Genomic DNA, 71,747 nt, shown 5'->3' on the forward strand with positions numbered 1-71,747 from the left:
AACCCGCAGTTTGAATCGCTGGTGTCTGTGACATCACAAACATGCCGGCAGGCTTTAGCATATCATTAACAGCGAACAGGTTATCCTGGTATATTTTTCTGTTGATATGAAAAATCAAATAGAATCAGCAATATGGCGGGTGTATGATGTTTATTACGATGTTATGATGAACTATATGCCTTTCTCCACTGACATTGTTCAAAGCGTTTGTAAAGATACTGATTGTTAGAAGGCAGCTGTCTGACTCTGAGATGATGAACGGGAACATGGTTTGTGTAACATTAGAAACACATTTTCAGCTGTTTAATAATGTAGTCAGACAAAAGGCTAATCATATTAATTACCGTTATGTGTTCAACATTGTAAAAAAAACGATACCATTGTGCAGTGTTTACCTCAGTAAGTTGGGCTCGGGCGAGTGAGTGGAGGCGGGGCTAATTAGCATATTCATAGAACTGTATAAAAAATGAAGCAAGGGTGTAGTGTTACATTCAAGCTATTTTAATGATTCAAGAATTTTTTTTTTTTTTTTTTTACAGGAAATAATTGGTGATCAAATATGAGTTTTAAGGGATAAAATTATTGACTACAGGGGGACTTTAATGATTTTTTTTTTTTTTTTTTTACTGGAAAACCAGACAAAAATACTGATTAAGAAAATCATTATTTACTGTGCACACAAGCATACATTACACAGCCAATAAGTGAGCAAATAGACATCACCACTTAAAGGCATGCATGTGGAGAGAGGAAGTGCACACATTCAGTTGGCAGAATAAAAGAATAAGACGTCCTGTTAATTGGATAGAAGGGATATCACATTCCAGCCTAATGCACACAGGCGTGTTCAAAACTATTCTCTACACTATCACCCGGCAAGAATAAAACATTTGTTCTGGGTCTACTTAAGACTCCACTGTTGTTACCCTCATATACATATACATAAATACATATTGATATTACATGACTTCAGATCAAATCAATTTAGGTGGTAATTAACCTTTGACCTCAGTGCTACAGCATGCTGCCTTAGTGCCCAAGGGATCAATATAACCCTTTCCTGCCCTCAAAACAATCAGAAAGAGAATGACACCCGGCATAAATTTAGGTGCTTTGATACTGGTCTTATGCATTTTGGTGATTATCCAAACATATCAATCGATATTTTTGTTAACAATATTATATTTTTTAATGTTTATATTAATTAATCATTCTTATTTAGATTGAATAAAAGGGTAAAATGAGACTACAGTCCTTTATACAAGCTCAGATCAATACGGATCAATATTTCTTCTGATATATATCTGCATCAGGGCATTCTAGACACTTAGTCACACACTTATCAACGTTGCCACCCATCTCAAATCCATCCATTATCAGACTGAATATCACTTTCCTGAATTATCAAGCTTGCATGTGGCATTTTCACTCTACAGGGCTCAGTGGAGCAACCGGAGAGAGAAATCTGAATGAACCTCTGTGGAAAATAGGTCATGCACGTCTAGGGTGAAGGAGACGGGGTGTAATGAGCAGCTAGAACAATATTGTCTGCTGGAGTGACAAGGCAGCCAAAGCAAACTTTTGCATAAATGCTAAATAAAAATGTGTCACTAGAATAGAAAATAAATCACAAACAAAAGCAGGGTTAAACTCTAAGCAAACCCAGGTATAAAAAGCCACATTTTCTTCAGTAGCAATTGACAATAAGAACTCTATCAACATTAACCAATATAATGCTTAAAGGAACATTAGTTAGAAATTACGTAATAGTTGAGATGAGACTTAAAAAATGCAAGGCAATATAAAACTGATATGGTAAACAAACAAGCTACTATATCATTGATTTTTGCAGGGATAGAATGCTGTATTGACAAATCAGAAGCCAGGACTGGAACATTCCATTTTACTAATACACGACTCTCTAGAATACTTGATTCTGATTGGTCAATTGCTGCATTCTGCAGTCCAATATTTTTTGTTTAATGTCCACTAAAACTAATATCACAAATATTTCCAAAATAGATGTGCTTGATTCACTTCTCTCTGATCACTTTGCAGTTTTCTATCCTTCTCAATTAATTAAAAAAAAATAATAATAATAATATATATGTATATATATTCAGTAAGTGGCTGTGATCAGCACTGTAATGCACTGACCTGTAATAAAATTAAATTCCCTCTAAGACAATGTCTTGCTCATATTGCCTTAGTATAATTGTTTAATCATGAGTTTATTTTTATCAAGTGTCAGTGGCACTATTTTAAGACAAAGCTGACTGACCAAACACCACTTGGAAATAAGAGATTTTTAAAAAACACTATAGTCAGATCATCAAGTCACATAACTGCAGTTGTTGTGTCGATGCTGAGATGTTCACATTCCTCTGAGTCATATTTTAAAGGATTCCTTTGTAGCAGCAGAGAATAAACATGTTTTTAGGAGATTGCTGAGTCACTGGTCGAATTCATCGCAGAAGCGTGCTCCCCCTCCCTTCAACAGCTCTTCACCTCATTCTCTTGCTTTCTTCCGCTCTCTGGTCTGTTCTCTCCCTCCATCCCCCTCTCGCATTCTGATGTACACCCACCCGCTCCCGCCCCAACTTTTTCTGTCTCTTTATCTCTGTCAGCACCCCCTTGCCCAGCTTCCTCTGCACTCGCTCTCACTCTCCTCTCTCTGGTTTAATTAAGGGGGAAATAAGTCTGTGAGTGACGTGTAAGAGAGCAAGGTCTAGTCACAAAGAGAGTTGATAATGCAGCTACTAATTCTTTCTTAGTGCCTCTGTTCCAAAGGTGAAAATACAGCAGCAGCAAAGTCAAATGCTACAAATGGAAAAAAAAAAAAACTTCAAAGGCTTCAAAGATTCAGGGAGACTTTTTTTAACGGCTCACTTTAATCTTAACATTACAAAAAAGTGCCAATTGATGGAGGGGAATCAGAAAAGATCTGCTTTGTTTCAAGTTAGATTATATTTCATGACAAGCAACTGACTTTAAACTGTCTTTAATGTTCACATTCTAAGAGAAATTAACTTGAGATTTGTGTTTTTAGTTATTTACAGTATTACTTTGCTTGACAATCACTTATTTGATCAATTTATGAATATTATTATTATTATTAATTTTCCTTAAATTTACCATTAAATCTTCACAAAACATTTCTTGTACTGATATTTTCTCACTCCATCACTAAGTAATAGCATACTGAGATGACAAGAAAACTAAAGACTATTAAAGGGATAGTGCACCAAAAAAATGAAAATTTTGTCATTACTTATTCTCCTTCAAGTTGTTCCGAACCTGTATGAGTTTCTTTTTTTCTGTTGATCACAAAAGATGATATTTTAAAGAATGTTGGTAATCAGACAGTCGATGGACTCCATTGACTTCCATAATAGGAAAATACTATGGAAGTCAATGGGGTCCATCAACCGTTTGGACATTCTTCAAAATATCTTATTTTGTGTTCAACAGAAGAAAGAAACTTGTACAGGTTTGGAACAACATTAAGGTGAGTAAATTATGACAAAAAAAAATATATATATATATATATATATTTTTTTTTTTTTTTTTTGGGTGAACTGTCCCTTTAAGGGGATACATATCTCATAAAACTTTTATAGTTGAGTTTAAACTGTGTATTAAATATACATCACTTGAACGGCCTCTTGGAACCTTCAGGAAATATACATGGTGGCATAAACTAACATCAAAATTAATGAATTATGAACCCTAAAAAAAATGCAATCTGACTAACTTATTTCAAGGGCACCTATACTTCAGCTTTTGCAAGTCATTCTTCCAGTAGGTGTTTTTGCAGTAACAGTTTGTCCTGCTGGTTTTGCAATGTTCTCCAGAGGGGTTTCCCTGAGCATGATGAGGTGTTGTCACATGACTTCCTGACATAAGTCAGTTAAACAGCCTATTCAAGAAAGTAAGTAAAATATGTTTACCTCATTGTGTGTTACTCTCTGAGCAGAGCAAAATAAACATACGTGTGAAAATTCCTTTCCTGATTGGCTTTCAAGATCTGCCATTTGACCAATGGCTGAGAGTATCCTCTGTCTCTGGTGCTTGCGGTGGTGACATGCAGTCAAACGTGCAAAAATCGTAATCTTAACATATCTGGAAATTTTAAATTGTTAATCAATTGTTAATTGATTGAATAAATAAACGTAAAATAAACTATACTAAATTCAAAAAAAAAAAAAAAAAAAACGCTGTGAGAGAAAATCCCACACTTCAGAAGGTATAACAATCTAATCTGAAACATCCTAATTTAAAAACAACTGTGACATTATCATGTTTTCGCTTTTCTTAATAGACCAAAAAAAAAAAGTTCTGTGATACTCAGACAGACTAAATTAAATTAGAAAGAGTTTTGTTGTTCTTTTCAACTCAACATTCACATGCTGCTGCCAAACAATGTTTCACGGCAGGTGCTAAATTTTATTTGGGCCTCTCCTCCCCGGCAGATTTCTATTAAACGTCGGTGACGTCAAAGCGGACGCCATCTTTGTCGAGGGCAGAGTTGCTATCCATTGAAGAAGAACACACACGCATTGTCGTTGCAGCAGCTCTTCCCTACAGAAGGTGGTTTGATGGTGGTTCGCTGTTGAAATTCGCAGACAGACACTTCATTACTGACGGTCTACCAACGACTACGGGATCAGGTAAGCTTTATTTAAAGAAGGATATTATAAAGAAGGCTTATTTCTTTCTTTTCTTTTAAATTGGTTTGGCCAAAAAGTGGTTGACTTTTAGTCGCAGCGCAGTCAAGAGCAACAGTGGATGTCTTTTGTCAAAATGCAGTGTGAAAACTGATGGCTAATTAAAAGAAATCAGTAACCTTTCATTTTCGTATCCGTTTAACTGATTGAATGTAAGCTTGATGCACTGTTTGGAGGATTTTAGGGATGATCATGTGTGGTTAATACGCATTTGAATCGTGTGTTGGATGCGGCACGATGTGGGCGGTTTCTGCGTTTCAGCACCCTGGACAGCGACTGCTCCACTGCGTTTCTGTCCTGAATTCACATCCAGCCTCTGCAGCTAAATTACCATTATATGTCTGGCAAAGTTTTGCGCATAGGCGCCATCTATGTAATGACTGATTCTACCACATGTTTAAAAAAGGTTCTGTTGATGTTACAGCATCAGGCCATTAATCACTGAAATGACAGTCAAAACTAACGCCTAGATGTTTCATTTTGCAGCATCATTTTATGACGAGTTCGGCTCATTGCTTTCCTTGCCAGATTCATTTTTTTAAATCAAAGAATACGGTTTGATAGCATCGGGTGAAGATGTATCGAAAGTGATCAGCGATTGATAGTGGGGGAGGTCAATATGGCAAACTGCGACAGAGTGGTCGAGAATTAATGTGCATGTTGCAGAAGAAAGCAGTGTGGGGAAAGTCAAGATGGGATGATGCAGTGCTCACACTTACTGAATGGAACCGATATATTATTATTTGAACCGAATAATAACAACCTTGCCGTATGTAGCCTATGTATGTGATGAGGCATCGGTAATTATCAGTGCGTGTCTTCCTGGTGTTAGACGATGGGCGGGGGCTTGAGCAAAGACGAGCGGGGGCGGATGCTGGAGATACCCTCACTGACAATGATTCTTTGGGCTCACGTATGATTAGGGGTGGCAGTCTTAAGAATTTCATGATTCCCTTATCGATTCTTTTAGTGGCTACTTTTGAGGAAGACTTATTCGGGGGAGAAAAAAAAACTGTTGCTAAATAATGAGGTATTTTTTAGATTTCGTGACTTTCGCAGACTTTAAGAGGCGGTATAAATGCAATTAGCTAGAATAATAGGTCTTAATAAGAAACTAAAAATAAAATATTAGAACATATTTCATTAATCCATGCATTTATTATTATAAAAAAAAAAAAACACTGATTAAAACTAAACTCATAATGTGAAGCTACACGTTGTAGTATGAACCAGTCAGTACGCGCGTATTTACCGTAACAATTCTGACTTGTAAAAGCATTCACGTGATCGTAGAACTCGTAATTACAACTTTAGACCAAGAGCTACGACTTGTACCACGTGACCGCTGTACAACGCGACCAATGATGATTTATTTTAGAGTTAATAGTTCAAGAGAAACGTATAAGAACAGCTCCAAGTGCAGCGTCACGTGTTGTCATCTCATACGGCGTGAACGCAGCAACTACACTGATTCTGAAACCCTCACAAGACTTGACAACAGTACAATTTGATTCATTTCCAGTCATACATGAGGAAAGTAACAATTTCCTGTTCATAAACAGCTCCGGCTGATGCGTAAAGTGTGTGTGCTTCACTGCAAATAACTGACTCAAAAAGTAAGACCGGTCGCGCTGTGTATTGTTGATTCACTAAAAAGAACCGACTCACATGAATCGTTCGCGTGAATCAATCGATCTACAGTGGTCGCACTGTATGTTGATTCACCAAAAATAACCGACTCATACAGCGTCAAAAGACACATTCTGGTTGAGTACCAGGAATCTTTCTTTCAAGAAGGAACCAATCTACACAGGTCGCGTTGTAAGTTGTTGATTCAATAAAAAGATTCGGCTCATATGAATCAGTCTTTCGGCTACTGATCAAGACTTGACTGGTATTCGTAATCGTTCAGTAGCAGTGTCGAATAGCACTGTCAAGGCATTTCAGCGTTCGCGGAATAAAACCGAATGGTTCTCCAAACCCTTTGTATGAAGCAGATTGAATGATGCTCCAAAACCCAGACCCATCTTCGCCACATTGACTACTCATCCTCACGTGTTAAACACATTCTGGCACACAGAATGTACTGATTACACAATAGTATTATCGCGAGCGTAAAATCCCTACATTAACCGGATGTCTAACAACCCGAAATATCATCTAATCATCCGGTCAAAATACCGTGTGACTTGAGCATGTCAGAATAGGCTACTGCAGACGAGCTCTTTTTTCTATCACGTGCCTTCATCTTGCACCTGCAAATGCTGCAAAAACAGTATTGTTTAGCATCACTCTGTTTTTGGACATCCTTCTGTTGTTTTAAGGTTAGTAATTGCGCATACTGTTACTGACGCATAGCCAATATGAGCAACAGCAAACGATACTTTACTACTGTAGAGCATTCAGTTTCGCTGGTTCCAGTCTGGATTTGTCTTGCGGCGGTTGTGAGAGACAGGTTGGCACGCTTCTGTTGTTGAATCTGATGGTTTAATGCGGCTTATTATGGCTTGACTGCAGAGCGCAGGGCGGCGGGGATGTTCCCCGAGTAAGTGGTGACTCACGCGATACCAGACCACGATTCAGTTTTATTTATCGATGCTCATTGCTACATAAGATATAAAGGTACCACCTAATATTAATACATTCAATATAATATAGCATGTAATATTAATACAATTTGAACTGTAGTCCACATATTCGACAAATTAAACAAAAAGATACACTGATTTATCCATATAGGCTATACCCATGTATTGTTACATGGGTTATTTATGCTAATTGGTGAATTAGGATAAACAGCTGTATGCAAATTCTAAATTACAAGTTCTTCTGACTTTATTAGATGTATTTTAGAACAGCACATGTTCACAGATTCCAGTTTTAATATGGCTAAATGCAGTCAGGAGTGATTCACTTACTCCTACAAACCAATTAATATGTCATTTGGAAATTGTTTCATCAAATCTTGACACTGAGACAGCGAAGTGCTTTGTTGCTTCAATGTCTTGATTAATCACATACACCATCATTGTATCAATGAAATGTTGTGATAGATACAATGAAAAAAGAAAATCAAAAGCTTTACCAGTAGCCTATTACTCAAAATTATAAGTTATTGTCAGTAACATGTATAACTATCACCCTAAAGTCCTTGATTTCATATTCCTAATTGCATATCGCCTTTTAACACAAAATTGTTTTAGATTAGAGCACCAGCTGGGTAAAAAATTAAAACTGATTTGCAAATCCCCAAATTAAAGAGAGCAGCTAGTCTTGGGGGGGACACACTAAACATCTAGCAAATAATAACACGGGCCCAAGTACAAAATGGCTACTGCGACAGTCCTGCACAAGTGCACTTGGTTGAACACTCACAGATTGAAAATATGGACAAATGCGTCACAACAAGAGCATAAATGACTGAAGACAGCATTGGATGAAAAGATGAGCAATACGAAAAGGGGGGATAATGTTGGTAGAGAAGAAAAAAGCCAGATAAGGGACGTCAGAGGAGGGCGGCTGAGGATGAAAGGAGAAAAGACAAGATACCCCGAAGAATTAGCTTGTATGATGCATAATGACTGCAGAAAGAAGCCCCCTCATGGCAAACATCTCAGCTGTGAGCTCTGCCCACACATGTGGGTTTCCCCTCCACCATCTATGAATATCAATAATGCTGGAGGTTTCTGAGGGCGGAAAGAGAAGCATCATAAATCAGCATAAGACCTTATGACGCTGTCCTCACTATGTGAACAATTTTAGAGAGGTCACAGTGGTTAATATGCACAGTCTTAAACTTGATGAATAAAAGTGAGATTAAGCAAAGGATTAAGAACTAGCTGATGTAACTTACTGTAGTTTGTACTTAAGACATAATACTGAAAGAATGTATTTTGTACTGAATTTGACATCTAGTTTTTGAAAATGCTCATCTTAAGTCCTAAGAATGAGAATGCCTTCATGTTTGAGGATTAAAATACTAATGCGTTCTGCATGATTAATATGACTTTTCTTACCTTTGTCATTTGTCTTTCTTAATGCTTGAGCCTATCAGATGGACTTGCGCAATTTAATTTTATGAATTTGGCTACATTTGCAAGCTGTTATTGTGAGCAATTTGGACAAATGTTACGGCATCTGTTCATTTGCTCATAGCTGCAGTCTGAAGCCATTTTAGAATTGTAGCTCTTTCGGAGTAATGAGAGGTTATGTCATGAAGTTTTCTACAGAGTGGTGCATATATAAGAGACACAGTATATAAATGCACAGATAGAGGAGCTCATGCAGATGATTCATTCTTTCTCAGTTTACACGATTAGACAGTCTGATTCCATTAAAGTGGAATCATATTTCAGTATTAAGCAGCATGCTATAGTAAATGCTACTCAGAAATTCAATATTAGCCTTTGCTTCATGTTTGCGTATCTTTTGAGGATTATATGACTGTTGACCCATGTTTGAGATGCCAAACAGTCATTTGATAATAATACACACTGGCTCATTTAAACAATTCAATAGGATGGAGAAAGACAAATTTGCTGTAGTTGGAAGTATTACACTCTAAAAAATGCTGGGTTAAAAACAACCCAAGTTGGGTTGAAAATGGACAAACCCAGCGATTGGGTTAAATGTTTGCCCAACCTGCTAGGTAGTTTTATTTAACCCAACTATTGTTTGAAAATGACTATATGGCTGACTTAAAATGAATCAAATTGAAATTAAAATGTTCATTTATTACACATATTAATAAATGTTAATTTTCAAGTTCAAGTTTTGGGTTCATTTTAAGTAAGCAATACTGTAATTTTTAAACAATAGTTGAGTTAAGTAAAACTTTTAACCCAACTGCTGGGTTAAAACAACCCAATTGCTGGGTTTGTCCATTTTCAACCCAACTTGGGTTGTTTTTAACCCAGCATTTTTTTAGTGTAGTATTTTCACTCTTTGCTTGTCAATCACTGATGTTTCTCATTCAGAAAACAAAACAAAACTTTGTTTTGTCTCTGCATGTGTGTCCTCTATATATGCATGTTAAAGAAATTTTTGATTTTGTGGCATTCACTATTTTTGATTATAAATATTCCAAAAATTAACCTTTAGATGGTCCTGCAGTGAACATACATATCATTATGAATAACATAATTGTAGCATTTTTCACTATGCTTATTGTTCCAAAGCAGATTTAAAATGTTTTTGCATTAAAATATTTAGAGATCTTTAAACCATGATACATTTACTTGAGATGCAAAATTGCATGAGGTATTAAGAAGTTGCTAATGTGGTAAGAAAAATATAAAGATAATTCAAGATATATTCTCTGAACACAATTCTTAATATCTTTTTTCTATCTTAAAATATCTTTATAAAATAAATAGATTAATAACCGGTTCTTTCAAAAAGAAATGTGAAAATATATAATTTAATTGAAGTGTTTATTTAAAAGAGTTTTACTTTCTTTAGCTAAATGTACCTCTAGGAAATAGAGTGGTGCAGGGATGACGTCAAAAACCGGAAGACTAATTGGCCTGTGGTTCCCTTGAGATTTTTCTATGGGTTTTTATAATGGGTTTTTTCAATTTATGAGTAAAATAAGGTCTGTGGTAAACATAAGTTGACAATACTGGGATGCTTTATTCTACAACGTAAATGACACACAATTTTGAAGTTATGTGTTTCTATCAAGTAACCAGATTTGGGGTGAGTGTGTGCAATGTACATTGTAGAACAAAATGTCCAAGTATCATAAACTTATGTTTACCACAGACCTCATTTTACTTATTTTTAAATTGAAAAACCTCATTATAAAAACACATAGGAAAATCTCGAGGGAACCAGTGGCAAATTAGTCTTCTGGATTTTGACGTCATCCCTGCACCACTCTTTGAGTAAATAAATCTGTGAATCTGTTGAGCAAAGGCTTTTGGCTGCTTTCTGGATCCTGGGCTTCTTAATTGTTTTTTAATGTCTGTTGTTTATGACTCCTCAAATATTTAACACCTGCTGATTCTATCATTCATGTGTCATTTTTTTCTGTGCTTTCTTCATACCTCCCTCCTTCCCTCCTGTCTGATCAACAAAACAAATGCCACAACCACATGATGCCATCGGTGCAGTTTATGAGATTTTCATATAAATTACCTTTGATGGCATCCAATTCCCCTTTGATACAATTTGACTTTGCTGCAGCATCTGTTGTTGAAGAGGCATATTATGTAAATGAAATAACAGTATGTTAGGACGCCAATCAAAAATAAGACTGGAAAAGAAATGATATTCTAGTGAAATGGCAATGGCAGTTGAAAACCGATCTTCTGGAGGTGTGAGGACGTCTGAATGTTGTTTTTTAAGTGGGTCTGTTTCTATATATAGGGTGAATTCAGGGTGATTCGGACACTTTTTTGCCATTGAGATGACTTAGGAAGTGTCCCAATCAACCTGAATTCACCCTATATATAAAAAGATGGCTGCACCCACATTCACAGCACTCTCATTTCTCTGCCGCTTTCTGATCATCATTTCTATGAAGCTGCAATTAGAATGTGAAGGTCACACTCAAAACAGACTGCATAGCCAGCCCTCCAATCCCTGCGCTGTCAAACTCATCACTTCATCACTCATCATATCGCCAAGAACCTTGGAGCCAGATGGGGAGGCGAAGGAATCAGGGTGTCGGGTGGGGAACACAATGTCTGCTTTAATGGCCGTGTTGTTAATAAATCCATCCTGGGGCTTCCCCATGAGTGGGAGTTTACAGGCAATGAGAAGGGAGGGCTCTCTGCAGAAGACCTGATACTGTTGCTGCAGAGCTGAACACAAATGGGCTTGTGAAATGGACTCTGTCAAATCAATTGCGCTGGTTGTTGGATCCTTGCTAAATCACAAGACCCTTCAACCCAATGTGAAAGGGGCTTCTAAGGCTGCTGCAGTCATTTATGGTACAGCAACATGAGTGCGTAGTGCAGATTCTGATAAGAAGAATACTCAGTATGCTGCCACATACACTCTGGAATGTATAATTTAGATCAGTACTAATGACCGCCACAGATCACAAGCCTAATGATTTTCTGTTGGAGAGTACATGGTCTGTTCTTGTGGGATTTGTGGATTTTCTGTTTTTCTTAATGCACGTTAAATAAAAGATTTTGTGGCATTCACTTTTTTTGATAATAAATATTCCAAAATTGGACCTTTAAATGTTCCTGCAGTAAATATCCATTTTATTTTATTTTATTTCAGTTTAATTTATTTACTACTTTTTACTATGCTTATTGTTTCAAAGCAGATTTAAAATGAACAAAGCCAGAGTATTGTTTTGTTTTCACATTAGAAAATATTTTTAAAAATTTTAAACTATATACTTTTACTAATTGCTTGAGATAGTAATAGGGGTTATGCGCAATCCAAAAACTTCCGTATTCTGTAAAACATATCAGATCGCTTCGGGAATAGGTCTTTTGTATGTGCTTCATGAAAAATTAGCCGTTTTATTCGAGATAACTTAAAAAGGAGCGAGCAAAGATAAGCATAACTGATGTCCCTCGCATATGCAGATGGATATTTAAAAGCTTTTTTCATTCTTCTTCTTCACACTAGTGTTTAGATATTTAATAGAATAAAACACCTATAACAATGTGAACTAATTATTTTCACTGATTATTTTCACTGATTACCTTAAAAGTCCATAGATATGCCATCAGTTCATAGTGCTGTTAACACTTTCTCTGACAAGCGGATGCAATGAGATCAGTTTTACGGTTTGGTCATGTGAAGTTCGACATATACCCTATTGTTTTCAGACAGTTTATCTCAGTTCATTTTTCATACCCTGATTAGAATTAATTTCAGTGGAGATCAAATTTAATTACAAATTTCATATTTGAGATCACCAATGAAATCTGACAACAACTGCCTCAAATTTAGTTTCTAAACGATCGAATCATAACAACAACAACAAAAAAAACCCAGTATTTTTCAGGCTGGATCAATCTAATGCACAATCCTAAATGCGCGTCTCTTGTGTCTCATTGCACATCTGACTGTTTCTATAGAAACCAGAGCTTCTAACGGCCGCTGCAGTGATGCGATGACTTTACGAATCGCCGACTGGCTCTTATTAAGAAGGCGGGATTTATTCCGCCATATTGTGCGTTGCACTTTCTCCCATTAAAAACAATACGAGTGATGCGTCTTGTGTTATTATATAGTCTTTGTTATAACACAATTTAGTAAAATATGCTTTAACAAGAAAATGATTAGATAATGAGTTAAGAAAAATAATAATTTGAACTTAATATCTTAAATTTATGTTCAAGGATGTGTAGATATTTTTACTGGACATTTTGACAAAATAATGATAATTGCAATATAGATTAGAAGGAAACCTTGGGAGGAACTGGGGAAGGGCTGGGGAAGCCCACCTCAGGCTGGTGGTGGAGTTTTCCTAATTCACGGTACTATAATCAAATTTGAACTAGATTGTGTTGCAGCAGAGGTCTTTTCATCTTAAAATGCATTTTCCACATGGTTTACATGATTATACTTGTATTCTATTTCTATATATTATATAAATGATTTGTATAAGGAGTGTGAACAGTAAGAGGTTTACGGGACGTGTTAATAGAGCTCTGGAATCACTCCACGCAATCCTCCACTCAGGAGGAAGGGAACTGGTGTTATTAATCACTGCTCATGAGAGAAGGGGGAGGCATTGCTCAGGCCTGTCCTCATCTGGTTGCATTGCCTTCTGAATAATAAGCCATTGCTATAGTTTACAGGTGGCCGGCTCTATCCATTACTCAATGGCATTCAATCAAGGACATGGCATGGCTGGAGACAAATGAAAGCATTAATGAACTCAGGGACCTCCATAAATAATGCATCACCCGCTGCAGTTTATATTTTACATTTGTTCAGCTAAACGTAACTGAAACGGTTGACGTGTATTTTTTTTTTTACACTAAATGTGCTTTTCTGTAGCTATGCAACTTTCTGGTGCATTCACTATGTTATGGCATTTAACTAGGCGGTCAAGCATAAAAGGTAGCAAAATGAGTAACAAATGGCATATAGTTTGAGTTTTTGTCCTTGTAAATAAGGATTCACTTAGAGGATTTTAAAACATGTCAAGCTCGATAACTAGCTCTACGAGAGTCAATCTGTTGCAACATACATAACACTGTAGAGGGGAAATACCATAACCCGATTTCAAAGGTAATCTCGTAAAACACGTCTGTTTCGCCTGACACAGGGATTTAGAGGTCAGGCATGATAAGTTCATTCCGTTTGAGGGAATGTAAGGTTAAGTTAGCATTTAGCAAAGCATGTGAAGGAAAAAAAGAGAGTGCAACAAGCTTTAAGTTTTGGAGGAGGACAGTTTTTGTGTGGTAACTGAAGTGCTGCAGTGAAGGGAGAGGCTGCATGTTTGAGGAGAGAAAACAAAATGGCAGCCAGAAACGGAGGATAAGCGAGCACACACACACACACACACACACACACACACACACACACACACACACACACACACACACACACACACACACACACACACACACACACACACACACACACACACACACACACACACACACACACACACACACACACACACACACACACACACCTATTCTAAAAGAGCATGTTTGAACCATAGAGCTTCTCATGGTCTCGGTAAACAAACATACAGCTACATACAATTTCCAGTTTCCAAATCAATAAATATTGCTCAGTAACCTAGTTCAATAAGAATCAACTCTCGTTATGTTTATTGCTTTTAAAGGCATCACTGTAAAACTTTTATTTCAGAAGTCCAAACGTGGGTCCAATCTCAAATTATGTTTAATGATTTTTTTTTTTCCTTTTTTCAAAGCAACAATTCTGCTAAATGTTTCATTGTCCCTTCCACTTTAAAATGTATTAAGTAAAATTTAAATGTGATGCCTAAGTATGCAATTCTATACATCAGTAATGTTTATTTTAAAGGCTAGACCATCATAAAGTATGTAAATACATTAATATGGTAGTCTACGCACATAATGATAGGCCAGTTTTGACAGGTTCAAGACTTTTTCTATTCATTCCTTGTAATCCTTGTCCATTATTGGTTTGAATATACTAATTTTCATAGTAATATTCTGAAGAGATGCATACAGCTCTCAGTATATGCACATTCAACTGCCTCAGAATTAGCATGGTTTGTCAACAAGCATAAAATAATGACAGTAATCAATTAAGCAGAAATGAGAGCATGTACATATTTGGATTGTTTTCGTTCTATATTTAATGACTGGTAGTGCAATGGAAAAAAATTATAGAAATGGTTACCACTGCCTAATGCATTATTAATAAACCTGGGATATAGGCAACAACTACAATTATTTTAACCTGAAAGGAGAGGTGAATTGCAAAATAAAATAAAAGAAACTACAAAAAAATATAAATAAATAAAACCCTAACCTTTTGACTTTTACTTTAGAGAGCACCTGCTAACAGGTCAATAATTGAGGGTCCATCTGATCAGTTCTTTACGTTGTTCAGGTTTATATAACCTACAATCCAAAGGACTACTGATGGTGTAATTCATATTCATTATATACGGCAAATAACATTATGTACACTCAGTTAAAATTGAGAAGAAGAAAGATGTGGAGGGAGAAGCAAACTAAAAGACTAAAAGGAACAGCATGGAACATGAGTCTTGAGGTTCCACTGTTCTAGTTAAGACAATTTTCCAACATTGTTTTGCTTTTCAACATTAAAAAAGAGCACCGGCAACAGCAAGGCACCTCTTTGTTTTGGCCCATCATTTCCCCTCTGGTCTGGTCTCTCAAATTGTCCTTAACTTTTAGGTTATTCAAGAATACTGCCACAAAGAATTCTCGATGACTTTCACTGACCTGACATTTTTATGCACTCATCAGAATCTAAATGAGTTCATTCATCAGAGGTTAAGCGAGGACCTGTGAGAGACGTTTCTGTATTAGTGTGTTTCACTGGCACCAGCTAGGGCACCATGACATATGGTACCATACTGCAAAATCATCACAAACAGGTTTCTACTACCCTGAGAGGTCTTGCATCAGATTCAGTACACAGCCTGGGTGATGGGTCAATCAATTTTAGATTGGTGCTCCCTGATCTTTAACCAAAGCAGAAGATGACATTCACTGGTGGAGATGAGAGCGTAATATTGCAGCCTTTAGAGTCACTGGAGTATTTCACTGTAAAAGGTCAGGCAGGCGTGTTAAATTTAATCGCTTGAGTACAATTATGCAATTAATGGAAGCAGTATCACTCTTTAATACCTGCTTGGAATTCATTGGATTTTTCACTGATAATATTGTGGATGGAGATATTTGCCATAAAAATTTGTAAAATATCTAAAAATAAAAAGGGGGGGATTTATATAGCTTTTTCTTAAACAGAATTTAGTGATGTTTCTGCTTAAAACGTTTAAGAAACAAATCAAGTATTTTGCAGACAATGTCCGGTCTTGCATGCAGGATGGTTTTGCAAAAGCATGTTTTAATTTTGGCTTTGAATAAAGATGGCATCACTGAAGCTCACATGCTTGTGCAGTTTAACTCGCGCACACAATTATTCAGTAAGCTGTTCTTATTAGACCTCTTGGGATATCTTGCTAGCTGTCAAGCCAGTCTTTTCAGGAATATATCTGTCAAGCTCACAGTTTCCATGACAGAGGAGGGAATCATTTCTCCTGGTACACCCAGAACCTCAGGGAAGAATTTAATCAGCTAAACACAGCAGCCACCACCTCGGCACTATTCGAAAGAGTGTACGAGAGGAGGCGATGGGCTCTTTAAGAACAGACAGTGTCCTACTGTCCATTTCATGACATTTAATTAGCCTGTGTAAATGAAATGGCTTTATTAGCTGTAGAACTCTAACTGCCTTATGAATTTATCATCCATGGCTGTTTTTCTGTTGCTTATGGGTCTGAGAAAGGGAGAGTTTAGGTTTAGGATGAGTATATTGTCTTTGAAGTGTGTCATCCAGATTTAAGAATTAACATTGTTCACGTGAGCTCCATTGATTAATGTTTTTTCTGTCCATTTCTTTCAGCTTCCCCTAGACTTCCAGTAAGACCCACTCTTCCCAGTTGGAGATCAGCTCCACCCAACACACCCAACAGCCATGGCAGATGATTCGGATATGCGCAATGAGCTCTCTGACATGCAGCAACGTGCAGACCAGCTGGCCGATGAGGTGAGGAAATTCACTTTCTGCCTTTATGCTACACTCACATCAACAACAACCTTCGAACATCAACTGACTGCAACCAAAAGACTAATGTAGTGCCAACTAACAAATCAAAATAGAGCTTTGTACAGCATTGATGTGTTTTTGACTACCAAACCAAGTGGTACTGAAATGAATAGCAATTTTGAGGAAAAAAAATCCTGCACACTCAAATGACACTCATGTACACTCCAGTTACATTAGTAGCCTAATAAAAGCTGATTTATTCCACATGGAGCAGGTCACCTCATGGAGGTGGCCATGTTGACCAGCTGATTACTACTTGCTTTATCTTGGTAATTTCATGTTATCGGCCACTTCTACAACTGAACAAGTAATCTGTTTGGGTGTGTTCAACTTCATGCGGCACTGCATAGATCGATCGGTGACTGACTTGAAGCAGTGCATGGCGGTTATTTTGACGTATGGGATCAAAGAACCACAAGAGCAGAGTTTCGTGTTTATTCGGACACCTTTAGGACTGCTAATGCTCACAAATCCGTTTTTAAACCAGTAAAAACTCTTTTTATGCAACCATACTGCTATATTGTGTCATGTTTATCAAAATAACACACATAAAATTATATAGACACTTTTTCAGTATTTAAAAAGTATAGGCTTTATTCTACAGATGGTGCTGTATTAAGCAGTACGCTTCTGTTGCTTCATGAAAACATCTGAAACATCTGTGTATTTGACAAATATTGCATCTAATCCACTTTGTCTGTGATAAAACACTGTGCGAGCATCCCTACGGGAAGCGGAAAGTGTCTGACTTGACGGCTACATTTTCAATTTCGCCCCCCACTGCAATCGGCAACTCTCCGATCGGTCTGCAAACACACCTATTAAATTTGTTTTGCTCTTATCCAAGTCACTGACACAAGTTAATTATTTCATATCTTCATGCTCTGTTGATTGAGGCTTGGATAAATTGCTGTAATTTATGCTACAGATTTATTTATTTGTACACAGCTTGTTCTGTGGGCCGTGACTGTGAGATGTCAGAGTCCATATGTGAATGTGTGTGTGCCATGTGGAGGGAGGTTCACCTGCACTCTGCCTTACATAACGCTGCAGCATTTGCTGTGTGTGTATGAGAGCTGGGGGTGGCGCCTGTGTGTTTGCAGCCTGATGGAGCTCCTCTCTGCCGCCCCACGCTATGATTCTCTCAGCTGAGCAGAATATTAAAACACAAACAGCACAACACACTGCTAAAATTTCCTCCGGCCTTCTGATCCATGGATATATGAATTCATAATATCCAGACACACAGTCCATGATATTTGCGTGAAAAATGCTGTAGAGTTACTTATATAAATTGCATGTTTTGAAATATGTTCAGTATTTGTAATGTTTAGTTGGAAGAGAGAAAAAGGGAAATTGTTCAGCTCCAATGTTTTTGAAGCACATTTATTTTGGCGTTTCATGTCAGTTGGACACAGAGAGATAAGGTTGTCATAATGGTGGATGGCCTAAGGATGTAGATTTTGAAAGGAGAGATGAATAATGTTCTGACTTGGTGCCTCAGAGCACTGACCAGTGAGAGATTATTTTATACAGTTTATTATGCATTTAAACAATAAAACATAAAAAATAAGATTGAATACTGTGCAATAAAAAGTTTAGTCACTGAGCACTGCAAATTGTTTTGTATATTTTTTAAATGTTACATTTTGGTATGTTAGTGCTGTAAAGAACATCCATTGATTGTTTATTGATTATAGTGTGTGTTAAATATCTTCCCACACACTACAGCTTGTGGAGGTTTTTAATCGCTGTCAGTTCCTAATGAATTCAGGTTTTAACATCTTTTTTCCTCCCCCCCACAGTCACTGGAGAGCACCCGCCGTATGCTGCAGCTCGTGGAAGAGGTAAGAGAAAGATGAATATATTTATTCATAATTATTGTATTTATAATCAATAAATATTGATTATAATTTGATCACAAATGTTCATATATGATCTAGCATAATCTCTCTCTATACACATTACCATTCAAAAGTTTGGGGTCAGTACGATTTAAAAAAAAAGCAAAAGAAATTAACCTGTTAACCGGGCCGGTGGGCGTGTCTGAGCATGTCTGTATTTTTATTTCCTTTTTTTTTTTATAAAAAAATACTTAATCAACTATCACAAACTATGCATCATTTGAAAGCTAAGGCTACGTTTACACATGGGCGGCTATTTTCATAAACGGACATTTCAACCTCTCCAGTTTCAAAAATAACATCGTGCACACGTCAGTTTTCAGAAAAGTTTTCATTTACATGTACCCGTGTATGTATGACGTCAAGAGTGAAACGAGCAGTTCAAGCCCACGTAAGCCAATCAGAATCCCAAAAAATAATCCCGAATTCCTCTTGAAGTGATTCGAAGTTGTTGCAAAATTGCTGATTTCCGAGCACTCATTCGTCTCTGCTCCAACATAATGGAGCAGCTGTATTTGCAAATGCAAACACACGAGAAGAGTTTGCACCAACATAAATGCGACTGCTACTCTAAATGCTTCCATGATCAAATGTAAACATAGGTGCGAGCTCTGCCGCATACTGCGACGTTGGCTGCCTAAACAGGAGATTTTAAAAAGATTTTCAAAATCTCCACTCTGGCCGGAGTTTTTAAAAAGACTCGTTTTCAGAGGCGAATTCTCCATTTGCGTGTAAACGAAGGGCGCAAACGAAGGGAAATGTCTCAGTTTTTCAAAATAACCATGTATGTGTAAACGGGGCCTAAAACACTCAAGATTCATGTTCTGAACCCGTTTTTGCAATCAATACACCAGAGAGGAAAGGGTTAAATAAAATACTGAAGGACTGGCCATGCAAACATGAGCAAAATAAACGTCAATACTTATCTTTCATCTCCTATGGTTCTGATCAGTTCGGACGAATCCAAGAAACAGCAGCATACATTTCATTGTAAGGGTCCACTCTTCAAAATGCATCCCACCTGTTAATACCTTTATTCAGCGATGATGCTGAATTGACCAAAAGTGACAGTAAAGACTTTAACATTGTTACAATAGGTTTCTATTTTAAATTTTGAACTTTCTATTCAACAACAACAACAACAAAAAAGGTTCACGGTTTGGCCATCCTTAAAAATATTTTGGTTTGCAGTAACAGTAAAAAAAAAAAAAAAAAAAAAAAAAAAAGGGTCGGTAGGTATTATATATTTTTTCAAGTTTCAATGTAAAAAAAAAAAAAAAAAAAAGTACAATTTTGGTGATGGTGATTACATAGGTATGAATTTAAACAAATTAGCATATCGTGACATCACTGACTGGGTCTTTCAACCTGTGCCTTCGGGGGCAGCAGTGTTTCCACTGTCAGGCCAGAAGCGGGCATGCTAGTGCGTGCCAGGGCCAGTCGCGTTTCCACTTTCACTTCCGGGGCTGAAAGATCAATATAAGGAGGATAAGGATCCTAAAATCTAATTTTATAATTTTTGTTCTACCATGAGAGCTTTAGTCTTCAAACAGAGCTGAGCACAAAATGGGCTCGACTATTCTAGGCTAGATGGGTTGAGGGTGTTAGTTAGAGAAAGAAGAGAGGCGTGTATATCTGAGGGGAGGAACTGTGATGAAGTCTCCACAGCATATCTCAAGGTCATATTGATAATCACAGCCCATATCTCTGCAAGGAGCACCTCACCATGTCCATTACTGGCAGATCAGGGAAGCGATAAGTCGCCTCTGAGTTGATAAATAGACATGTCGCCTGAAGACTCTGAGGCTGACAGACTGATAGACAGAAGAAAACATGGAGAGGGAGGGTGCGCACAGATCAGGAATATGTCTCGGTTGGTCTAAGAAACTAATTATGTCAGCCTATACCAGCCTTTTCATGTTCTAGCTAGACTAATCAAATGTTCTCGGCACTTATAGACGATCAGCAGTATTCCTGAGTTAGGCCAAAATGGAGGTAAATCACATTCATTATTTATACTGGTAGAAGCATTGAGTTTGTTCCAGGCTTTTACTGCTGTGTGGAAATTCAGCGGTTTATGGCACAAACAAATTAATCCCCAAGGATCCATTTAGGGCACATTGTGATCCCATCCGGAAGGAGGGGGGTGCTGCTTCATGCCTTGCTGATTTATGCACCTCTGAGCCTTACAATTATCCCAAATATCGATATCCCGTTCCCTTCAAAGCGCTGAAGCTGCACTTCCTGAAATATGTCACAGCTGCCTGTTATTTTCCAAACACCAGGAAAAAAACAGCACAGTAAATTCAACTCGCTGATCATTAGGTTCACAGAAAAGTCGTATTTTGTAAGTGTTGGATGAGATCTGAGATGCCAGGGACCAAATAGTTATGGACATGGGTTGCTCAAAGACATTTCTCATTGAAGACCAGCACAGTGGGAGCTGATTTATAATGCAGACCTTTGCAGGGCACTACTAAAGGACAAGATCTAAATTGAAAATTCTGAGAACATCTGTATTGGCCTTTACGCTGATAATTTTTACTGGGGTTTGGGAGGAGTAGGTCTCCTCTGTATGAGTGTAACTCACTTTATAAGCTTTAATGAAGTGCCAGATGATTTGTCGTCGTATTAATGGGCACACCAAATAGTGTGTGCTAAATCTGCTCTCAATAAGAGGAATGAAATGGCATCACTCGTTCTGTATAACACCTTCAATGAGACCACACTGTATTTGTTGCACTGCCTAAATGTTTGACTGTACTCCAACACTCATTTATTCCCTTAAACAAACAAGTGGATTCATTTTTGGTTCAATCCATTTATGTTTCAGCAGAATATTTAATTGATAGTTTTTCATACTTTCACCATTTAAAAGGTGCAGTAAGCGATTTCTGAGAAACGTTGTTGAAATTTGAAATCAAAACAAACATGCCCTTTCATCAAAGAATCACACCACTATCTTGATAGCCCCGCCCCCAAATTCACAAACCCCCTCATGAGTGGATACGCCCCTTACTGCTGACTGGCTGAAGTGTGTTTTGGGTGCTCAGTCCAACCCACTTTCAACAGCGTTTCTTAGAAATCACTTACTGCACCTTTAAGGGTGTATTAGAATTGCCTCAAGCTACAAAAGCTCAGAAACAACTCTAAATAGATTCTGTCTTACATTAGCGTAGAGAGTGCATTTACAAACTATATTGATCAGGGCTATATGCTCCACAGTAATTAGCGTTTGCTTGTTTAGTCTAAGAAAAAGGAGAAGAACATTATGCAATTTGAAATGTCACCAGTACAGTCTAAAAAGACATCTGTCTGTAAATGAGCCTAGTGTTTCTTGTGCTGAATCTCACCTCTTTTTCTTTGCCCTTTATTCTCCACTTTGTTTTCCATGTATTTCACCCTCTTTTCCACACTTCTTCACCATGGCTCTTGATGCATAGAGTAAAGATGCTGGTATCAGGACTTTGGTTATGCTGGATGAGCAGGGAGGTAAGTGTGGATGTGCTTTAGATGATGACAAAACAATTTTCTTCCATTCAATATTTGAATAAAAATTTTATGTCTGTTAGCTTTACATTTTTACAATTTTTACAAAACTGAAATGTGCCAATTTGCCATTATAATATGCAACTATAGTATGTATTATAAATTGATTTTCAGCTGTATCTCTTTAGCAATTGCAGTCATTTCTGTGCAATATAATTTTGATTTCCTCTGCTTTTTCTGAAGTAACTCCAAATCTTTCACCCTTTTGCTAACACATTTTCCTCTTTAATTTAATATTCTTTCAATATACTATTTTACCAAATAAACAGGACTGGCCACTGCAACTATCCATTTAATGTTTGCATTTAAAATATATTTACAGTTGAGTTTATAAAATAAGTTGCCATCGCATTATTTTTTAGGCCAGCTTGAAACAATACAAGTTCAAGAAAACAAATAAAGCAACGATCGATTTAGCTGGTAATGACAAATGACACTCTTTCCCATAAACTGCACTAATACTCATTTGTATAATCCCTGGCATAATGCTAATATTATAGAAACCAGATATTAAATACTGTGACAGTGTCATTTCAATCATTGAAACGACAAAGTGGGTCATCAAATATATGAATCGGCAAGGCTGTAACCAGCTTTCTCCCATGTTAAAAGCACACGGTTAGCTTGTTTGGCTTAGTGTGGTTTTAAAAACGACATAATTGGCCTTGCTTTAAGTTCTTAGAAGCCCTCTGATTGGCTCCTGTGTGTGAGGGCCCCCTGTCTGCAGCCAGTAATTAGCCTTTTCATAAGGGGAATGAGAGCTCACTCCTTCATCCCCTCAAACTGCGGCCTAAAGCCTATTTAAATGAAACTCTCAGCCCAGAGGTGACACTAAGCTCTAGCTTTATCAAGGAATGAGGTATGTCAAAAGTTCATTTTCTTGTTTTAAATGAGAATCTACAGAATTTTGACACAAGGAAATTAATCATAATTTAGGTTAATTTGCTTTGCCTAAATGAAAGTGTCTTTGAATGCCAGGGATTAAACAAACGAAACTTATGTGGTAGGCTTTTTTCCCTCTTGAACCATTCCCAGTTTGCCTCACTCTTGCCTGTGACTGATACCTTCACTAAACCGCTTAACAATATCGAACACACCCTGTCTGCACAACAAACACGCCAGACTGCATCACCACGGGTCGCCCAGCACCTCAGCCATATCATCCCCTAACCACACAGAGACAAACAAACCATAAGCTACACCCTCTTTCATTGTACCGAGAAGAAAAAGAGGCTGTCCGCTTCCAGCAAAAGAGTCAGCAAACTACAGCCACTAAGCCTTGAGAGAGATCAGGGCAGTGATTTATTCTGCCCCAAGGTCTAATTAAAGAGACACTGTCGCCCTCCTCCAGTGGCCCTTGTGGGAGACTCTGTCTGCTATTGGCCGCTGGGATCAAATTCAAGCTAGAACTGCCTGTGTCCTCTGTGATTTCATCCACTAGATGAAGTTTTCCCAAGTGTTAAATTTGAAAATCGACGTGAATTGCCATTCGCAACCCATTTTACTTCCGTAATGTGACATATTTTGAGTGACGCGTCTAGTAATGAGAAAAAAAATGTTCAATGGGGCTTGACTATATTTATTGGGGTTGGGCGTTGTGTATGTGAATTTGAGTTTGCAAAAAACTTAAATTTAAAAATAGCTATTTGACTACTGGCTAACATCGGTGATGTCAGCAGAAATTTTTTGAATAGGGATTAAAAGACACTTTTTAATCTCTTTTCGTTCCCGATAAATCCAGGAATGCATGCATTACGAAAGTAAATAGGGTCCGTTTTGATTTCATGTTGACTTTGATGCATATTTCGATAAATAAAGGATGAAGTCTTGCTATTTTAACTCTTTCCTAACTCTTTTTTTGCATATGTAGGTTCATTCTAATGCATGCGTCCCCTCTAGATGCATTGAACAATTTCGCATCCAGTTCAGAGGTGCTCATTTCTCATATATTCTTGTAAAACAAGAGCCAGTAAAATTCATTCCACTGCTGTCATCCCTTTGTCCTGACCAGAACAACTCGATCGTGTTGAAGATGGCATGAACCATATCAACCAAGACATGAAGGAGGCCGAGAAAAATTTAAAAGATTTAGGGAAATGCTGTGGCCTTTTCATATGTCCATGTAACAAGTAGGTACTGACCTATGTGGCAGAAGGATCTTACGTATGTGGTGGCGTCCGTTTTTTTTTTACCCCCCCCTTTTTTTGAGTTTCCTTTTGTCACAGTGACTGTCTGAAGTTTTGTCTTCTCTTCTTTGTCCTCTCTTTCCTCCCTCCTTTATTTTCCTGACACCTGCTCTCGTTCTGTGGGGGATAAATTACTTGTTGTTTAATCAGAGCAACTGGAACGCATCGAGGAGGGAATGGACCAAATCAATAAGGACATGAAGGATGCAGAAAAGAATTTGAACGATCTAGGAAAATTCTGTGGTCTTTGTTCCTGTCCATGTAACAAGTAGGTGCTGCTTGCCTGCCTGCCTGCCTGCCTAAAATAAATCTTATTGAGAGGCCTGTAGCCCTAGTCAGGCATGCCCAGGGTGGCTTGCCAAGTTCACTACTCATGATCCTAAGCACAGACAAGTGAGCATGAGGCATGGTCACACATGCTCAGCCCAATAGCAGGTCCTTTGATAGACAGTTTATCAATGAAATGTATGAATATAAGGCATGCTGCACAACCCAAGGCCAAGTCAACATATTAATGAAAACTATATCAAACCACTAAAACTGCATGGATGTGCCAAAGTTGAGCTACAAGTCACTAAACGTAGACTCAATACAAATGAATAGAAAATACTAAACGAAGTCAATTTTACTCTTTTATCAACTTAATCATTTATTAGAAGATATTATCCCTTTCCAGTCCATCAAGTTGATTAACGTTAGTTAACATAACGCAAACGTGACGCATTCATTATTTGAGTCGTTTGAGGAGAAACACGATTATAAGCAAACATATTGAATGTTTTGTGCTTTAAGTTAGTTTTAATTAATCAAATTCTTCAAAGTATTCAAATTTTACAACGAATGGAAATAATAATCGCCATTTTGGCGCCCAGTAATGTGGTGTTATATATCACTAACGTTAACTGTCTCAGCGCGAGCGAAACGACCGCGTCAGCGTCTATAAGCACGAAAAACATGAATGAACATCAGAAGACACGTTGAAAAATATAGTAAGTAACGTTACAACTTACCCGAAATGTATCATCTGTCATGTCGTCAGCGTTTTATCCGTGGAAAGACGTCGATAAAACAGCGCGTGAACATGTCACGTGATGTTCTATTTACAGAGGAAACGTCCATACTGTTAAAAAAATAAAAATAACGAGAGGATTATATCGCAAAAATTGTAAATAGATTGTTTAATATATACACATTATTATAAATGCATTATATTTTATCTGAACTGTTATGTCTTATTTAATGTAGGCCTATGTTTGAATGAATTCTGTCAAAAAATGTTTGGAATCTTTAGAGGCAGTTTTGACAGCCACTATCTAAATTATTATATCTAGACAACAGTTTGTAGCAGAAACATCATAATTTTATATCGTTAGAAAGCACTTTCATTCAAAGCATGCAATTCAAAAATATGTTTCTTGTTCAAAATGGCTCAAAATGATAGAGCAACTCAAATATATAGGCCTATATTAAAAGAAAAAAAGATAGTATCTGCTTGAAAATGTATAAGCATATACTAGCTTTTTTACAACTTTGAAAGCACATCCATCAATGCTACCTGTATGACTTTAATAGCATGTCCCTGAATGCCAAATGCATGCTCATGCATCTCTTGCTAATGATACTGACATTGCTGCTATTTGTTAAAAAAAAGAAGAAGAAAAAAAAAGCACTAGGCCTACTGCATAGTAACAATGCTGATGACCAACTCCTAATGAAAGTCATTCAGATGATCTAACATTTTCAAGCCTGTCTCGTTTATGTTGGCAGGGACAGTTTGGAAAAGAACAGGACACACAGTCCAGTCTATAGCCGCAATACAGTGGAGAAAGCCAGTGCTTTTGCTGGTTCCCCAAGGGAAGCAGACGAGATCTAGGTCAGACAGAGAAAAAGATACAGTGCAGATATTCAGGGTTTTTTTTATGTGACACGCTGTCATAAAGTCCCGGACTGATGCAGAGGCGCAAATGAACCCCTGCGCTCAGGGAGGTTGAATTTTGGGTCAGATTGTGTGGTTCACATTGAACTCAGTTCCTAGTTTTATCGAAATTACAGTTAATTTTTAAATAAAATATTATTCTTTTTAAATAAAATAATGAAAAATGACTATTTTTAAAATTAAATTGAATTTTCAGAAGTAGATTCTTTCATAGTTGGACAGCAAAAGGTATATTTTTGCTCTTACAGAATATGTTAGGAACAATAAGATATTCAAGGTTCTGATATATTTTTTATAGTCATTGTTTGCCAGTTTGAGTATTAACTGCTCCTTCACATTAGATAAAGCTCAACAAGCTGTTGAGAGAGAGAGAGAACGGAGGGAAGGCAGCCGGGGGAATTGTAGCTTTAGTCCATCTCTATAAATAATACTGCAGTGGGAGGCTTGGCCATCTCTCTTTCGATAAATCAAGAAATATTAGAACTAAAATCCATATCAACAACTCACAGCAAGAACAACAGATTAAAAAAACAAAAAACTGCCTTGTTTATGCAAAAGATGCAATCTAGATTCATGTTTAGAATTTATAAATTAAGTTCATGATTTTTTTTTGATTTTTTTTTTTGACTTCTCAAAAGATCCCAGTGGCATGTCTACAATAAATTGTAATAATCTTAATAGGTTGTTGCCATATTTGATAAGATTGCTTTGGATAATTGGCATGTAAAAGAGGCTATAATTAGCAATAATTGATTCATTTGTGGCTCTGGGCTATAATGTCATAACAATATTGACCTTTCAATGTTTTTCTTTCATTATAACGTTCATTTTAACACATTTAAGAGTCAGAAACACTGAGCTGAGAGGTGGCCAATGATAGGATGTGCTTCTCTTCCTCCAGTTTCTTTTCTGTTGAAGTTATTTACACTTGTCTCCACTGATGTGGCAGTCCTGTTACTCTGTGTTGTCTGTCGCCAAGGCCTGTGCTCTTTGTTATTTGTCATAATTTGAGGGGGACAGCTCATGTGCCATGGGGCGGGCAGAAGTGCCCTCCGAGTCCCATTTCTCTTTGTTTATAAATGGCTATCCACCTCTATTTACGTCCCCCATTTTCAGAAAGGTATGTGTCTCAGCATCAAGTACATGTATGTTATATGTCCGCAGGATATAGCATTACAAATTACAAAGCCCCTAGGAGAATGAGCCCATCCCTGTTATGCTTGCCTGATAATCCATGTTTGTTGTTGATCTGTGGACACACTGCTGCTGATATGGAAGTGTCCGGTTACCCTAGTGCTCACGCTTCCCCCGACTCTGTGCAGAATGAAGAGCGGAGCCAGCAAGGCCTGGGGAAACAACCAGGATGGAGTGGTGGCAAGCCAGCCCGCCCGCGTGGTGGATGAGCGTGAACAGATGGCCATCAGCGGAGGCTTCATCCGCAGGTGAGACGCCCAGGATTTCAGGACACTCAGTCGAGAGGGTTAGCTGGATAAGAGAGAGGTTTGATTGTGTAGCCAAATGCTCATAAAGAAGGCTTAAGGGGTTGAATATATAGATAGCCCGCCTGTGTGTATGTGTTCTACTTTGAGAAATTATTGGTGATTTAAAGTGACATTCTACTGTGTTTGTGGGTGCAGGGTAACAGATGACGCCAGGGAAAATGAGATGGATGAGAACTTAGAGCAGGTGGGAGGCATCATTGGTAACCTGCGCCACATGGCCCTTGATATGGGCAATGAGATTGACACCCAGAACCGCCAGATCGACAGGATCATGGAGAAGGTATGGATTGGCTCTCAAGGACAGTTTCCCCTTGTTGGATTTTCCAATGAAAAAATCCTAAAGTGCAGTTTTAAAATTCAATTCAACAAAATAAGAGTTGACATGAATATCTGTTTACAACACATTTTACTTCCATAACAAAGAATTACTAAACTAATATTTATTAATATTACTAAAAAATTGTATTTTGTTATATATTTTAGGCTTTATAACTTGAAATATTAAATAAAATATCTAAATATTATATTTTATATATGTTATGTAGAAATATATATATATAATGTGTGTGTATGTGTATATATATATATATATATATATATATATATATATGCATGTATGTATGTATGTGTGTGAATGAGTGAGTGTGTGTGTATTATATATATATATATATATATATATATATATATATATATATATATATATATATATATATATATATATATATATATATTACATTCATACATATATACATATACATATTACTTATATACATACATACATACACACACACACACACACACACACACACACACACACACACACACACACACACACACACATATATATATATATATATATATATATATACACACACATACTTTTTAGGGCCAGTTTTGATTTAACATAAATAATAAATTAATTATTAATATTACCAAATGTTGTATTTTTTATTTAAAATATTAAAATATCTAAATATTATATTTTATAATATCTTATATGTAAATATATTGTATATGCTCATTTTTTATTAAAGATTAAAAAGACAAATTATTATTTTAATTATTTTATGTTGACTTATAAAATAATTTAAATAATATTATATAATAATATGAATAAATGAATATTATATAACAATAATAACAATATATAAAACCCATTTGACTTCCATAACTTAATTTGTAATTAATATTTATTAATATTACTAAAAATTGTATTTCGTTATATATTTTATATAATTATTACATGTATTGTAAATTATATATATAAAATATATATTATTTTGATTACAGATTATATATAACCCTTAGTGTTGAGCCTTGATATATTAAAGACACCGCTAAATGTGACATTTATTACAATGGGTTTATGCGAACATTGCTTTAAGTTCACTTAAATTAAAAGTTATACTTTATTAAGCATATTAAATGTTAAAAATTATAGCTTGTTGAATGACTATAATTAATGGGTAGAAATTGAGAAAAAAAAAAGTCCATTTAATAGAGACATATCAGTATAAGTGATACTGGCCTTCATTAGTAAAAAGATGCCAAATATTTTAAATATACTGTCTTTATGTTGTTTCTACATTATTTTGGAGATGTGAAATGATTATAAAATAAAAAGATCCATTAAAAACGCTAATGTTAGGTGCGATTACATGAATACATCTTTGCTAATAAAGCACTGTTTGGTCTATTTCAGGCTGATTCCAACAAGACCAGGATTGATGAAGCCAACCAGAGGGCCACAAAGATGCTGGGCAGTGGCTAAACCTCTGGTCTGCCTGCTTTTACCAACCATGCAGTTTGTCAAAAGGCAATGCGCTTATCATGGTATTTACCTTCTAGGTTTGCACACATGCACATATCACCCGGCCCCCATTGTAAATGTCGTTCTATGTGTCGTCTGTCAGCTTTTTCAATGATTGTCCTCGTAAAATGATTTCTTATACTCTGTATCATTCTTTCCAAAGGTTGTATATAGTGCTGACTTGATGGCTCTTGCTCACTTGTGAAGTTTTTATTCTCTTTATTGCCTGTATACATATATGTATGTATGTATACATATATCTGCTTGTATGTGTATACATATAGCCTATGTGTATATACATATATATCGAATTTTTGCTGGAGGAACTATATAGGAATGCTATACAATCTGTCTTTCCTTTTCAGTATATCTCAGTATCGTCTTGGTAAAACTGTGTCACACCACTCAGCTACTGTCATGCTCCTTATTTTGATGTTGTCATGACAATGAAAAATGGGAAAAAAAGATTTTGCAAATGATACCAATACAACAAGCACTTACAATCAATGTCCTTGGTTCATATCCCTCATCACAACCATAATCAGTTACTGTTTAGACGATGTGCAACTAGATTCTGTAGCTGTAGTAGTAAAAACATTGCATTCCAAGTGATGTGAATTGTGCGTTATGCATGACAAATGGTAGATCTTAGCGTCTTATAAATAAAACTTGTTTTAAAAAGATGAAAAAAAAAAAAAAAAAAATCATGGCAGTAGCAAAATTGACAAAAGCATGCTCAGTATTAGGACACAGTGGAACGTTCCATATTACTGCAAGTTTGCAATAGTGCCACCATTTCAGTCGATATATATTTCACAGACTGTGACCTTTGTTGTAAAATAATTCAAAGTGACTTAAAGAGGAAATGTGATGGGAACGAAACAATGCTGGTTTGGTGGTCCTGCAAAAATGACTTGTTTTCTAAAAATGAATATGCAGTTTGGTGTAGAAAATGATCTGTTCTGAAAGGTGGGGACTGGTTGTTTACTGTATCATAGGTTTTGGATGCTCTGAAAAAATAAATAAATCATTTGCAATGTAAAGCAAAGACGCATATTTCTGAGAGAACTTACTTTTATAAGATGACTGTATCCTGTTAGTTTACTTTCCCCGTGTGGTTTGTTATTGGTAAAAAATGATAATAATCCATAACAAAAAAAAAGATTTTTTTGTTGCTTCTGTACTTAGAGCTATGCACACCAAATCACTAAGATGTTGAATAGTTATTATAAGAAGTCAAATAAATACCTTACCTGAATGACATAGGTTAAACTGTGAGATTGATGTCCTCAACGCATGTAATATTAAAACTCCCTCTGTATCCTGTCAGTCTGTGAAGTGGTTGACATTTTGTAGCTAGCTGAATTGATTAAAAGTAATAAACCCCTAATCGCTGTGGGTTTTCATTATTGTCTCGAGCAAAACGTCATTGTCGCTTGACAAAGCTTCTTAGTGGGAAAAGAACAGGAGATCTGAATAAGCCAAACATGAATTTTACATAGCTGGCATATGCTTTTAACCAAAGCAACTTGCAACTATGTGTTCCCTGGGAATTAAACCCTGCAGCCTCGATGTTGCTAGTGGCACGCTTTACATATTAGACGTTATGAAGGTTATGCATTCCTAATGAGTCAAAAATGGCACTGAATGATATGAGACAGCAATGGCACATTGAAGTAAATTGCTTTCAGACAAAGTCCAATTAAGTCAGTTCACTCAGCTGCCATATTGGTAACAGCCCCAGGCTGTTGTTTTCTATTATAGACTACTTGAATGGGGAATGACTAAAATCTTGACAATATTATGTTTCAATAACATATTTTAACTCAGAAGTCTCTGTTTTAGATCGCCACCTTGAACTGTCCTGTTTTGGCGAGACACAATTAATAAGGATGAATTTGCTGCAGCGATAAAATTATTAAGACACATTAGCCTAAGAGTATGACAATGATATGGTTAAAAGGAGAAGTTTTCCTTTGAGTTTTATATTAAAGGGATAGTGCACCCAAAAATGAAAATTTGATGTTTATATAGGCATCCAAGATGTGGGTGACTTTGTTTCTTCAGTAGAACACAAATGATGATTTTTAACTCCAACCGTTGCCGTCTGTCAGCCGTATAATGTGGGTCAATGGGAACTTCTTTCATAAGAGTAAATAAAACTTGCATAGACAAATCCAAATTAAACCCTGCAGCTCGTGACGTTAAATTGATGTCCTAAGACACGAAACGATCGGTTTGTGTGAGAAACCGAACAGTATTTATATAATTTTTTACCTTTAAAACACCACTATGTCCAACTGCGTTCAGCATTCGCTTAGTGAGGTCTGATCGCGCTCTGACAATGGAAGTGATGTCTCACACTTATACTTCAATGAGTGCTAGACTCCCAAGTTCCCATTGACACACATTATATGGCTGACAGACGGCAACGGTTGGAGTTAAAAATCATCATTTGTGTTCTACTGAAGAAACAAAGACACCAACATCTTGGATGCCCTGATAAACATCAAATTTTCATTTCTGGGTGAACTATCCCTTTAATGGCACCAGACGACACCATTGTCAAAATGATCCCCATTCATAAGAATGGGTGACTAAAAAGACAAAAAAAAGACAAAAAAAAATGCTATATTCTGCTGGCAGGAATGACGATGAAACACTATAGACTGAACATGTAATGTGCATGTGCATGATGTCATCATTTTCACCGATTTGCATTTTTGTTGTTTACACGGTTTCAAGTTTTCAAAAACTTGCACTTTGAAACCTGTTTTCAAAAGTTTATGTTTCCTCCAAAACGCGCTTGTCGTGTAATCGAACACCCAAAACGCATAAAAAGTTTTTCATTTTTAGTTGAAAACGGTGTTGTGTAAACGGCCCCTAAATCAGTTCCATTTGTCAAGAACAACAACACAACATGTTAATGCTTAGCGCAACCAGCAAGGTGTCTAAAGTTTATTCAAAAACTTCTTCAGAAGCTTAATAATTACAGGTTGCCCCGCCCTCATGCCAGCAAACACATCATCAGAGAAGGGACGTGGTTGCAAGAGGGAGGGGAAGTTATTTCTTTAACGCGTACGATCACACCGGTGTGATCAGTCTTGGCTGGCCCCAGGAGCGTACGATCACACCGGTGTGATTAGAACGTTCAGTGCATTACATGATCAACTGCCAAATTCAAATGTGTGTGCGCGCTTTAACTGACGCTAAACCAGAGACGGACGCGCGCAGCGCTTTTCATATCACATATATGCAGTGTTTTCAACCAAATAATGTTCATTTCAGGTTTCAGACATTTAAATGCACATGAGTACTAACAAAACAATATATTTAGAGTTTGTAAAATACACAATGATGTCTATAGAAGCGGAAATAACAACCCTTTCCATTATAACTTGACAACACGTTTAATTCATATCAGATATACATTGTGAAAGTAACTGAAAAGCTTACTCTAATCTTCCCCAGTTCACCGGCACACTTACTTTCATGTATTTCGGGAGAAGTGGATAAATTCACGGGTTGTAAATCCAACAGATCCGATTCTCTGCGCGGTGCAAACTAACATGGCGGCGCCCATCGCTCATATGGCTCAACTAACGCGATCGTTATGAAGGTGTTTAAACAGCAAAATACATCCACTTGCACATATTTGGCAATCGGAATATTAGATATTTCATGGTATAGTTAACAAATTTGTGAATATTTTGAATAAAAAAGGAAAAATTAAATGAAAGCAGATCATCATTCATACAGCGCTGCGGTGTGTCACATAACAAGCAATGACGCGTCACCATGGAAACCATAAAGCGATAAGTTCTAAATAACGGTCGCCTTAAAAAAACTCACGCTGGGGGGTCAGACAGAATATTTGAAACTTACGTGCGAAAGGGTTAAAGATTATGAGGGCACATTAATTTTTTAAAAATAATGATGTGCATGGATAAATTATTTATAATACTGCATTATCCCATAAAAATTTGTCAATTTTGATTTCATGGTGAAAATTGAGCTAACAGAAAGCAAGCTCATGTCTCTTGTATCATCATACATGTGCTGTAAGAGACATTTGGAAAAGGTGTTGCAATATCATGCAACACTGAGTCACATTAAATATTCATTAGCATAAAAATATCCTCACTGCAGGCATAGAATGTTGTAAAGCCTCTATGTTTACACACCATTTTCGAAGTGGAGTTGTCTCACAGAAAAAAGAATTACAGTAATGGATTATGAAGATAAGATGTTGTACTTGTAATATATAACAAATAACGTCTCTGCTGGTTTTCTATAGGACTGTGTGCTTGTAAACAAACCTGCGTCTGTTGAATGATCCTATATGTGATAATGCCAGTTACTGTATGTTGGCAGGGATAAGTGCAGTGTGCAGTATTTCGAATCTGCGAGTCAACAGACGTGCGAGACAGGGAGCGGTGCGTTTCCCTGAGTGAAATCCAGCTCTTCAGGCTAATAAAATGGAGTGCTGTGAGCTTCATTCCCTCCCGAGGAAAAACAAATGTGATTTTCTCTCATTTCGGCCTTGTGTGTGAGGTTGGCTGATGAACGAGGTGCTGTAGTGTGCTTTTCTGCTGACCCAGAGGTAATTAAAGATGCTGGAGATTTACGATGAAGATGGAACCTCTTCTCAGCCACAGGGCTAATATGAGACTGCAAAGTACGTTTAAAGAGTGGCTGTTTGTTGCTTTACTCTGTCCAAAATATTCTGTGTCCCATTTCCTTTCAAGATTTTATGTTTTAATTAGTGCCAATTAGCATTCTCATCGCCTGATATCTGTATCTATATCTGAATGCCAAAAATGTTAACTTACAATATTATATTTAGCCTTTTTTTAGTCAGCAAGGATGCATTAAATTAATTAAAAATGAAAGACATTTATAATGTTAAAAAGATTTCTATTTTTACTTTTACAAATTACTTTTATATTTATCAAAAGAATCATGAAAAAAATTATATCACAGTTTCCTACTAAAAATATAAGCATTTAGTTAAAACTTAAAGGGATAGTTCACCAAAAAATGAAACTTTTGTCATCATTTACTCACCCTCAAGTTGTTCCAAACCTGTATAAATTTCTTTCTTCTGCTGAACACAAAGGAAGATATTTGGAAGAATGTCAGTAACCAAATAGATTTACTACCATAGTAGGAAAAATAAATGGTAGTCAATGGGGGGCAAGGTCAGTTTGGTTACTGACATTCTTCCAAATATCTTCCTTTGTGTTCGGCAGAAGAAAGAAATTTATACAGGTTTGGAACAACTTGAGGGTGAGTAAATGATGACAAAAGTTTCATTTTTGGGTGAAATATCCCTTTAAGTATATTCTTTTTAAAGTATGTAAGTACATTATTACCATAATAAGTACACTTTTTTTAAAGTATACTAAAGTGTACGTCTTTTTCACATGGGTTGTAATGTCCATTGTCCATGTCCATATAATAAAAAATCTTTCTTGAGCACCAAATCAACATTTCTGAAAGATCATGTGACAATGAAGACTGGAATAATGATGTTTTGCACAGGACAGTTACATTACATTTTAAAATATATTAAAAAAGAAAACAGTTATTATAAACTGTTATAATATTTCACAATTTTACTGCATTTTTGATCAAATAAATGCAGCCTTGTTTAGCATAAAGATCTTATCAATCCAAAACATTTGAAAGTGTAGGCCTATTGACAAAATTTTGATTTTTACTGCAATAAACCATAAGATTAAACACAATCATTTGAATCTACTGACATCCAATTTTTTAAATGTAAGAATTAAAAACCAAACGTGAAAATAGATTAAACTTTGTTGTGACAAGGGGATCATTATTTTTAGGGTTCCTTGGGGGAAAAACTTAGAAACTTCTAGAATAGAGTACTTATTTCCTTCAAAATAGTTTTAAGCTCGCCTCAAGGCTCTGCTGTTTATGTCCTACTGAACCAACATGTTCTCTTCCTGTCACATTAAGTCAAAACGTCACGCCTTCAGTCCGTCTTTCAGTCACTCTCACTGAATTTCATCTCTCCAGCTCATATACTGCCTCATCCCTCTTTTCTCATTCACTCTTTCGATTTCCCGTCTCACTTTCTCTACACCTTCACCCCTCCCCCTTTCTCCACTCTCCCTGTAGCTGTAACTGATGCTGCATAGTGCTCTTCCCCCGCCCGATGTCCTGAAACCACAAAACAAACCCACTATTAAGGAGTCAGCAGAGTCAAAATCATATAGCAAATCCTGCACTTCCACCCCAGTGCTCACAGAAACACATTAGCATGGCTTCACCGGATCTGTCCAGATCTTTGACGCGTTCCTGTGGCAAGCCGAGAAAGATCACACACAGTCCTATCCCTCCGAGATTACGCATACGGTCCTTTAATGCAATCCGTCTGACTACCGTTCGCGCTTCGGGAGGGGCGGAGGAGGACTGAGATTGAGGGTGATGTTTGGGCAAAATGAAAGCGTGAGAAGGGAGGGCGACTTACATAAGGCTTTGCAGTAGACTCTGAGTACCAGGCGCTCTAAAACATGGCAAGAGAAACAATGTTCCTCAGAGGACTGGAATGAGGGAGGGAAAGAGAAAGACAGAGTATGGAAGACTGATAAGGGTTTTATGTACAATGTGCACAATATGCCAGAGAGAGAAGCCTTCGGACTGGATCGCAGGCTTGGTGGAAAAGGGGGGGAAAGGAGGAATGGGAATGGCATTTGAAAGATAAAGATGTGGTAAAGAGCTCACGGGTGTGGGGGAAACTGTGGCTGAGGATGTGGCGGGAATATGGGAATAGCAGCACAGACAAAACAGAAAGAGAGAGTTAGAAAGAAACAAACGGGAGTCTCAAATCATATCACTGGCTCACATTCCATTATTTTCATTCATGTTCCTATTTAATACATAATACCACCATTCAAAAGTTTTAAGTTTAGTAGGATTTTTTTTGTGAAGAAATATCTTATGCTCACCAACATCATTAGCCTACTATAGTCTTCAGTGTCACATGATCCTGCAGAAATTATTCTAATATGCTGATTCGCTGCTCAAGGAGCATTTCTTATTATTATCAATATTGAATCATTTTTGTGGAAAACAGATTTCCAGTGCTTGAAGTGGGCCGGTACGCGGTACGCTACTTCTCTATTTTTACCTTTAGCGTAGTGCCAGTTTTCCTTGAGTACCGGTTTCATGACAAATCGGGTACTCCTTTGAAATTGGGTCTCCCCAAACTGTCAGTTAATGAATATCCTAAGTATATACGAATTATATTCATTTAAAATATGCATAGCTTACTATATAATGCATACAAAAACACATTAGTGCGTAATAAAACCAACTGAACGTAATTTCTTAACTGTTAAAGCTGCTGTCCGCGATTTTTGGCCCTCCAGCGGTTAATAAACAGAACTGCACGCGTCTTGCGGAGGAACATTCTAGCCGGAGCTACTTTTCTCCATGTATGTCTATGGCGAGTCACGCAGTTTCTGTGATACTCAGCGGCGAGTCCTACCAGTCCGGTCTGAAATAGTCAGAATATAAACACTTATTATAAGTGTACCATAATGATTCAGGATAAGACAAAAACACGGTTTGGAAAATGGATTCATGTTGTATATTCTCATTATATCATTTTTGTAAATTTTTAACACCAAAAAAGTTGCGGATTGCAGTTTTAATGAATAATAATAATAGTGAATAACAGAACATAATTTGTTTTATTTATAACTATTAGGACATTTAACACTTAATTAAACACAATTGCATTAAAGATGATTAAGAATATGTGTAGGGTAAGTGCAAATATGTGTATAAACTAAGCTAGCAGGCTAATCACTTATCTGTATGTTATGCTAGTATAGTTAATACAGACATAAATGGTCATTATAATGTAGTTGAAAGAACATTTATCATAACATGATTTTGTAGGAATTGTAATCAGGAGCTAAAGAGAGTACCTGTATATATATAAGCAATTTGAACCAATGGGATCACTTGGGGTCCTAATGGAGACCTGTCCCAATTTGTCACTACTTCTGCACTGCCGACATGTTGCACGTAGACGCCCACCGTGCACTGCCTTTGTCAGGAATATGTTTTGAACCAAGCATTGGGAGTATTATTTTTCCACTTCAAGCACTGCGGATTTCGATGAATAGAACATGATTTATTAGCAATAGAATATTTGTAATGTTATATATGTCTTTACTACCAGTTTTGATGAATGCATCCTTGCTAAACAAAATTATTTCAAAAGAATCAGCTGGGCCCCAAACTTTTCAATGGTAGGGTATATAAAATGTCTCTTGGTTTAACTTTAAACATTAAAAACTGTTTTAGAATTTAATCCAGGTGTATCATTTTTTCATTTTCTAATCAGAATGATGCTTTAATTGGTAATATCATCATTTTGATGTTTTATCAAAACAATGGATTTAATGAATTCTGTGATGATTTATGGTATCAGCTGGTTTGTCTAAGAAAATTCCTGTAGTTATAATTAATAAAGGCTTTACATACAAGAGCTAATTTAAGTCTTATGAAACCTTTTTCTAAAAAATACTTTCTTTAAAGTGCAAAACCATATTAAATTATAAAAACTTAAGTGTTCAAAAGGTACAGCATATCAGGAATAACCATACACACTTGTCTTTCTATGCCATCCTCTCCATTTCTCTTATATTCTACATGGTCTCAGTGCATGTATACAAGGTCTGTGTGTTTACAACACACTCTACTCTTGCAGCTTCTTTAATCAAGTGTGACAATACACATTAAAACAAGCTCCGTCCCAGCATCTCTTCATTTCCTGTAAGACTTTGAAAGCAGCTGAAGCTGAGTCATACTAACTCATGCCTGCCAGGCTGCTTCAACCTTGGCCTGCATCTTTCACCCCCGTTCTTCATCCACTGCAACCCAAAGCCACCTCTCGTCTTTCCTTAAAAGGATATATTCATTGCCTTTTCTAATCTCCCCAAACAACGTCTACCCCTCTCACACCAAATGACCTTTCCTGTCATCTCCACATAAATAACAGGCAGATGTGGAAATGGAAAAAGGGGACCCCTAGTGGCAGATTCCAGTCAAAGGCATGTTAAAACAGATTAAAGAGATCGTTCACCCCCAAATTAAAATCATCATCAATTACTCACTCCCAACCCATGAGACTTTCTTTCATCTTCAAAACACAAATGAAGATATTTTTAATAAAATCTGAGAGATTTCTGCCCATCTATTGAAAATCTATTCACCCAAAACTCTGACACTTCAAAATGTTCATAAATACGTTTGAAAGTAACAGAAAAATTGCCTCAGGAAAGTAAGGTTAGTTCTGAGAAAGGTTCTAGCATCAGCATCATTTTGTTTGATATTTAGTCATTTGATGCAATCACATTTAAAAGTGTTTCAAAATTGTTTTGGGGTCACAGTATATACTTTAAGATCTGAGGCCTTTAATGGCTCACAAACAAAGAACAGGTCTACAACACTCATTGATTCACAATACTTTCAACTGTGTCAATGCAAAATTTTGTAACTTTTCTAAAAACAGATGAACTAGGCTGAGTGAATCTGACAGAGTACTCATATCTACTGTCCGCTCTTCAGTGAGAACTGGATTCCATGTTTGTTCAGACGGTCTATTAGGGTGGTTCTTGCAAACGCTGAGCCTGGAGTGAACACACCACCCCTGTGAGGAACAACAAAAGGACAACAGGTGAGAAAGGACTTCATATATGCTACTCAAATAACATTCAACATCAACTCGTAAATTTAACTCCACAGTTAACACATTCACATGTAACTTTGAAACTTAGTATCCAAAAAAAAAAGTGTTTTCAGGTTTAACCACAGCAATTATATAAAATCACCCCAACAAATATATAGATGTTTCTTTAAGGGTTGAGGCTGAGATTACTCACTTATTAGGGAGACTGTGAGGTTCGTTCAGCAGTGTAATAGCTGCCTGCACCATGGTAATAGGTGTAGCAATGTATCCTGGCTCTGCAAAATATGACAGAAGAGACCATATCTGAGTACAAACCCGATTCCAAAAAAGTTGGGACACTGTACAAATTGTGAATAAAAACAGAATGCAATGATGTGGAAGTTTCAAATTTCAATATTTTATTCAGAATACAACATAGATGACATATCAAATGTTTAAACTGAGAAAATGTATCATTTTAAGGAAAAAAAAAAGTTGATTTTAAATTTCATGGCATCAACACATCTCAAAAAAGTTGGGACAAAGCCATGTTTACCACTGTGTGGCATTCTCTCTTCTTTTTATAACAGTCTGCAAACGTCTGGGGACTAAGAAAACAAGTTGCTCAAGTTTAGGAATAGTAATGTTGTCCCATTTTTGTCTAATACAGGCTTCTAGTTGCTCAACTGTCTTGGGTCTTCTTTGTCGCATCTTCCTCTTTATGATGCGCCAAATGTTTTCTATGGGTGAAAGATCTGGACTGCAGGCTGGCCATTTCAGTACCCGGATCTAGGGCTGCACGATATTGGAAAAAAATTACATTGCGATATATAGTAAAAACAATAGTAAATTAAAAATAATATTTTTTTTCAGATACAGTAGGTTTATTTAACATATAACTTATAGCCTACATTTATTTAACATCATTTGTTGTTTGATTAACATTAATGACATATAGGTAGGCCTATTTAATTGGGCTGCTGAATGCATGGACGTAACTGATGCATATTCAGTTTATTACCCACCTGTTTACGTCCACTTAAGCCATAACCGACTGTATTCACGCGAGATACTCCACACGATGGACATTTAGACATCTGTGTGCACATGTATTTGACTATTCAGGCGCGAGGAGAACTGATCGCGCGCGCAACAGAGAGCGCACGCGAGAGAGCGCTTCTGCTGTGTGTCATTCAGCGCAATTCCGGTGCCGTTTTAAGTGATCAGACAAATTGGTGGTGTTTCCTTGTTTTGTGGCCACAACTTTATGTTGGCGGTGAGCAGTGGCACAGCGAACCAATCACTGTGCAGGCACGCGGAACGTGCATGTCACCCCAGCAACAAGCCATACAACAAACTTGTGTTTGTGCCACCCTGGTGCTACCGTTCTCTTAATACACCATGGGCTACTACCCTTCACATCGCATGTTCCGGCGATGTGACTATCGCTCACGCGCACATCGCGATGTCGATGTTAAAACAGAATATCGTTCAGCCCTACCCGGATCCTTCTGTTATGCAGCCATGATGTAGTAATTGATGCAGTATGTGGTCTGGCATTATGTTGGAAAATGCAAGGTCTTCCCTGAAAGAGACGACGTCTGGATGGGAGCATATGTTGTTCTAGAACTTGGATATACCTTTCAGCATTGATGGTGCCTTTCCAGATGTGTAAGCTGGCCATGCCACACGCACTCATGCAACCCCATACCATCAGAGATGCAGGCTTCTGAACTGAGCGCTGATAACAACTTGGGTTGTCCTTGTCCTCTTTAGTCCAGATGACATGGCGTCCCAGTTTTCCAAAAAGAACTTCAAATTTTGATTCGTCTGACCACAGAACAGTTTTTCACTTTGCCACAGTCCATTTTAAATGAGCCTTGGCCCAGAGAAAATGCCTGTGCTTCTGGATTATGTTTAGATATGGCTTCTTTTTTGACCTATAGAGTATTACCCGGCAACGGCGAATGGCACGGTGGTTTGCGTTCACCGACAATATTTTCCGAAGATCGCGGGCATCCAGTATGGTTTTCCGGCCTTGACAATTGCGCACAGAGATTGTTCCAGATTCTCTGAATCTTTGGATGATATTATGCACTGTAGATGATGATAATTTCAAACCCTTTGCAATTTTTCTCTGAGAAACCCCTTTCTGATATTGCTCCACTATTTTTCGCCGCAGCATTGGGGGAATTGGTGATCCTCTGCCCATCTTGACTTCTGAGAGACACTGCCACTCTGAGAGGCTCTTTTTATATCCAATCATGTTGCCAATTGACCTAATAAGTTGCAAATTGGTCCTCCATCTGTTCCTTATATGTACATTTAACTTTTCCGGCCTCTTATTGCTACCTGTCCCAACTTTTTTGGAATGTGTAGCTCTCATGAAATCCAAAATGAGCCAATATTTGGCATGACATTTCAAAATGTCTCACTTTCAACATTTGATATATTATCTATATTCTATTGTGAATAAAATATAAGTTTATGAGATTTGTAAATTATTGCATTCCTTTTTTATTCACAATTTGTACAGTGTCCCAACTTTTTTGGAATTGGGTATGTATATAAGGTGAATATTTTGAATCAAATCAAATAGAGAGTAGGACAATACCTGGTCCTGTTATTTCAGTGTTGATTGTGGCATTTGGCTTGCCCTGAGAGGGGTCCTGACCTGTTGTGTAGCCCTCTCCCATAAACCTCAGACAGAAAGAGGTTCCATCCATCTGAAATAAGACAACAATGACACCAAATGTAACTTCAACAAAACAAATAAGGACTTAGTGATTTGTCTTGGGAATTTCAATATATTATCTGTTTTTATTGTACCTGCTTTCTTGATGGTCCGGTCTTGGAGAACAAACCAAATGAAAAAAATCCTGGAAACTAGAAGAGAAAAAAAACACACTTGAGTTTATACAAGCAGTTCTGGCTGTTCTATGGTATGAATGAAAATTTTATCCATGCGATCTTCTTTTAGCCGTTATAATCAAAAAGATGGTGCTGGACCTGAGTAAGCAGTCCCCTCCCGAGACTAAATTTGACCATGAGCCAGAAGACCATGCCTGCAAAGAGGGTCTTCACCACGGAGAAGAGACCACCAATACCTACATATGCCATGTACTGAACCTGAGGATAGAGGAAACCAATTGAAGACTGCAAAACAGTGAACTTTTGATAACTGATTCAATCAAATGAAGGTCATATATACACAACAACAAAAAACTAAGTGGGTCAGACACTGAACTACACACATTTGTGACTGCTGAATTATTAACATACTTTTGAGTCCACAACATGACATCAATCAGAATGACCATATACTGACAGCACCCTGTTGACCTTCATGACACCACCCTGTACGCAGTGGTCATCGCTATGGAGATGAAAGAACAAGACGATGAATCACAAAGACTGTGAATCATCCCCTGCTCTTTCCATGAAGGCTTTCAGAGCACTATCACAGTAATCATGCTCACAAAAGACAGATCGAAAAGAAATGTAATTAAAACTAATAAGGGGCATAATGGTGTTTGGAAAGCAAGGGAAGAAACTGTCAAAGACTGTCTTTTTAAGAGTATGCAGATGGGTATGCAAGAACCCATTAGATCTTCTGTACCAATATAACAGTTTAAGAATACTGGGTTTTAAAATGTTCTGCTCACAAAAACTGATTGGCATGGTTTATAAAAAACAGAAATTTGGACTTTGGAATTACTATGAATAAATTACAATGAATATATACTGTAAAAAATAAATAAATAATATATATATATATATTAAAAAAATCACATTCATAATGTAGCCTTGTTAAACATAAGAGACTTCTTTCAAAGTTAATACATTGAAATATATCATATAAAATTTCAAAATAATTTAATTTAAAAAGTATTATTCTTTATTTTGATACCATTTAAGATTATTTCACTATAAACTAAAAAAGTAAACTATAAACCCCAAAAAATGACAAATTGGCAATATGCATATAACATAATAATGTTATATACATATATATATATATATATATATATATATATATATATATATATATATATATATATATATATATATATATATATATATATATATATATATATATATATATATATATATATATATATATATATATATATATATATATATATATATATATATATATATATATATATATATATATATATATATATATATATATATATATATATACATACATACATATATATATATATATATATATATATATATATATATATATATATATATATATATTAATATATATACATATATATATATACACATATATATATATATACATATATATATATATATATATATATGTGCTGTCAAATTGATTAATTGTGATTAATCGCATCTAACAAAAGTTTGTAAATATATAATGTGTATATGTTTATATTAGTGCTATCAAATTGATTAATCGTGATTAATTGCATCAATATTAAATATTAATCGATTAATCGCATCAATATAAAATAAGGCTTTTTATATATATATATATATAAAATAAAAATTCTGAAAAAAAAATTGTGTTCCCACTTGCTCTAATAGCAAAAGAAAGAGAAAACCATAATAGCATTTCCACAACTTTCCAAAAGAGAGAAAATATATAGTGATATTGACTACATTGGAGAAAGATTTGCTATCAAATCATATATACAAACACATTTTTTAAACTCATCTAATTGTTAACAAAAATGTGTGTGAATTCTTGCCAGTCTATAGACTCACAGGGCTGTGTTTATGTTCTTCATGCATATAGCGCTGAGTCCGTCGCACCACAGATGGATCTGAGCCCATGAAAGGAATAGCATATTGCTCAATCTCCTTAGTGAAGAATACAGCTCCCCTGGGTACACCAAAATAGCAAGCAAATTAACACAAGTACAGATTTCCATCCTGAGAACGATTCTTCTTCACTCCTTTGGGAGTCAACTGCTATATAAAGCACATGAAACATGATCAAGATATTATTAATAGAATCTAATGCCAAGAATTATTTTATAAAAACTTAAAATCACCTCTTTTTAATTCTTGTGCCGACAGTCGGCAGAGGTTTATGCCCAAACTTCTTCCTTATTCTTTTGAGACTGGCACTGTCAGCAAAGCCAAAGATGGCTGACTGCCACGTTGCATCATGGGCACATCCTCCCTGATGAAGAAGACAAGACAGCTGAACAAAAGCCAAAACATGAATTGCTTTATTGAGGACATGCAATAGGTCAGATGCAAACAAGCTGCTATAGCCTTCTTCATACCTAATTAAAACAGCAGGAAATACAATTTGATAGAGTGCTAATGAAATACAACAAAATATGCCATCTGTTACCCTTACATTGGAATTTAATTTATATAAAGCTTTTATGTAATTTTATATAGCGTTTTGGAATGTATTTAAATATTTTCTAGTGTTTTTTTTGTTTGTTTTTTTGTGAGAAAAAAAAAACAAATTACTTATTAACACGAATTCCCACAAATTCCTAGTTTGCTCCATTGGGATATGAGAGTTTGTTGCATTATTCATGAGCAGCTGCAATTGTGAATTCCCAGAGCTTAACATAAGCACTGCTTTAATCCTAGATCAAACCAAAGTTTGAGAGCTAATTTTCAATAACAGTCAATCAAATTCCAACGGACCCTTAATATAGATGTGCAAATACTGTGGCGAGTTGTCGCTCACCTCAGGTCCCGTGTTGATGGTTAAAAAGCTCTCTGCAGCGGTGAGCGTTCCTGTGAAAGACAGGCAGAGGAGTTGTCAGGCATCTGCTGCTCTGCAGGCATGTTTGCCCACAGCAGCACTTCAAAGGCAAACGACAGACATTCACATCCTGTAAGCACTGAGCGCCTTTGCCTTTGTCACTAATACGTCTCACTAATTGGAATGAGATAAAAGAACCTACTGCACAAGGGTCGTGTGAAGCAAAGGTCAAAGGGCATACACAGGGCAAGTATCACAGTAACATATGTAAATATAAGAGCCGGGGGGTGAAAATTTCTGAAGGGCAGTACTGAATGAAAAAAATATTTAAACAAAAAAATAAAAATTTGAACATCTTGATCCTGTTCAAAAGTTTTCACCCCCCTGGGCTCTTAAAGGAACACTCCACTTTTTTTGAGAATAGGCTCATTTTCCAACTCTCCTAGAGTTAAACAGTTGAGTTTTACCATTTTCGAATCCATTCAGCTGATCTCTGGTTCTGGCGGTACCACTTTTAGCATAGCTTAGCATAGTTCATTGAATCTGATTAGACCGTTAGCATCTCGCTCAAAAATAACCAAAGAGTTTCGATATTTTTCCTATTTAAAACTTGACTCTTCTGTAGTTACATAGTGTACTAAGACCGACGGAAAATGAAAAGTGTCTAGGAACTATACTCTCATTCCACTGCATAATATCATTGCACCTGCTGCACCCATGGTACGGCAGTAAAGTTCCTTGATTATTACGCCGGAATGAGAGTATAGTTCCTAGCCATATTGGCCTAGAAAATCGCAACTTTTTGTTTTCCGTCAGTCTTAGTACACGATGTAACTACAGAAGAGTAAAGTTTTAAATAGGAAAAATATTGAAACTCTTTGGTCATTTTTGAGCGAGATGCTAATGGTCTAATCAGATTCAATGAACTATGCTAAGCTATGCTAAAAGTGGTACCGCCAGAACCGGAGATCGGCTGAATGGATTTGAAAACGGTAAAACTCAACTGTTTAACTCTAGGGGAGTTGGAAAATGAGGTTATTTTCAAAAAAAGTGAAGTGTTCCTTTAATGCATCTTGTTTCCTTTTCTGGAGCATCAGTGAATGTTTGAACCTTTTTTAATAATTGTGTTTGAGTCCCTCAATTGTCCTCACTGTGAAAAGATGAATCTCAAAATCATACAGTCACTGCTGGTGTCATGAATGAGGCTCCTTCGGCTCGTCCTCCGGACCGCCGGAGGGAGCCATCACCGGAATATTGAACTTCTTTGATTCGGACTACATTTCCCATGGGCCCTCATTCCTGGGACTGATTGCACACACACCTGAACTCAATCACTCTCACCCCATATAACACTCTCACATGCACACATACCTCGCGAAGTCTTGATTTGCTGAGGTGATCATTTCTAAGCGTTTTCCCTGAGTACTGCCTTTTGTTACCGACTGGACTGTTTATCTCTGTTGAACCTTGCCGCCTGCCTTGAACACTGCCTGTTATCTGGACTCTGATTGTAAGCCGCCTGTCTCGACCATTGCCTGTCCCTGTTTATGCTCTTGCCCAAAGTCCCACCTGTTTGTATACCTTGTTAATAAAAGCTGCAAATGGATCCCCATTCTGTCGACCCATCATTACAGAAGACTTCGCCGACTAACGATCCAGCAGCTCTCATGCAGATTTCTTCTGAACTGAGTGCCCAAGCAAACCAACTAGCGGTGCATCAACACAACTCAACCGGCTGACATCTCTCACGGAGGAACTGGTGAGAACGCTTCAAGGCCTCAGATTCACTCCCACCGAAGCAGCCGCACCACAAGCTGCAGGCCCTGTGAGTTCCAACGAACCAGTTACTCCCACAGTTAATCCTCGTCTAGCTCTTCCTGAGAAATTCGATGGCACGGCCGCTAAATGCAAGGGCTTCCTCCTTCAGTGTTCGCTGTTCATTAACCAGCAACCCTCCCTGTATCCCACGGATTCTAGCCGCATCTCGCTGGTCTGTTCTCTATTAACTGGCAAAGCGCTGGATTGGGCCACTGCGGTGTGGAAAGATGACCACTCTACTTTCCCATCCTTTCAGGATTTCTTACGCAACTTCAAAGAGGTGTTCGAACATCCAGCGGGAGGGAAAAGTGCCGGAGACCAGCTTCTCTCACTCAGTCAAGGTAAACAAACCGCTGCTGAATATGCTTTGCACTTTCGCACCCTGGCTGCACAAACAAACTGGGTTGAGGATACTTTGAAGCTGTTGTTCCGCAGTGGTTTAACACTGGAGTTGCAAGCTGAGCTCGCTTGTCGAGACGAGGGCAGTTCGCTAAATAAATTCATTGAACTGGCCATCCATGTAGACAATCTGCTGAGAACTCGACGTCCTGTTCATACCTCCACTTCAACCAGTTCAACTCCAGAACCCATGCAGCTTGGGTATATACCTCTACTCCCCGAAGAAAGAGAGAGAAGGAGGCATCTACATCTGTGTCTCTACTGCGGTCAAGCGGGTCACGTCAAGATCAACTGCCCAGTTCGACCTCAAACCTCCAGTACTAAAGCGGTGAGTTCATTCCAATCTCACAACTGCTTCAAAATTCCCATTCAACTTACCATCAATGCTCGATGTCATTCCACTCATGCCCTTCTGGATTCTGGTGCTGCTGGAAACTTTGTCAGATTCCTTTATAAAGGACTATAATATTCCACTAACCGACTGTAAATCCCTGTTGACAGTGGAGGCACTAGATGGGAAGCCCATCGGCGGAGGCAGAGTGGCCCATATCACCGCGGAGCTCACGCTGCAGATAGGAATTCTACACTCTGAAAAAATCCGATTCTATGTCATCCGATCACCCAACCATTCCGTTATCCTGGGATTACCCTGGCTACGAATACACAACCCTCACATCTCCTGGAAAGAAGGTCAGATTGTACAGTGGGACGCGCAATGTCACAAGAACTGCCTGAAAACTGTCACTCCTCTCCCGGTTCACAGTTCCACACTTCAAGTAACCAGTTCCGAGAACCCTGACATACCGGCTGAATACAGCGACCTGGCAGTGGCTTTTAGCAAGGACAAATCTACAGAACTACCTCCTCATCGTCCGGGCGATTGTGCCATCGACCTACTCCCAGGCACCACTCCACCCAAAGGCCGCATTTTCTCATTGTCACAACCCGAATCAGCGGCCATGAAGAAATACATCGAGGAGGAGCTCGCCAAAGGGTTCATCCGTCCTTCTACCTCACCAGCCGCCTCAGGATTCTTCTTCGTCAAGAAAAAGGACGGTGGTCTAAGGCCCTGTATAGACTATCGAGGTTTGAACGATATAACAGTTAAATTCCGGTACCCATTGCCACTGGTACCTCCTGCTCTAGAACAGCTCAGACAAGCTGCCTACTTCACCAAGCTGGATCTGCGTTGTGCTTACAATTTGATTCGAATCAGGGAAGGAGATGAATGGAAAACTGCCTTCTCCACGGCCACGGGCCACTAAAAAACTCTCGTTATGCCGTTCGGCCTGTCCAACAGTCTTCCAGTCCTTCATAAATGACGTCTTCCGGGACATGCTCAACCGGTGGGTTATCGTCTACATAGACGATATTCTCATTTACTCCAACTCTTATGAAGAACATGTTCAGCACGTCCGGGCGGTACTCCAACGACTAATTCACCATCACCTCTATGCCAAAGCGGAAAAATGTGAATTCCATCGAACCTCTACAACCTTCCTGGGCTATGTGATCAGTCGAGAGGGCGTGGCCATGGATGACAGCAAGTTGAAGGCGGTACTAGAGTGGCCTCAACCTCAAACCTTGAAAGAGCTTCAAAGATTCCTGGGATTCGCCAACTTCTACAGGCGATTCATTCGAAATTTCAGTGGTGTGGCAGCCCCGCTGACGTCAATGACTAAACGGCAATCCTCTCGCCTCGTATGGTCCTCCGAAGCCATACAGGCATTCCAAGAATTAAAAGAACGTTTCACTTCAGCACCCATACTACATCATCCTGACCCTGAACTTCCATTCACAGTGGAAGTTGACGCTTCCAGTACGGGCATAGGGGCGGTACTATCACAACGCCAAGGTTATCCTGGTAAAATGTATCCCTGTGCATTCTATTCACGAAAACTGTCAGCGGCTGAGCGGAACTACGACGTGGGCAACAGGGAATTACTTGCCATGAAGGCGGCACTTGAAGAATGGCGTCACTGGCTCGAGGGAGCGAAACATCCATTCACCATTCTAACCGACCATAACCTGGAATATCTACGGTCAGCCAAACGTTTGAATCCTCGGCAAGCTAGGTGGGCTTTATTCTTCACACGCTTCCAATTCACTGTGACTTACAGGCCAGGCTCAAAGAATATCAAAGCGGATGCTCTATCCCGACAGCACGAGGGGGTGGAACAGACAGAGCATGCTGACCGCATAATTCCCGACTCATTGTTGCTCGCTCCCGTTCAATGGGATGTAATCACTGAAATTACTCAGGCCAATGAACTCAACGCACCTCCACCAACATGTCCCCAGGATCGTCTCTATGTCCAGGTGTCACAGCCACTATCCATTTGTTGCAAAATCTGTTCTGGTGGGACTCCATGCTTCCCGACACTGTTCAATTCATTAATAACTGTTCAAACTGTCAAACCTCCAAAGCGTCCCATCAGGCACCTGCGGGTCTGTTACAACCACTACCAATTCCACAGCGCCCTTGGTCCCACATTGCGGTCGACTTTGTCACCGACCTTCCCGAGTCTCAAGGACACACTACCATCCTTACAGTGGTTGACCGCTTCTCCAAAGCATGCAGACTCATTCCTCTAACCAAAATTCCTACAGCATTCGAAACAGCAGAACTCCTGTGTAACTGGGTATTTCGATTGTATGGCCTACCTGAAGATATTGTCCGACAGGGGTCCCCAGTTCACGTCTCGGGTTTGGACGGCTTTCTTTAAAACCCTCAATGTAAACGTCAGCTTAACTTCAGGATATCACCCAGAATCCAACGGCCAAACAGAACGCTTGAACCAAGAGTTAATCAGGTTTCTTCACACGTACTGCCAACACAACCAAGCAGACTGGAGTCTGTTCCTATTCTGGGCAGAATACGCACAGAATTCACTCCGCAAACCAGCAACGGGAATCACCCCGTTCCAGTGTATCATGGGTTTCCAACCTCCGCTGTTCCCCTGGTCGGGTGAACCATCTGATCTGCCATCGGTTACAGATTGGTTGCAGAGAAGTGAGGAATCCTGGAACCAAGCTCACCACCATCTTCAGCGAGCTGTACGAAGGCAGGAGACGCAGGCCAACCGACACCGACGTCCCAATCCACAGTACGCCGTGGGGCAGTGGGTCTGGCTATCTACCAGAGACCTTCGACTTCGACTTCCATGCCGTAAACTCAGTCCCAGGTTTGTAGGGCCCTTTCAAATTGTCAAACAGATCACACCAGTTTCATTTCGTTTAAGACTACCTACTAATTATCGTATTTCTCCCACATTTCATGTTTCGTTGCTGAAACCCTCCGGGGGTCCGAGAGGGGAGCCAGAGGGAGCCGAGGCCCGCAACCCCCCACCCTTGATAATCGAAGGCGAGGAGGCTTACCAAGTACGTGAGCTGCTGAACTCCAGACGCCGGGGTGGCAGGTTACAATACCTAGTCGACTGGGAGGGGTACGGCCCGGAGGAGCGTTCCTAGGTCAGAGCGGATGATATCCTGGACCCCTCACTCACTGAAGAGTTCCATCGGACGCACCCGGAGAAACCGACCACGGGGTCGACCCCGGCATCTACTTCCTCGCGTCAGGAGCCGCTCACAGGGGGGGGGCTCTGTCATGAATGAGGCTCCTTCGGCTCGTCCTCCGGACCGCCGGAGGGAGCCATCACCGGAATATTGAACTTCTTTGATTCGGACTACATTTCCCATGGGCCCTCATTCCTGGGACTGATTGCACACACACCTGAACTCAATCACTCTCACCCCATATAACACTCTCACATGCACACATACCTCGCGAAGTCTTGATTTGCCGAGGTGATCATTTCTAAGCGTTTTCCATGAGTACTGCCTTTTGTTACCGACTGGACTGTTTATCTCTGTTGAACCTTGCCGCCTGCCTTGAACACTGCCTGTTATCTGGACTCTGATTGTAAGCCGCCGGTCTCGATCCTTGCCTGTTCCTCGACTCTGTCTGCTTGCCGCCTGTCTCGACCATTGCCTGTACCCTTATGCTCTTGCCCAAAGTCCCACCTGTTTGTATACCTTGTTAATAAAAGCTGCAAATGGATCCCCATTCTGTCGACCCATCATTACAGCTGGAAAGGGTTCAAATATGTAAAAGATGCTTAAACTGACAAATCTACAGGACATGGAGGATTTTTCTGAAGAACAGATCTCAGTTTAACTGTTTACGACAAACAAGAGACTCAAGAACAACCATCACAAAACAAAAAAACAGTCGTAGATCATCCAGGTAACGACACAGTATTAATAATCAATGGTTCACACACTTTTGAACGGGGCCATTTTAATAAATTCAGCTTTTTTTTTTTCTTGTCGACTGTACAGTATATAAACATTTTGTTTTTATGTAAAATATCTTACTCAGGATAGTACTAAATAAAAAATAACATGCATTTTGTATGATCTCTCTTAAAAAGATACATTATTTTATTAATACTAAAACATTCAGACATGCAACCTACCTTTGAAGTGATTCTGTGTATAAAGGATGCCCATATCTGCTGGTATTGAATCAAACCCACAGCTTCCAATGACATACACACCATTCTCCTGAGCTTTACTGTGGTAGTTCAGCTGTATCCCCTCCAAAAACTACAGAATTCAACAATCAAAGAGATCTGCATTAACATTCATAAGTTTGGGGGCGAGTTAATTTTTTTTTTTTTTTTACATATATAATGTTACAAAAACTTTATATAACAAATAAATTGTGTTCTTTTGAACAAAGCTCACACAAAAATATTAAGCAGCACAACTCTTTGTTTTTTTTTATTAATAATAATAAATGTTTCTTCAGCACCAAATCATGACATTAGAATGTGACACTGAAGACTGTATTAATGACTGCTGAAAATAGAGCAAGAAACAGTGATAAAAGCACAACAGTTACTACCTGTGGTTCTCCACAGATGTCAATGCAGTGCGCCCCATTCTCTATACAAGCCTTCACCACAGGCTCTCCATAGAATCTGTACTGTTGAGAGAAGACAACTCAGCTCCATCTACTTCCATATATGCAAAATTGCATTTTACAGTCAACAGTTCACTCAGAAGAACACAACTACATTTATCATTTTTTGTCATAGAGCTATCGTGGGACTACAGGTGCGCTGAGACAGGTGTGAATGCACAGATGTGTAAATTGACCCCTTCCTGTGCTTTTTTACAATAGTCTTTGTGGACTTACTGGTCCCACGCAGTTGAGCACAATGACACCTTGTTTGCACATGATGGCCAACGACTCTGGCTCGGCTACATCTGCTACAATAACCTCCACACACTTCAGCTCTGGTTTACCTGCAGACAAATGATGGAATGTCAGAGATGGATGGATCTCTCTTCTCTAAAAGCTCAACATGATAGATAGATAGATAGATAGATAGATAGATAATGTTTATCGGTTTAATACATATAACATTGACCAATCGTATTCTTTTACCTTTATAACCAATTGCATAGTTTTAAAATCCTTGATTCTCAGTATAGGCAGTTCCAAATGATTATGGGATTGTCAGAACATTATGCATTTAATCAGCAATATTCTCAAACCCTGTAATCCCATCGGATAATCTCAACAGACAAAATCTGCTGAAACTCATCTAATGCCATGAGCTGACTGCCTCATATCTAGCCATTACAGTATGGTAATTCAATCTATACCTAATACAAACTGACCTGTCATAAATAACATATGTGCATTGTAATTCTGTGCAGCCCGGCAAAAAATAAAAAATAAATACTGTGGCAGTAACATTATGGTATTAGAGGTAAAACATAGATCTATTCATGTTCCAACAAATTAAAATAAAACATAAAAACAATTAATTATTTGAGGTTAAATGAAAATATTAGGTTATCTCATAATAAACTATAAACAAAAATAGATGACAAACTTGATAATATAGGGGAAAATATAGTAGTAACACCATGGTAATTTTCTAAAAGCTCACTCGTCTATGTAATTACAATTAAGTGGGAATTAACACGTTCATATTTGTATGACGTTGATATGGAGTTAATATTATATTTTATTTATATTTTCTAATGTAATTTATTATATTTATAATATGAAGTACAATAATGCTAAAATCTTAAAAGTTCTTGTAAAACACAAATGTACTGCGTCAAACAACACGTACACAGAGCGTCAGCTGCCTGAATGAGTGTTTTTTCCAGTCGGTTGCGGTTTCGTCCGGCTACAGCCCATTGTAACGACCCTCCTGGACCCTCGGTACACGTCCGCGCCACTTCCTCCACTACAAACTGACCGGTAAAACCCGTAGCTCCGAACACTATGATATGGTACGGTCTTTTGCTTGACGTTGTGAGCGTCGCCATTGTGTCTGTGATCCGCGTGCGAGGCGAAACACAACCGGGGTCAGAGCGACCGCTGCTGCTCCTCTGGTGTCACTGTACAGTTTCAGTGTAAAAACTGCTGTAGATGTTTTTAGAAGTTCAGATTGTGCCTCAGATAAATTGTAGCTCAACTAAAAATCCAACTGTTTGTGGGTGAAAATTCCAGAAACTGTCACACTTAGACAGTAGAGAGACATCTTGTGCTGGAAAGGTGATATTACCACAACAAAACATGCAGAGGAGGGTTCAATGTAGGCTATGTTTTGTGACCCTTAACATATTATATTATATATAAAAGCAAATATATGTAAATATAACCATCAATAAATTACAATTGAATGTCAATTGATAAATTATTGGACAGCAGCTTGTTAGTGACTGAATTAACACTGTTTTGAAGAAATCAGTCAAATGTAGTTGTTCAAATCATTTTGTTATTACAAATGATTTTATAACTTATCAGCATAATTATTTAGTTTTTGCTTTAAAGGATTAGTCCACTTTTAAATAAACTTTTCCTGATAATTTACTCACCGCCATGTCATCCAAGATGTCCATGTCTTTCTTTCTTCAGTCGAAAAGAAATTAAAGTTTTTGATGAAAACATTCCAGGATTTTTTTCCATATAGTGGACTTCAATGGGCACCAAACAGTTGAAGGTCAAAATTAGTGGTTTCAGTGCAGCTTCAAAGCGTTCTACATGATCCCAAACGAGAAATAATGGTCTTATCAAGAGAAACAATTACTCATTTTCTAAAATCTTTTTAAAATTTTATACATTTTAACCAGAAATGCTCATCTTGATCTAGCTCTCTTCTTCTTCTCTATTAGAATTCCGGCAGTGTAGACACTGCTAAGTGTATTACTGCCCTCCTCAGGTCAAAGTTTAAACAAATTTTTATGCAATATGCTAGTTCAATAGTATATGACAATTAGTTCAAACTTTGACCTGTGGAGGGCAGTAATATGCTTAGCAAAGTCTACATATGTTACAGAATTCAAATAGAGAAGAAGAAGAGAGCTAGTTCAAGATGAGCATTTCTGGTTAAAACGATATAATTTTCATTTTTTTTTCAGAAAATGAGCGATGGTTTCTTTTGATAAGACCCTTATTTCTCATCTGGGATCGTGTAGAACGCTTTGAAGCTGCAGTGAAACTAAATATGACCTTCAACTGCTTGGTGCCCATTGAAGTCCACTATATAAAAAAATCCTGGAATGTTTTCATCAAAAACTTTAATTTCTTTTCGACAGAAGAAAGACATGGACATCTTGGATGACATGGGGGTGAGTAAATTATCAGGAAAAATGTATTTAAAGGTGGACTAATCCTTTAATGACAGCAGTACTAACTTGATATTTTGTACAAAGGAGTTCACAAAATGAAAGAAAAAAAATATTTTTGTATTAATTTTACATTTTCTTTAAATTTGTTTTAAAAAATCTAACACTTTCTGTTTATAATTACACTTTGAATCATATATTTTCAATGAGTTTTCAGTCTTTTTAGACACCTCACTCTATGTTTTTGTGATGATTCACATATTCTAAAATGAAATTAAGCAAAATGAATGAATTATTTCATTACATACTTTACATTTCAATTGAATTTAAAGTTCAAGCATACCGTTCTTTTGGCAAGAAAATAATGACAGTACAAAGATCATGAAATTGTCTCTTAATCAGGGCTATGGCACTATAATATTTTTGTTCTGTACATCTTAATGCTTTAAATTAAATTAGCTATGAGTCAGTCTACAAATGACCCATTGGTCTCCAAAGAGAAATGCTCCTACTTCACTCAAGGTTATGTGTGCCAATTCCATTTACTGCTGCGTCATCTTTTCTTCCATTCAAAAGACCAGTCCTATTATCAAAGACAGAATTACAGCATAAACCCACTTCCAAAATATATTTCCAGTCATAATTCAGAGATTCCATGTGTACTACTTTGGAAAGGAAAAAAGAAAGACATACAACAAAACAGGATTCTAATTCTGAGCATAACATTAAAACACTTTAAGACCCCCTATTATTGATAACACAAAAACTCACACTCACTTTGACTGCTGAACACAAAACATGTTTATAACTAAAACAAACTGACTGCTTGCTGTCTTTCATACAATTATACAATTTTCAGATTTATTTTGTATCAGCTGACCACAAGAGCAGTGCTAGAACAACAGCAAACTGACATTATCTAATCAGAACTGATCGATTATCATTATTCAGCCTGGTCATGTGCTCTCTGTTATATGTCAATCACAAAGCCATTTCTTTGATAAGTTAATATCCTATAAGTTAACATTGCTACATACACCCATTTTTGCTTATTTATGTTGATTGATACTATATGAATTTCAGTGGTTACGGCACCATTGAAAAGTGCCAAGTCACTTTATCTCGAAATAAAAATATACATTACAAAGATAACCATGGAAGTAGTGTAATAGAGTACTAAAATGAATGTTACTGGCTCAATGCATGTAGTTATTGATCAAAGGAATGGCTCTGGTGGTATATTAAGATGACCTCTAATAAGCATGTTTTAGTAACAATATTAAATACTTGACACAAATGTATTTATATGCATGAGGAAGCCCTATGTGGTTTGTATAGACTCACTAAAGAATCATTTATTAAGGCCTGTCTGGTAATGTGCATTAGTGCATATTATCTCAAGAGGAATACTGTTGTTTATCATCGAAAATGGTAGTATACAGAAAGAGTTCCACTTCACTTAGCATAAAATAGCTGCTATGATGCACCAGAAGAGAGCCACTGTGTGAAAGCGTCCACTCCTCGTCGTACAGGTCCAAAGTAAAATTCCACGTTTTGTGAGAAGTCCACACACACATTAGAGTACGCCTCTCCAACGAGACAATAAAGAGCAGTCCCACCCATGCTAATCACCACGGTAGCCAGACACAAGAGGAGAAGGACAAGGCAAGAGTTTCCAGCCGACTGATCTGTATGCATGAGAAAAATTAGCCTAGATCATTCTCACATTAATGCAAACCAGAAATCTGAATATATATATATAAAAGTCCTATCATTTGTGACTGTTTGTTTACAAAAATGAAATTGTACCTTGATCGAAAGCATCATCTGGCTCTCTGAAGCGGACCTTGCGTTTGGTTGAATCTTTTTGTGGAGTCGCATTCTCTGTCTCCATGACGCAGACTCTCTTCTTTAAAATAGAGACTAAGCCATTTGAGGGAAACATCTACAGAAATACAGTATGGAAATCCATGAAGTAGACTGCAAAAGCTGATGCAGAATTATTTTTAAAGGGTTAGTTCACCCAAAAATGATTTTTTTTTGTCATTAATTACTCACCCTCATGTCTTTCCACACCCGTAAGACCATCGTTCATCTTCGGAATACAAATTAAGATATTTTTGATAAAATCCCATGCCAGCAAAATACTGTCAGATACCCAGAAAGCTACTAAAGACATATTTAAAAAAGTCCATGTGACTACCAAACTGCCAAAGTCACCTGATTTCTGTAAACGAGGCTATGTTACGTCATAAGTGTTTCGAAACGTTTTGAAATTTCAATGGTTCACGTGACTTTGGCAGTTTAATACACGCTCCGAAACAAAAGATTCGTAAAGCTTCGAAGCTTCATGAAGCAGTGTTTTGAAATCGGCCCCATCACTAGATATTGTTGAATAAAGTCGTTATTTTGTCTTTTTGGTGTGCAAAAAGTATTCTTGTCACTTCATAACATTATGGTTGAACCACTGTAGTCTCATGAGCTGTTTTAAATATGTCTTTAGTAGCTTTCTGGGCTTTTGAAAGAAAGTGTTAATTATCTTGCTGGCAAAAAAGGCCTCACCAAGCCATCAGATTTGATCAAATATATAATAATTTGTGTTCTGAAGATGAACAAAGGTCTTACGGGTGTGGAACGACATGAGACTGAGTAATAAATGACAGAATTTTCATTTTTGGGTGAACTAACCCTTTAAGAAGCAATGTACACAGCAAATAATGTAATGACAACAAATAACCACAAGGGGGCAGTATGTGCAACATAATAATGAACTGAACTGCATTATTGTGATCCCTTGTGTGAAAAAGTACTCTTCAACATACCTTTAAAAAGAGTACTTATTATGGAAATAATATACTTAAGTGTGAGCCAATGTTTTTAGAACCAGGGTATTATAAATTATTTTTTTTTTCGTTTACCTTAAGAGTGCTTTTTGACCCACTTTAGTAGGACTTTTTTATTTGTAATATTTATAATTACTTCTATTGTCTTTGAATTATGGTTAAAGCGTACTGCCGAATGTAATTATGTTTGAAATGAAGTTCCAATTTAGTACATTTAAAATATATTAACTTGTAATATGATGTAATATCAAATAACACAATACGGTTAAAATTATAATGAAATACTTTACATGTGATTTAGTATGCTATGTTCTGTAAAGCATAACAAAAGATTATCAAAACAATTATTTAAAATGTACTTTAAAGTAAAACTTTTAATTCGACATAATTACAAAGTGCACTTTTTAAAAGTGTACTTAAGTGTGTTAGGAAAGTGTAGTACTTTTAAGTAAATATATTTTTAAGATCTTAAGTACACTACAAGTCCACAATCAGTTACAGTTAAGCGCACTTCTTTTTCACATGGGATAGTTCACCCAAAAATGAAAATTCTGTCTTTATTTACTCACCCTCACATCATTCCAAACCTGTATGACTTTCTTTTTTCTGCTTAACAATAAAGAAGATATTTTGAAGAACTGTTTTCGTCAATACAATGACAGTCAATGGGGTCCAACACAACTTTGGACCCCATTGACTTTCACTGTATTGACAAAAACAGTTCTTCAAAATATCTTCTTTGGTGTTAAGCAGAAGAAAGAAAGTCATACAGGTTTGGAATGGCAAGATGAGTAAATAATGACAGCATTTTCCATTTAAGTGAACTAGTTATTCATTATGTTTACATATTCTAATATGCCTCATAATAATGTCATGATGTAAACATTTTTGTCGATTTTTAAGTCAAATCAGAGGCCAAAACAACTTTAAATCACTATAAAACAAACACATCATGTCATCATCATTCAGTTGTCAGTGTTTGTCCAACACAGCTCTGGAGAAGGTTTATTCAGATGGACTGTTATTTAAGACGACCACACCCAATAGCTTGGGGAAACCATACACTCCCTGAACGCTTCTTTATAAAATTCCTGCAGCTGGATGCCATAATGCTGTGGATGACATCACACTATTTTGCTTTCACAAGGCAGAAAAAACCTGTGGTGAAGAAATGTGGCCTGAGAATTGGAAGAAAGTCCCATTTGACCTTTCACAAAGTCATAAAAAATCAATTTGAGGACCCAGATTAATACATCATTGCATATTTAAGCTCTGAGGAATACAAATCGTTCAGTAAGCGGTTGATTTGGAGAGATCGCAGCAGACGGATGGTGTCTCAGCATGCTTATTTTTTCTAAGGGCAGATGGTAATATGCAAGAGATTAACATCACTCCTACAGCGTCTTACCTCCTTTACTTGAATGAGGTTGTCCAACTCATCCACAGGAACCTGGCCATCAAAGTCTGCATCGTCCTGCAGCTCCTCATTCCAGCACTCGTCCTCCTCAAGACCTTCCTCCTCCTCCTCCTCCTCCTCCTCCTCGTTCTCATTCAGTTCACAGTTCTCTTCTGGCTCCTGTTCAGCTTCCAGCCATGAGCAGTCGTCCGCCCTGTTTTCTCTCTCGGTTGAGTTCACTGAAGCTTGCACTTGTTTTGATCTTCTGTGTTCTGTCACATGGGCTGGGCTGTTTTGTAGTTTTATGTCATCCATGTTCTGCAATAACAGACTGCTTTAATCAGACTCACAAAAACATAAACTGCATTTGTGGACAGTAAAACAATTAGAATATTTTACCTTTTCCAGAGAGAGGTTAGGCCTGAAAGAGGAGTAGAGTTTGTCAAATTATTAAGGAGTTATTTTATTTCAGTAGTGTTGTTAAAAATTAATATATAGCAAATTTAGCAAATAATGAATAATTCTGTATGTGTGTGTATGTGTGTGTGTGTGTGTGTATGTGTATATATATATATATATATATATACATACATACACATATACATACAACATAAATAACTATACAACTACACAACATAACTATACACAGACACATCATATGGGATATATATACAGCTATGGAAAGAGACCACTCCAAGTTCAGAAATCAATGTTAAGTGGTCTCTTATTTTTTTCCATAGCTGTATATATAGTACATTTTTGTTTGTTTTTTTGTTAGTTTTATAGTACATTATTGTTTTTAGATATTTTTATTTGACAATTAATTTACATTTTATTTTACATTTTTATATCTTTACATTAATATGTATTCTCAGTGTAGTACTATAAACATATATACACAGACACATATGGGATACATATATATATATATTATATAATTACATTATATTATCATAATTATAATATATTATATTATATTAATACATTAATATATCTTTAAAGTAAGCTTCTCAATGCTCTTTACAAAGTAATATATATATATATATATATATATATATATATATACACAGTACAGTCCAAAAGTTTGGAAGCACTAAGATTTTAAATGTTTTTAAAAGAAGTTTCGTCTGCTCACCAAGGCTACATTTATTTAATTAAAAATACAGTAAAAAAACAGTAATATTGTGAAATATTATTACAATTTAAAATAACTGTTTTCTATTTGAATATATTTCGTAAAGTAATTTATTCCTGTGATGCAAAGCTGAATTTTCAGCATCATTACTCCAGTCTTCAGTGTCACATGATCCTTCAGAAATCATTATAATATGCTGATCTGCTGCTCAAGAAACATTTAATGTGTACAATTGTACAAAATATTTGTGTACAAAATATTTTTTCAGGATTATTTGATGAATAGAAAGTTCAAAAGAACAGTGTTTATCTGAAATCTAATCTTTTGTAACATTATAAATGTCTTTACTGCCACTTTTGATTGATTTAATGCATCCTTGCTGAATTTCTTTTCAAAAAAATAAAAATTCTTACTGACCCCAAACTTTTGAACACTAGTGTATAATGCTACAGAAGCTTTGTATTTCAGATAAATGCTGTTCTTTTGAACTTTCTATTCATCAAGGAATCCTGAAAAAAAAAAAAGTACACAACTGTTGAAACTAATCATAAATGTTTATTGAGCAGCAAATCAGCATATTAGAATGATTTCTGAAGGATCATGTGACACTGAAGACTGGAGTAACGATGCTGAAAATTCAGCTTTGCATCACAGGAATAAATTACTTTGTCAAATATATTTAAATAGTACACAGTTATTTTAAATTGTAATAATATTTCACAATATTACTGTTTTTTACTGTATTTTTAATTAAATGAATGTAGCCTTGGTGAGCAGATGAAACTTCTTTTAAAAACATTACAAATCTTAGTAGTTCCAAACTTTTGGACTGTACTGTATATAGATAGATATGGTATATATATATATATATATATATATATATATATATATATATATATATATATATATATATATATATATATATATATATATGTGTGTGTACACAAACACATACTATATAAATATTACAGAAATATAAATTAATTTAAAATATTTTAAATTAATACATTTTAAAATTAATATTTCACAATATTACTGTTTTACTGAATGTTTGATCAAATAACAATTTGAACATGTCAAATAAAAGCTCTTAAATAAATCAACATTAGTCAAGTAAAAAAGAAAAGTCCAAATTCATGTAAGGGTGTTTCCCTATAAATCAATTTAACTTGATGGTACTTGACAAGGACTGTGAGGGTTGAACAATGGACAATGGGGAAAAAAATGCTGTAATTACTATTTTCTACTCGCTTGGACAGTTCTTGCCTGCACACAGTCTCACCTCTGGTGTGTTCTGCAGATATGACTCAACACTTCCATATGCTCTCGCTCTCTGTCCGTTCCATTAGCGTTTAAAGGAGAGTTACTTTCGGTTTGGATGCTGATTTTCCTCTGGGACTCTAAAACCAAACATATGGATTTGAGTCTTTTAAATATTTGGACCGTGTCTCTCATTTTCTCTCTCATGCACACAGTACAGTATGTACTCAAAGAATATGTGAAAGCAATCTAAAATATTATTCTCAGTTCCTAACATTAAATGAAAAAAAATCTCTGTAGTACCAAAAAACAACAACAACAACAACAAAAACTAAAGCTATGTGACATTCTTCAGGTTTCACTTTCCACAATAAGGCCTTGTTGACAGTTAATCAGATAAGATGGGAGAGTCTGACCTCTGTACTTCAGTGATATTAGTGAAGTAACAGAGTCACATGTGGTCTGAGCGCAGTTGGGAAATGAGCAGTTTCCTGAGATCAAACCCTACCACTGCTGTTTACTTGTAAAGGATGAAACTAGCAATTCAACTTACAACAGTATTGTCCTATTTACAAAAGAAGTCTCATCTTTATAAGATAAAACAATGCTTTAGGAAATCCTCTCACATGCAAACAATGTGACCTCCCCTGGTTAAAGTTATTTCAGGAAATATATATATATATATATTTAAATATATACCATCCATAATCATCTAGCAATCTTACCCCATTTCTCTTGTATAGAGGCCAGATTAGACAGCAGTCTCTCATGGTACAGCTTCTCAAGATGCAGAAACTCCACTGCCCACTGATCTGAGATGGTCAATGCTTAAAGAAAGCAACACCAATAGCAATACCATTCAAAAGTATGAGGTAAGTAAGTTTTTTTTTTTTTTTGAAGACATTATTAGAATGCATTAAATTGATCAAAAGTTACAGTATAGACTTATAATATTTTAAAATATATTAAAATAGAAAAAAGTTATTTTAAATTGTAATATTATTTCACAGTTTTTACAGTATTTTGATCAAATAAATGCAACCTTCTTTCAAAAACATTTAAAAATCCTACTCACCCCAAACTTAATTAATAAAGGAAGACCATATGATAAGCAAATTATTTAAAAATCCATCAACATCCTTCCTTTTGTGCAACACCCTAAAAGTCAGCATGGAAAGTCACACCCTAATGAGCCCCCTCTTGGTTACGCTTGCCCCGGTCTCTATGACAACAGCATCAACAGGGACCATTTAGTGATAGTAAAGGAAAGGCAAAGAGGAAACGGACAGAGAACAGGCGAATACCAGTGGTGGATTTAGAATCCAAAAGGATACAGTCCTCTTCAAGGAAGTAGCTCTCCGCTATCTGTTATGGAAGAAAAATATCAGCAAGTAAAATATTACATCTCCTTACCAATTCATTGCATCATCACAAAGACAGTTTCATCAAGCGTTCAGTTGAAAGACTTGATCATCCGCATTTCCTGTTACACCTGAATCTAGAGTCTTGATTTCATTTCAATTCCCTGATCAAGAGAAGCTGTAGTGAAGAGCACCTTCAAAAGGACAATCAACAGAATGAAGCGCATGTGAAGGGGTCTGACAGTGAGTTTTGATGAGAAAAATCATGTGTGAGAAAATAACTGCCCTATCTTTGCCCATCTAATGCATTCTCTTACATGGATGGTCTATATTTAGTGTAATGCAGGATAATGAATTGTTTTTCCTGTACTCTTGATTTTATCTAACTATAATAATCTCATTGAGAAGCAATTTTACCCCCCTCTATTTATAACTCTTCAGGGAGATTAAAAAAACACTCACAGTGAGCACATTTCAGTAGTTTGTCTTCTTGACAGATCTGATTTTAAATTTGCTTGGTGTTTAGTCAGAACAAACTGAAGCTTTTTTACACACAGGATGCCTGGAAATGCTGACAAAATATTAAAAAAACAAAATGAGTAAACTGTTTTTGTACTACTAGTAGTTTAAAACAGAAAGAGTTTATAAAAATAGAGTGCATTAGCATCCACCCACTTTTTCAGCGTTGTTGGTTCCGGAAGTATTTTTTCCATTTATTTCTTCAATAGGGATTTCAAAAAAGCCATAAACCTAGCCAACCAGCTATGAGGTGTATCACAACAGTACTTGAAAATCAAACAAAGGTACAAGACTGTGTGTACTTATCGGCTTTAGATGTTCGAAAGAACTACAATCCCATGATGCATTGCAAACAGCATAATCAAATTCAAAAGGATGGAGAAATTTAAAATTACTAATTTAAAAATGTTGATTACATTTAAAAACATACGGAGCCCCGCACATGACATGCAAGAAAAAAAATACTCTTAATAATTTGTTCCCTCGATTTACTAAATCTGTGCATGATTTATAAATCGAGGAAATGAAATAGTAAATCATGCACAGGATTTAGCCTACTATTTTTTTCCTGCATGTCATGTCTGGGGCTCCGTAAAAACAATATATTTGAAGTTTATTGCAAAGTATGCATACATATTCAAATATTTAAGTATTTTGAGAGCGTAGGGAGACCGACTTGTTTATGTAATTTGCGGAGCTTCATGAGAGTGGGCGGAGCTAAAGAGATGTTATGGCCATTTTGCCTGTTTCGACTCTCTGATTGGTAGAATTTTCTGTACAGAATCATGGGTAATGTAGTTTTTTTACCACAAATTTTACTGTTAAACACCATTATTTTAAAACTAAGTTGAAATAATGAGAGTTAACGGCTTCAACAGAAGCAAATACTATCATACTCGTGATACTATCATGCTCACAGTAAGTCTTTTTTACAGGTTTATATGTTATCTTTAAAGGTGCCATCGAACGTTTTTTTAAAAGATGTAATATAAATCTAAGGTGTCCCCTGAATGTGTCTGAAGTTTCAGCTCGAAATACCCCATAGATTTTTTTTTATAAATTTTTTTAACTGCCTATTTTGGGGCAACATTAAATATGAGCTGATTTATGCTGCGCAGCCCCTTTAAATCTCGTGCTCTCCACCCCGAGCTCGCGCTTGCCTTAAACAGTGCCTAAACAAAGTTCACACAGCTAATATAACTCTCAAATGGACATTTACAAAGTGTTCATCATGCATGCGTCGGATTATGTATACTGTTATATTGTTTACATTTGATTCTGAATGAGTTTGAGGTTATGCTCCGTGGCTAACGGCTAATGCTACACTGTTGGAGAGATTTATAAAGAATGAAGTTGTGTTTATGAATTATACAGACTGCAAGTGTTTAATAATGAAAATAGCGACGGCTCTTGTCTCCGTGAATACAGTAATAAATGATGGTAACTTTAATCACATTTAACAGTACATTAGCAACATGCTAACAAAACATTTAGAAAGACAATTTAGAAATATCACTAAAAATATCATGATATCATGGATCATGATATTGCTCCTGCCATTTTTCGCTATTGTCCTTGATTGCTTACCTAGTCTGATGATTCAGCTGTGCACATCCAGACGTTAATACTGGCTGCCCTTGTCTAATGCCTTTCATAATGTTGGGAACATGGGCTGGCATATGCAAATATTGGGGGCGTACATATGAATGATCCCGACTGTTATGTAACAGTCGGTGTTATGTTGAGATTCGCCTGTTCTTCGGAGGTCTTTTAAACAAATGAGATTTATATAAGAAGGAGGAAACAATGGTGTTTGAGACTCACTGTATGTCATTTCCATGTACTGAACTCTTGTTATTTGACTATGCCAAGATAAATTCAATTTTTTCATTCGAGGGCACCTTTAAAAATAAATTTCCCTATGAGGAAAATTAATGGAGCTATTTCACTTTTGGAACAAGACTGTTGCACTCTATAAGTTTAGTTTTGTTTCTTAAAAATATCCTAAAGTAAAAAACTAAAGTTATCTACACTCTTAGAATAAAAGGTTCAGTGGGGTTCTATATATAACCCTAGGGTTCTTGACTGAATTTTAAAGAATTCTTTATGCTAAAAAGGTTCTATTTACAGAGAAATGTCTTAAATGACTGCATAATACTTTCATGTTTAACAGGTTATTCCAATTTTTTCACATGTTTATGGGCTGTTTAATCAATACATTTAGTTAAAATAAAAATGCATTAAAACAAAATTATTTAAACAATACATACAGGCTCTGTTTCACAGACAGGGCTTAGACTAAGCCAGGATTAGGTCTTAGTTCAATTAGGGAATTTAAGTAGCTTTTATAATCATACCCTAGAAAAAAAAAAAAAAAAAACATTACTGGTGTGCATCTTGAGACAAAACAATGGCACTGACATATTTTAAGATATGTCAGAACAGGTTGTTTTTAGTTAAAACAGCTCAAACATCCATTTTAGTCTTGTCTGTGAAACCAGGGGATTATGATCACATTATGGGAACCCCTAAAACTTTATATAGAGTATATGAAACACCTGACAAAACCCTTTAAGCTTCTATATAAAAGGTCTTTTCATGCCTATTTTTGTAACCTTTTCAAACTCCCAGTGCACACACCTGGTGTAAGGAATGAGGGAGGAGCATGTGATCATTCTCTTCAACAAGGGACTGCAGTGAAGCCAGAAGAGAAGGACTAGGTCCAGGTGGCACAATTCCAGAGAGATGACCTGTACAGAGACCACATCAGGAGGAAACTCAGGAACTCTGATGCTGTTGCATTATTATGACTTTAGCAAACCCAGTGCTTTTTGAGTGCATTTTGGTTAGTTAAGTTTATGGTTAATTAAACTGCCAACAATGAAAGGAAAGATTGTTTTTGGAATGTTTTCATGTGATTAGTAGAAGGTCTAAATTTAACCTTAAAGAAGTAGTTCAGCCGAAATGACAAATGTGTCATTATTTCCTCATGTCATTCCAAACCAGTAATCTGATTTTTCCTGGAACACAAAATGTAAATGATGCTTCCTTACTAAATAAAATACTAATTTGTATATATATATATATATATATATATATATATATATATATATATATATATATATATATATATATATATATATATATATATATATTTTATGTACTGACCCCAAACTTTTTAACAGTAGTGTCTGAGTCATATCGACTGCTTATATGACACGTTCATGATACCTTTGAATCATTTTAAAAGCTTGAAATCCACAGTCTCCTTTCATTATTATAGTATATTATAATATGAAATAAAAAATTAATTAATTAATTGTTAGTATATTCTTAAATATTTCAACTTTTGTGTTCCAAGGAAAAATGAAAGTACTTCCAGTTTTTGATTGAATTCTAACCTTTTAAATAATATTTAAAATGCCTACCATGATCTAAAGAGCAACTGTGGCTCTTGATGTTTATTGGAGACCCTTCTTCTGGGTTCCTGTTCTCGGAGTCGTGTTTAACAGCTTCCAAATCCATAACCTCTGCCTCTTGCAGCTTGTTCTGGTTCTCATCAGAGGTTGTTAGGTAAGACGTAATGATGTCCTCTGTGGTCTGGGTTATTGTGCTCATCTCTTTCCATCTTACAGACTTCCTTGTCTCGGACTCTCCCATAACTGCTAGGTGATCACAAAGATGATCATGAAACTGAATCTATATCTTAGTCAGAATTCAAGAAAAAAAAAAAAAATTAAGGACTAAATACTGTATATCCACCACTTGATCCTGGTTTTTCAAGTTTTTCACCCTGCTGTCACTTATGCTGGTCATATCTGCCATCAGTGATTGTGATGCATCTCAGTGATTATAAAATGATTCCCCCCAAAAGAATTCAGAAAGGAAACACAAGTACACAAGTAGGACAGGTTTGTTGATGATAAACATTTTTTAAGCAGATCTTGGGCCTTACTTGAGGAAAAACTTGTGAAGCTGTCAAACAGCGAACCAACACTCATTTCAGTTACTCCCGAAGCCAACAGCAAGCGCAAACTGACAGGTGTGTTCAAAAACAAGAGCCGGTTATAGCAGCAATGCATAATTCATGAGATGGGGCTCTTGTCTTTCACTCTGTCCAGGCATTTTGAGGGTGAAACCAGACACAGAGAGATGGAAAAAGGGTGTGCAGTGTGGATGAGTGTCTTTATAGTAAATAACATGTCACTGTCAGTGTGGTAACAGAACAGGGTGAATGATGAGGTGGAAAAGGCTGAAAGAAAAGTTGAGATGTTTCTTGACATGACCATGACCACAACTGGCCTGACTGGTGTCAAGATGAACCCTTATAAAAGCTGAAGAGTGTGAATATAGCCTATATAGCCTAACAACAGTGTGGGCATATAACAAGATTGACACTGTACCTGATGCTGCAACAGTGCAATGGTTTTGTTTGCAGAAACTGTGCTGAAATAAATTGTTTAAATATAGAATAAATTGTTCTTTTTAATACACTACTGTTGAAAAGTTTGGGTCGTCTGTAAGATTTTTTTTACACTAAAAACATTAAATTACTACAATTTTGTATTTTAATAAATTTTAAAATGTAATTTATTCCTGTGATGGCAAAGCTGAATTTTCAGCAGCCATAGTCTTCAGTGTCACATGATTTTTCAGAAATTATACTAATATGTTGATTTGGTGCTCATGAGACATTTCTTAATATTATCATTATTTTTGTGGAATCCACACATTTTTACGGATTCTTCGATGAATAAAACATAAAAAAACAGCTTTTGTACTGTCACTTTGCATCCTTGCTGATTAAAAGTATTAATTTCTTTAAAAAATCTTACTGACCCCAAACTTTTGAACAGTAGTGTATACTGCAATATGAAAAAATTGCTGTAGTATAACCATGTTTATTTGATCTTGATATAGATAGCATTTCTTCCAAGTACTTTGAAGTGACGTACAGTACAGTCCAAAAGTTTGGAACCACTAAGATTTTAAATGTTTTTAAACAAAGTTTCATCTGCTCACCAAGGCTACATTTATTTAATTAAAAATACAGTAAAAACAGTAATATTGTGAAATATTATTACAATTTTAAATAACTGTTTTCTATTTGAATATATTTCACAAAGTAATTTATTCCTGTGATGGCAAAGCTGAATTTTCAGCATCATTACTCCAGTCTTCAGTGTCACATGATCCTTCAGAAATCATTCTAATATGCTGATCTGCTGCTCAATAAACATTTAATGTGTACAATTGTACAAAATTTTTTTTTTTTTCAGGATTATTTGATGAATAGAAAGTTCAAAAGAACAGTGTTTATCTGAAATCTAATCTTTTGTAACATTATAAATGTCTTTACTGCCACTTTTGATTGATTTAATGCATCCTTGCTGAATAAAAGTATTCATTTCTTTAATTTCTTTTCAAAAAAATAAAAATACAAATTCTTACTGACCCCAAACTTTTGAACACTACTGTATAATGCTACAGAAGCTTTGTATTTCAGATAAATGCTGTTCTTTTGAACTTTCTATTCATCAAGGAATCCTGAAAAAAAAAGTACACAGCTGTTTTCAACATTGAGAATAATCATAAATGTTTATTGAGCAGCAAATCAGCATATTAGAATGATTTCTGAAGGATCATGTGACACTGAAGAATGGAGTAACGATGCTGAAAATTCAGCTTTGCATCACAGGAATAAATTACTTTGTCAAATATATTTAAATAGTACACAGTTATTTTAAACTGTAATAATATTTCACAATATCACTGTTTTTTACTGTATTTTAATTAAATAAATAGCCTTGGTGAGCAGATGAAACTTCTTTTAAAAACATTTAAAATCTTAGTGGTTCCAAACTTTTGGACTGTACTGTATAAAAATGGTATTTTCACAATTTAATCATTCAATACCATGGTATATATCAAAAATGTGGTATAACATTCTTATCGTGTACCATGGTACCACCACGGTCCTGTTGTGGTGTTATCTAACCGACTGTTATTTACTTATTTATTTTTGAGTGAATTTCAGTCACAGGTTGGGTTCAATAATCACTTTTAGAGTTCACTAAACCATGAATGAACATAATTTGACAGGCAAAGTGATTTGTGTGTAGTTATATGTCAGGGCATACTTATGTTTGCCTGAGGTTTATGTTCAAGAAACATACTAAAACTGACCCGTTTAGAAAAGAAAAGAAAAGAAAAGAAAAGAAAAGAAAAGAAAAGAAAAGAAAAGAAAAGAAAAGAAAAGAAAAGAAAATTAATACTCAGTTCTCTGCCCCTTTTGGTCAACTTTGGAAATTGCATTGTATTGAACTTCTAATGAATCTTAACCATTTGAATTAATGAGTCTGCTAAATGAATAAATGTAAATATAAACGGCTTAGGCGAAACCCAACATAATAACGTGGACCGGCAAATTATATTTATATTTACGTTACTGCTCTTGCAATATATTTCTACTCATCTAGTTTTGCAGACATACCTTGCACGCAAATGAAAGATGGTGTCAAGGGCGCGTGCTTGTCCCGTAACCATTTCAGCGTCTTGCCCTTTATCACTATTTATTTTCACCAGAACCATTTGAAAACGAAACACATACACACGACTCATTGAAATCTCCCTGTCGTACTTACATTTAGTCTCTGTAACGATGTTACAATAGTCCGCATCTGTAAACGCGTGCACGCGCAGCGCTCATATCTGTTCCCAGAGCTGCTCAACCATCGACCCGAGACCCCTCTCTGTGAAATACAAACCGATCTGAAATCAGTTTCGATACCCTGCTCGTCTCTGCATCTGTGCAGTTGTTTACGATCCAAACAGGGGCGTTTCTTTTCAAGGTTTCGGTCTTGCTGGGCGTTTAGTGCCACCCATCGGTTCACATGGGGCAGTGACATTAGAAATTGTTCTGAGACATAAAATTACACATCAGATTGCCGCCTGTTCATTTTAAAACTGCATTCAAGTGGCTAAAATTGTTTATTTGCCCACAGAATTTATGAGGAAGCTAACTGCAAATATGACACATTTGCTCTTGAAGCACACATTTAGTCGCGACTGTCCTGTCAGGTGACGCTAGTGAAAATTAAACGTAGTTTTAGTTTTATAATCAAAACTACCTTACATTAACCTGCCTACTTGCATTTTAAGTTTTCTTTTATGCTAAATTAATTTATAAACTGAATTAATGTTAACATTTCTGGGCTTTATTTAGATTTTCTGATGCGTCTAGGCTAATGCTAATAAGAATTATACATAAATAGCATATTAAATATATTACGATATAAAAAGTTTATAACTGAGAAGTCTTCACTCACTACCCAAAACCAAACAATGTTAAACAGAATGATCTTCTCAGATATTTCGTTTATTTATTAGATTATTCATCACCGAAAAAGCTGCATAAAGAAAAGATCTGTTTGTATTCAGTTTCAATAATCTATCAGCATCATATCCAAGGCTATTCAAAATATTTTCAGAAGTCTTTCCCCAAAAAATAAACTGTGCTGTCATTACAGCTCTGAGGGCAAACATGAAATAAACATTAGAATATGTAGGAATTGGAGCAGAAAGTAAACGCAACCCTTGAAACGTGGAGTCATTATGGTGGCTTGCTGTAGTCTGTGATGTCTCTGACTTCATAATAGGGTAGGTTTTATCCTATTGTACCTTCTGAGTGAACTCTTAAGGGGCTGCACTTTCTCTCAGCCCGTAATATGTGTTGTGACAGAAGGATGAGCTTATCAGCTGACTCACTATACATCTGAATGTTTTCGTAATCCTCTGTGAAAAAACGCAAACCTCAGTTTTCAATGTCTATAAAAAGGGTTAGTTCAACCAAAAATAAAGTTTCTGTCATTAATTACTCACCTTCATGTCGTTCATCTTCAGAACACAAATTGAAATTTTGATGAAATCCGAGAGGTTTCTGACTCGTTCATAGACAGCAACAGTGGACTACAGTGGTTAAACCTTAATGTTATGAAGCGACAAGAATACTTTTTGTGCGCAAAAACAAAACAAAAATA

The 71,747-nt window shown here is 36.7% G+C and overlaps 3 protein-coding genes across 9 annotated transcripts; 1 reads left to right on the plus strand and 2 right to left on the minus strand.

The window, feature by feature from the left end:
- Positions 1-4,539: 4,539 nt before the first annotated feature.
- Positions 4,540-31,944, plus strand: snap25a (synaptosome associated protein 25a). Of its 2 annotated transcripts, XM_067383114.1 has the most exons (8): positions 4,540-4,670; positions 16,806-16,949; positions 18,815-18,856; positions 22,357-22,405; positions 24,799-24,916; positions 27,907-28,026; positions 28,222-28,366; positions 29,789-31,944. In XM_067383114.1, the coding sequence occupies exons 2-8, from the start codon at positions 16,878-16,880 to the stop codon at positions 29,855-29,857; spliced, it is 615 nt and encodes a 204-aa protein (XP_067239215.1). In that variant the 5' UTR covers positions 4,540-4,670; positions 16,806-16,877; the 3' UTR covers positions 29,858-31,944. The 2 variants fall into 2 exon arrangements, with proteins under 2 accessions (XP_067239215.1, XP_067239214.1); XM_067383113.1 differs by lacking the exon at positions 29,789-31,944 and having other exon boundaries at positions 28,222-28,525.
- Positions 31,945-35,243: 3,299 nt separating this feature from the next.
- sccpdhb (saccharopine dehydrogenase b) lies at positions 35,244-54,273 on the minus strand. 2 transcript variants are annotated; one of them, XM_067384121.1, is made up of 12 exons: positions 53,694-54,125; positions 52,742-52,851; positions 52,448-52,528; positions 52,017-52,146; positions 45,304-45,353; positions 44,645-44,775; positions 44,355-44,472; positions 42,618-42,737; positions 42,438-42,494; positions 42,223-42,334; positions 39,823-39,904; positions 35,244-39,590 (listed from the first exon to the last, which is right to left on the minus strand). In XM_067384121.1, exons 1-12 carry the CDS (start codon positions 53,890-53,892, stop codon positions 39,491-39,493), a joined length of 1,290 nt encoding a protein of 429 aa, XP_067240222.1. In that variant the 5' UTR covers positions 53,893-54,125; the 3' UTR covers positions 35,244-39,490. The 2 variants fall into 2 exon arrangements, with proteins under 2 accessions (XP_067240222.1, XP_067240223.1); XM_067384122.1 differs by lacking the exons at positions 35,244-39,590; positions 39,823-39,904 and adding an exon at positions 40,109-40,403 and having other exon boundaries at positions 53,694-54,273.
- Positions 54,274-55,200: 927 nt separating this feature from the next.
- Positions 55,201-70,493, minus strand: cnstb (consortin, connexin sorting protein b). Of its 5 annotated transcripts, none has more exons than XM_067383115.1 (10): positions 70,353-70,493; positions 67,137-67,370; positions 66,349-66,458; positions 63,163-63,193; positions 62,554-62,640; positions 61,851-61,968; positions 59,833-59,854; positions 59,446-59,751; positions 57,004-57,139; positions 55,201-56,882 (listed from the first exon to the last, which is right to left on the minus strand). In XM_067383115.1, exons 2-10 carry the CDS (start codon positions 67,366-67,368, stop codon positions 56,671-56,673), a joined length of 1,254 nt encoding a protein of 417 aa, XP_067239216.1. In that variant the 5' UTR covers positions 67,369-67,370; positions 70,353-70,493; the 3' UTR covers positions 55,201-56,670. The 5 variants fall into 5 exon arrangements, with proteins under 5 accessions (XP_067239216.1, XP_067239219.1, XP_067239218.1 ...); XM_067383118.1 differs by having other exon boundaries at positions 67,137-67,373; positions 70,353-70,487; XM_067383117.1 differs by having other exon boundaries at positions 67,137-68,154; positions 70,353-70,461.
- Positions 70,494-71,747: the final 1,254 nt, after the last annotated feature.

The sequence above is a fragment of the Chanodichthys erythropterus genome, chromosome 4, assembly GCF_024489055.1.
Source record: "Chanodichthys erythropterus isolate Z2021 chromosome 4, ASM2448905v1, whole genome shotgun sequence".
In the NCBI taxonomy this organism is placed as follows: domain Eukaryota; kingdom Metazoa; phylum Chordata; class Actinopteri; order Cypriniformes; family Xenocyprididae; genus Chanodichthys; species Chanodichthys erythropterus.

What these genes read in the sequence shown, in the direction of transcription:
- snap25a (XM_067383113.1), top strand. Translation starts at nt 16,878, where the DNA reads ATGGCAGATGATTCGGATATGCGCAATGAGCTCTCTGACATGCAGCAA. An exon ending in CAGACCAGCTGGCCGATGAG is followed by an intron (nt 16,950 to 18,814) that starts GTGAGGAAATTC and finishes TCCCCCCCACAG; the next exon opens with TCACTGGAGAGCACCCGCCG. An exon ending in TGCTGCAGCTCGTGGAAGAG is followed by an intron (nt 18,857 to 22,356) that starts GTAAGAGAAAGA and finishes CTTGATGCATAG; the next exon opens with AGTAAAGATGCTGGTATCAG.
- sccpdhb (XM_067384121.1), bottom strand. Translation starts at nt 53,892, where the DNA reads ATGGCGACGCTCACAACGTCAAGCAAAAGACCGTACCATATCATAGTG. An exon ending in AAGAACATAAACACAGCCCT is followed by an intron (nt 42,738 to 44,354) that starts GTGAGTCTATAG and finishes CTCTATCCTCAG; the next exon opens with GTTCAGTACATGGCATATGT. An exon ending in GGAGGGGACTGCTTACTCAG is followed by an intron (nt 42,495 to 42,617) that starts GTCCAGCACCAT and finishes TTTCTCTTCTAG; the next exon opens with TTTCCAGGATTTTTTTCATT.
- cnstb (XM_067383115.1), bottom strand. Translation starts at nt 67,368, where the DNA reads ATGGGAGAGTCCGAGACAAGGAAGTCTGTAAGATGGAAAGAGATGAGC. An exon ending in CAGTTGCTCTTTAGATCATG is followed by an intron (nt 66,459 to 67,136) that starts GTAGGCATTTTA and finishes GTCTCTGTACAG; the next exon opens with GTCATCTCTCTGGAATTGTG. An exon ending in CTACTTCCTTGAAGAGGACT is followed by an intron (nt 62,641 to 63,162) that starts GTATCCTTTTGG and finishes TGACCATCTCAG; the next exon opens with ATCAGTGGGCAGTGGAGTTT.